The 72089-nt window shown below is 50.2% G+C and overlaps 1 pseudogene; it reads right to left on the reverse strand.

The window, feature by feature from the left end:
• Positions 1-443: 443 nt before the first annotated feature.
• On the reverse strand, positions 444-29752 carry LOC136617930 (zinc finger protein 585A-like; annotated as a pseudogene).
• Between the last annotated feature and the right edge of the window lie 42337 nt (positions 29753-72089).

The raw sequence follows: 72089 nt of genomic DNA on the forward strand, positions 1-72089 counted from the left end.
ACAAACCGTCTATATTGTGCTGCTGAGGATCCAAAGAAAGGACTATCACAGGTAAGAACATCCTCTGATAGGTGGCTACACTGTTCTACTGCTATCCATCCCATCTATAATATGCTGTATACTGCCCTGTATACTGCCCCCACAGGAGGTCCATCAATAACACGCTGTATACTGCCCTGTATATGGTCCCCACATGAGGTCCATTTTTTTGAATGAGGACAATTAAAGTGATAAATAGGAATGCCCAAGGTAAGGCTGTGAGTAGGGTTGCCCTTTTTGGCGAGCTTACTCCACAGTGGAGGAGGTTTCAGATGTCATTAGGGCTAGCAGCATTTTCCCCCCTACGTAGTAAATACTTGGATTGGTTGGAGGGTTTGTTTTTTTAAAATTAGTTTTGATATACTTAAAGGCAGAAAATAAGAGTTATATTTCACAAGGAGAGTTTTTATTGTGGTTTTACAGTAAGAAGTAAGTTTTATGGGGATAATTCAGCTTTGCTGCTCTGGAAGTAAGCCAGGATCTTCTCTTCTTCCTTCTATCCACAATACTTCTCCTACATGGATCGCGCTCACAGGTCACCCCAGGTACATAGAATTTTGATGTTTGGCAAATCCAATCTTACTCCATCCAGAAATAATCTCTCTTACTGGATGTTTAATGTTTGTGAATAACTGATGAGTTACATTTTTTCTGTGAATCACAATCTGGTTCTTTCTTTGTGTGAATTCTCTGATGAATTTCAAATTTGATTGAATTATAAAACATTATTTCCATATAAAAGATCAAAAAAGCTTCTCTCCTGTGTGACTTCTCTGATGCGTAGCAAGACCAAATTGATTAAAAAAGCAGCATCTCCCACACTCTGAACATGGAAATGGTGTCTCCCCTATATGACTTCTTCGATGCTTAGCCAGATCTGGTTTTCTTGAAAAACATTTCTCACATTGTGAACACGAATATCTGTGTTTTTTTCTGTTTCTCTCTGGTGTGTTTTTTCAGATGTCTATTAAGATTTGATTTGTTTATAAAAGTTCTCCCACATTCTGCACATGAATACGACCTCTCCCCTGTGTGAGTTTTCTGATGATCTGTAAGTTTGCCTTTAGTAATAAAACCTCTCCCACAGTCTGAACATGAATACGGCTTCTCTCCTGTGTGATTTTTTTGATGTTTAACAAGATCTGATTTATTTGTAAAACATTTCTCACATTCTGAACATGTAAACGGCTTCTCTCCTGTGTGAATTCTCTCATGTATAACAAGGCTTGCTTTTCTTCTGAAGCTTCTCCCACATTCTGAACATGTGAATCGTTTTTCTCCTGTGTGAATTCCTTTGTGTTCTGTAAGGTATGATTTACTTGCAAAGGATTTCCCACATTCTGGACATGAATACGGCTTCTCTCCTGTGTGAATTCTCTTATGTTTATCATGTTCTGATTTACGTGTAAAACTTTTCCCACATTCTGAACATGAATACAGTTTCTCTCCTGTGTGAATTTTTATGTGTGGATAAAGGTTTGACCTATGTCTGAATTGTTTTCCACATTCATTACATTGGAACCTTTTCCCCCCATTCCGCTTCGCACCTGTGGTAACCATCTGTGATTGGTCAGGAGAAGGTTCCTCATGATTAGGGGGATTATATGATGGATCTGTACTGTGAAGTCCTGGAGGTACATTGATGGTAATGAGGTTTTCTCCTGAAGAGCGCTGCACGATATCTTCATCTTCTACCTTATAATTTACTGACAACATGAAGTTTCCCTCAGAAGTCGTACTGGGAGATTCTGAAAGAATTAAAAATGGATTTCAGGATTGTTTTCATCCAATTTACAAATTTATCACATTACTATTAGGCTGGATGCACTAGAAGCTTTTGATGCAGTTTTGCTTGTTTTTTTGGCTGAAGCCGGAAGTGGATACAGGAGGAGGGAGAAGTTCTTCCTTTATATGTGCCATGCAGGACACATAGCTTAATCACTTCCCGACTACATCATGTAAGTACACATACCTCCCGAATGGTGTGTGCAGAGGGCTCAGTAGCCAAGTCAACTCCCCACCCAGTGGCTGTTTTTGACAACTCAGAGCTGCTGTAATCTCTTACCATCAGAGTTAGCTATAATCACAGCAGTTAATTATTTAGATGCCAAAGTAAAAACTAAACACATGTTTAAAAAGCCAGGTAGTGGAGAAGACTCCTCTCCAGTGCCCAATTGCCCCCCCCCCCCACCTTCCCTGAGATGCAATTGTGGGTTGCTGATAAGTTAGGTATTAACACGACAGCAGTGGAATTTTTTACTACACTCTCTGCTACCATCCTATCAACACTTTCCAATCCAGTGTCAGCTCCAACGCGGTCCTGCATACTGTAACATACAAATGAAGAACACCCTCTGACATTGGAACGCTGTCCTGCATACTGCTGGAAACATGCGTTGGCCCTCGTCCAGCTTTGAATTCTGAATGTCTGACACTGGATTGGAAAGGGTTAATTCTCAAAAAATTGTAAACAAAATCATCACACCATAATTTTTATGTATTTCTGTTGAGTAATTGCATGGAATCCACAGCACACTTCCCTACTAAAAATAAATAAGAGCTGGGGAGCGTGCGGGTGACAGGGACATTGGATTGGAAAGGGTTAAGTCCTACCTGTGCTTAATAGGCAGCATTCAAAATTACTATGTAGCATATACTACATAGCACAAGTGATCAAGTAATCACAAGTTCAAGTTCCCTATGGGGACTAAAAAATGTAGAAATAGGTTAAATAAACTGTCTGAAAGAGTAAAAAAAAAAAAAAAAAACCCCAAGAAATATTATGTTAAAAAAAACCTTTTCCAGTATACTGGCAAAATCAAACCTTTACATGCAGCTGTCAGTTCTGCACTTAAATCCGTCCCATAAGCCCCCACCCCCGCGATTGGATTGCAGGGAGCCATGTGGGTGTCATTGCAGCCGGGGCCTTCTGAAAAGCCCCAGGGCCTCAGCAGACTGCCCATCAAGCCATCCCCGTGCGGTGGCTTGATAGACTGCCTGCTTGATCAAAGTATGATGTAATGCTGTAGCAATACATCATAATGCAAGAGTGATCAGAGCATCGCCATTTGTGGTCCCCCAGGGGTCTAAAAAAAAGTAAAAACAAGCTCAATAAAGTTTTACTATTGGTAAAAAAAAGTAATAAAAATTTAAATCACCCCCTTTTCGCCATATTTATAATAAATAATTTAAATTATAAAACAAAAATATGTTTGGTATCGCGTTGGTATTGTGTCTGTCAAAGTCTGATCTATTAAAGTAGTGCATTTTTTGGTAACACTATTTTCAAGAAAAAAATGCAATAATAAGCGATTAAAAAGTAATGTGTATTGCAAACCATAGCAAAGTACAGGACGCCCCGCAAAAAATGAGCCCTCTTACAACTATGTCGATGGAAAAATAAAAAAGTTATTGCGCGCAGAACATGGCAGCAGAAAATAACTTTAAAAACTTAAATGTCTTTGAAAAAAAAAATAAAAGTAGTACAGCAAAAAAAAAATCTATATGTGTTTGGTATTGTAGTAATCGTACTGACGCAGAGAATAAAGTTACCATGTCATTTTTGTTGCAGCTTCTGTGCCGTAGAAACAAGACACACAGGAATGGGATTTTTTTTTTGGTTTTTTTTCATTTTACTCCTCCTAAAATTTTCTAAATGTTTTTCAGTACATTATATGGTACATTAAATAGTACCATTGAATTATATAACGTCCCGCGAAAAACAAGTCCTCATCCAGCAGCGCCGATGGATAAAGAAAGTGTTAGGAAAATTGTAGATCAATATATCAGTTAATTGTTTTTGCTACAAATTGTCCACTTGGAAGATATAGCATGCTGCTAGCATAAGTAGTGAAGGGGTTAAATAAAAGCCTTTTCCATATACCAGTGAGTGGTATGGGATAAAGACAAACAGAAGATAAGATAGTCCACCAGATCGCCTCCCTCGCATTCCTTCTCACTGAATCCATAACGGTTTCTTTGTATGTCATAGTTACACCTTAAAGGTGTGAACTTATTTTAAACATTTCAGTTATATCTAGAGATGAGCGAACGTACTCGTCCGAGCTTGATACTCGTTCGAGTATTAGGGTGTTCGAGATGCTCGTTACTCGAGGCGAGCACCACGCGATGTTCGAGTTACTTTCATTTTCATCTCTGAGACGTTAGCGTGCTTTTCTGGCCAATAGAAAGACAGGGAAGGCATTACAACTTCCCCTGCGACGTTCAAGCCCTATACCACCCCCCTGCTGTGAGTGGCTGGCGAGATCAGGTGTCACCCAAGTATATAAATCGGCCCCTCCCGCGGCTCGCCACAGATGCATTCTGACATAGATCAGGGAAAGTGCTGCTGGTGCCGGAGCTGCTATAGGGAGAGCGTTAGGAGTTATTTTAGGCTTCAAGAACCCCAACGGTCCTTCTTAGGGCCACATCTGACCGTGTGCAGTACTGTTGAGGCTGCTTTTAGCAGTGTTGCACAATTATTTTTTTTTTTGTATATCGGGCGTGCAGACCATTGCGTCCTCAGTCGGCAGTAATTTTACATAGTATAGGGCCAGTACTGGTGAGGCAGGGAAAGAGACATTCAGGCTATATAGGCAGTGGGCTTTTTCAAACAAATTTGGGAAAAATACTATCTTTGGGCTGCCTGTGACCGTCTTGAGTGTACTGCGTCTCTTCTGGGGGTAGTAGTCCTAATTAATACGCAGCTAAGTGTTACAGCAGGCTTGCGCAAAATTGTTTCCTGGCTCTGCGTTGCCCGTGACATCACCGCCGTCATCCCGTCCACAGGGAAACAGTATACATATATACGCTGCATACAGAGTCTGTTTGCTGTCTCAGCTCAGCCTTTCAAAAAATAGAAGCAAAATACTTAAGGCCTACTACTGGCCTTTGGCCACTTGACTGCTTCTGCGCTGTGAATTCCAATAGCTCAGTCATACGCACCTACGTCTCACTACAGGCTTGCGCAAAATTGTTTCCTGGCTCTACTGTGCGTTCCGTAAGCGAAGTCAGCCTCCAACCACAGGCCAATAAGCGTCACATTTAATTACAGCGTTCTGTTTCTGCACTACTGGTAATACACCATGCTGAGGGGTAGGGGTAGGCCTAGAGGACGTGGACGCGGGCGAGGACGCGGAGGCCCAAGTCAGGGTGTGGGCACAGGCCGAGCTCCTGATCCAGGTGTATCGCAGCCGACTGCTGCGGGATTAGGAGAGAGGCATGTTTCTGGCGTCCCCAGATTAATCTCACAATTAATGGGTCCACGTGGTAGACCTTTATTAGAAAGTGAGCAGTGTGAGCAGGTCCTGTCGTGGATGGCAGAAAGTGCTTCCAGCAATCTATCGACCACCCAGAGTTCTACGCCGTCCACTGCTGCAACTCTGAATCCTCTAGCTGCTGCTCCTCCTTCCTCCCACCCTCCTCACTCCATTACAATGACACATTCTGAGGAGAAGGCAGACTCCCAGGAACTGTTCTCGGGCCCCTGCCCAGAATAGGCAGCAATGGTTCCTATCCCACCGGAGGAGTTTGTCGTGACCGATGCCCAACCTTTGAAAGGTTCCCGGGGTCCGGGGGATGAGGCTGGGGACTTCCGGCAACTGTCTCAAGAGCTTTCAGTGGGTGAGGAGGATGACGACAATGAGACACAGTTGTCTATCACTCAGGTAGTAGTAATTGCAGTAAGTCCAAGGGAGGAGTGCACAGAGGAAGAGCAGCAGGACGATGAGGTGACTGACCCCACCTGGTTTGCTAAGCCTACTGAGGACAGGTCTTCAGAGGGGGAGGCAAGTGCAGCAGCAGGGCAAGTTGAAAAAGGCAGTGCGGTGGCCAGGGGTAGAGGCAGGGCCAGACCGAATAATCCACCAACTGTTTCCCAAAGCGCCCCCTCGCGCCATGCCACCTTGCAGAGGCCGAGGTGCTCAAAGGTCTGGCAGTTTTTCACTGAGAGTGCAGACGACCGACGAACAGTGGTGTGCAACCTTTGTCGCGCCAAGATCAGCCGGGGAGCCAACACCAACAGCCTCACCACCACCAGCATGCGCAGGCATATGATGGCCAAGCACCGCACAAGGTGGGACGAAGGCCGTTCACCGCCTCCGGTTAGCACCACTGCCTCTCCCCCTGTGCCCCAACCTGCCACTGAGATCCAACCCCCCTCTCAGGACACAGGCACGACCGTCCCCCAGCCTGCACCCACACCCTCACCTCCGCTGTCCTCGGCCCCATCCACCAATGTTTCTCAGCGCACCGTCCAGCCGTCGCTAGCGCAAGTGTTTGAGCGCAAGCGCAAGTACGCCGCCCCGCACCCGCACGCTCAAGCGTTAAACATGCACATAGCCAAATTGATCAGCCTGGAGATGCTGCCGTATAGGCTTGTGGAAAAGGAGGCTTTCAAAAACATGATGGCGGCGGCGGCCCCGCGCTACTCGGTTCCCAGTCGCCACTACTTTTCCCGATGTGCCGTCCCAGCCCTGCACGACGTCTCCCGCAACATTGTACGCGCCCTCACCAACGCGGTTACTGCCAAGGTCCACTTAACAACGGACACGTGGACAAGCACAGGCGGGCAGGGCCACTATATCTCCCTGACGGCACATTGGGTGAATTTAGTGGAGGCTGGGACAGAGTCAGAGCCTGCGACCGCTCACGTCCTACCCACCCCCAGAATTGCGGGCCCCAGCTCGGTGCCGGTATCTGCAGTGGTGTATGCTTCCTCCACTAAACCACCCTCCTCCTCCTACGCAACCTCTGTCTCACAATCAAGATGTGTCAGCAGCAGCACGTCGCCAGCAGTCGGTGTCGCGCGACGTGGCAGCACAGCGGTGGCCAAGCGTCAGCAGGCCGTGCTGAAACTACTCAGCTTAGGAGAGAAGAGGCACACGGCCCACGAACTGCTGCAGGGTCTGACAGAGCAGACCGACCGCTGGCTTGCGCCGCTGAGCCTCCAACCGGGCATGGTCGTGTGTGACAATGGCCGTAACCTGGTGGCGGCTCTGCAGCTCGGCAGCCTCACGCACGTGCCATGCCTGGCCCACATCTTTAATTTGGTGGTTCAGCGCTTTCTGAAAAGCTACCCACGCTTGTCAGACCTGCTCGGAAAGGTGCGCCGCCTCAGCGCACATTTCCGCAAGTCCAACACGGAAGCTGCCACCCTGCAACATCGGTTTAATCTGCCAGTGCACCGACTGCTGTGCGACGTGCCCACACGGTGGAACTCTATGCTCCAGATGTTGGCCAGGCTCTATGAGCAGCGTAGAGCTATAGTGGAATACCAACTCCAACATGGGCGGCGTAGTGGGAGTCAGCCTCCTCAATTCTTTACAGAAGAGTGGGCCTGGTTGGCAGACATCTGCCAGGTCCTTGGAAACTTTGAGGAGTCTACCCAGATGCTGAGCGAGGATGCTGCAATCATTAGCGTCACCATTCCTCTGCTATGCCTCTTGAGAAGTTCCCTGCAAAGCATAAAGGCAGACGCTTTGCGCTCGGAAACAGAGGCGGGGGAAGACAGTATGTCGCTGGATAGTCAGAGCACCCTCCTGTCTATATCTCAGCGCGTTGAGGAGGAGGAGGAGGAGGGGGAAGAGACTGCTTGGCCACTGCCGAGGGTACCCATGCTGCTTGCCTGTCATCCTTTCAGCGTGTATGGCCTGAGAAGGAGGAGGAGGAGGAGGAGGAGGAGGAGGAGGAGGAGGATCCTGAAAGTGATCTTCCTAGTGAGGACAGCCATCTGTTGCGTACAGGTACCCTGGCACACATGGCTGACTTCATGTTAGGATGCCTTTCTCGTGACCCTCACGTTACACGCATTCTGGCCACTACGCATTACTGGGTGTATACTGCTCGACCCACGGTATAAGGAGAACCTTTCCACTCTCATTCCCGAAGAGGAAAGGGGTTCGAGAGTGATGCTATACCACAGGACCCTGGCGGACAAACTGATGGTAAAATTCCCATCCGACAGCGCTAGTGGCAGAAGGCACAGTTCCGAGGGCCAGGTAGCAGGGGAGGTGCAGAGATCAGGCAGCATGTACAGCACAGGCAGGGGAACACTCTCCAAGGTCTTTGACAGCTTTATGGCTCCCCAGCAAGACTGTTGTCAGAACCTGCAACTCTCGGGGCCGCCGTGCCCACACCACCGGTCCTGCCACCCGGGTTACAGGAGTGCGGCATAGGGGAGCCCCGGTTCTTGTGATCTCCCCGGGCCGCTGTAAGACTGGTCGCCGCCGGGTTGCTAGGGAGGCAGCTGGTGCTTCTAGTCACTTGACTACCAGGCTGGCTACCCTAGTAACTGTCTGTGCAGCAAGACTGGGGGCGTGCCCCCAGCACCTCCCTGATTAGCCCTGCTGCTGTCAGGCTCCCCGCCCCAATCAGCTTCTGGGGCGGGAGCGCTGACAGCATTTAAATATGTGTGTTTTCCTTTCAGCCCTTGCCAGTGTTAGTTTGGTTCTCCAGCTGCACCCGCGTTTATCCTGACTACTCTTTGTGACCCCGGCTTTCCTGACACCTGCTTTTGGACTTGACTACGTTTTTGCCTGACCCCTCCGTACTGCGTACCCTCTTGTTGCCAACCCGGATTGTCTGACCATTCTACCGTTGTTTTGTCTCAGTGTCTGTTTGTCTTCCCGTGTCCCGCTTCCCTAGTGAGGGTAGGGACCGCCGCCCAGTTGTCGCCCTGGGGGTTAGCCCAGGGGGGCAAGTAGGCAGGGACAGGGGTTGCGGGATATCTCAGGGACCCCCATATCCCGGACACTGTCCTGACAGTAACACTGGCCGAACGAAGGTCAGACCCTTGCATCCGCCCGGCAACTTTGAGCCCCTCGATGGAGGCCGTGGCGGCTTTAGCGAACCAGGTCCAGGTCCTTACGACCCTTGCCCAGGACCTAACAGCCCGCTTGCAGCTACAGGAACAAGTGGCAGCTGCAGGTCCCATGCAGCCCCCTTCCGCTCCAGGAACAATGTCAGAACCTCGAGCCACGCTTCCGGATTGCTTCTCCGGAGAGAGAGGTCAGTTTTTTGCATTTAGAGAGAGCTGCAAGCTCTACTTTGATCTCCGCCCCCACTCCTCTGGTACTGAATACCAGAAAGTGGGAATCGTAATTACCCGCCTGAGGGGAGAGCCCCAAAATTGGGCTTTCTCGTTACCAGCTGGCTCTCCCACCCGACTATCCCTTGACGCCTTTTTTTCCGCCTTGGGTCAAATTTATGACGAACCCGACCGGGCCGGCTATGCAGTCTCCAAGCTTCTGGCCTTGCGCCAGGGTCGCAAGATGGCGGAGAACTACTGCGCTCTATTCCGCCAACATTGTACAGAATCTGGGTGGAATGATGCCGCCCTAAAAGACCTATTTTTGACCGGTCTGTCTGAGGGTCTTAAGGACCTACTCGTGGCCCACCCGGAGCCTAGAACCCTGGAGCAAGCCATGTCGCTGGCTATTCGGGCCGACCGACGTTTGAGGGCCAGACACGCCGCTCGGACCACGCCACTCCCCACGCCCACTTCTTCGACTGACCCGACCTTTTTACCTCCCACCACCGAGGCCATGGAGCTGGGAGCCATGAACCCCAAGCAACGACGGGAATACCGCCTGAAGAAGAACCTCTGCTTCTACTGTGGGGAGCTGGGTCACCGCATTGCAACCTGCGCTAAGAAGCCACGGCAGGAAAAACTTCCACTCCTAGGCAGTTGTCAGGAGGACTGTCTAGGAGCCAAGGTACTCCCTGTGTTGTCCAAAATGTTATTGCCCTGCACCCTAGAATTTCATGCTTTCCACCGTACTGGGCAAGCCTTCGTTGATTCTGGGGCTGCTGCTAATTTCGTTAACTTTAATTTCGTTGCTCAACTGTCCGGGGTTTTGTTACGTTTAGAGACTCCGATTTTTGTTTCAGGAGTGGACTCCACTCCATTGCAAGCAGGGGTTGTTAATCTGGTTACCCCTGAAGTAAGGTTTACTATAGGAGCCCTACACGTTGAAACCTGCACTTTTCTGGTGATGAGAGATTTGTCTGTGGACGTCGTCCTAGGCCTCCCCTGGCTCCGGGAGCACAACCCGGTAGTAAATTGGGACACGTTGGAACTGGTAGAGTGGGGTCCCCGCTGTGCCAACCACCTTTGTCCAGTGAAGGTGGGAATCTCCACCTGCGAGGGGAGTCCCCTACCAGATTACCTCTCCGAGTTTTCTGACGTGTTCTCCAAGCAATTATCTGAAGCTCTGCCCCCTCATAGGGAATGGGACTGTAAAATCGACTTGATTCCTGGGGCCAAACTTCCTAAGGGCCGCATTTATAATGTTACGGTTCCAGAGAGAGAATCCATGAGGGACTATATCCAGGACAGCTTGGCCAAGGGGCACATCCGGCCCTCAGAATCCCCGGTGGGTGCCGGGTTTTTCTTCGTTGAGAAAAAGGATGGGGGTCTCCGGCCCTGTATTGACTATAGAGAGCTAAATAAAATCACAGTCCGAAACCAGTATGCTCTTCCACTCATTCCTGACCTCCTCAACCAGGTCGCTGGTGCCCAATGGTTTTCTAAACTTGATCTCAGGGGAGCATACAACCTCATCCGCATTCGGGAGGGGGATGAGTGGAAAACCGCCTTCAATACGCCCCTCGGTCATTTTGAATACCTAGTTATGCCTTTTGGATTGTGTAACGCCCCCGCCATTTATCAGGGGTACTCTGGAGTTAGTATCCAGACTCTATTGGTGGCCGCACATGGCCAAGGATGTACGGTTATTTGTGTCCGCGTGCCCGGTTTGCGCAAGGGGGAAGAATCTCAGGAGACGTCCTGAGGGTCCTCTTCTTCCCTTGCCCATTCCGTCCAGGCCATGGTCCCATTTGTCCATGGATTTTATTACTGATCTGCCATCCTCGCTGGGGAATACGGTCATTTGGGTAATAGTTGACCGTTTCTCTAAAATGTCACATTTTGTTCCGCTTTGCAAGTTGCCTAACGCCAAACTTCTGTCTGAAATGTTCATCAAGGAGATTGTTCGGTTACATGGGATCCCCGAGGATATTGTGTCAGATAGAGGGGTTCAGTTCGTCGCTCGCTTCTGGCGAGCTTTCTGTAAAAATCTAAACGTCAATTTGTCTTTTTCGTCCGCTTTCCATCCCGAGAGTAACGGACAAACGGAACGGATGAATCAAGAACTTATCCAGTACCTGCGACTTTTTGTCTCTGATAACCAGTATCAGTGGGCCAACTACTTACCTCTCGCCGAATTTGCTATTAACAATCATGTTAACTCGTCGACCCAATTGTCACCTTTTTTTTGTAACTATGGGTTCCATCCCCGGTTCTCGCTTTCTACTCCTTTTGTCTCGAACAATCCGGCCGCTGACATATCCTCTGAGGAACTGTGCACAGTTTGGGCCCAGGTTCGTGAGAACCTTCAGGGTTCCCAAGAGAAACTGCGTAAATACTCAAATAAAAGATGTACTATCTCTGCACCTTTTGTGGTCGGGGAGCAAGTTTTATTGTCATCCAAGAATCTGAGACTTAAGGTTCCCTCCCTGAAACTTGCTCCTCGGTTCATTGGCCCATTTACTGTTTCGCAGGTTATCAACCCGGTGTCATATAAGTTGGCACTTCCTGACTCCTGGAAGGTCCACAAGGTTTTTCACAAAAGCTTGCTTAAGAAGTATGTGACTCCAGTTCTACCCACCCAGAACCCGCCCCCTCCTTCTCTGGTACAGGGGGAACTGGAGTATGAAGTAGAAAGGCTTGTTGATGCCCGACGGGTTAGAGGTGTGCTGCAGTACCTGGTCCACTGGAGAGGATTTGGCCCTGAGGATAGGACGTGGGTCCCTGCCAGGGACGTTCATGCGCCACGCCTAGTCCAGTCATTCCACAGGGCTTTCCCGCTTAAGCCCGCACCTGGCCATGGGGGTCCGGTGTCCCCCCGTAGAAGGGGGGGTACTGTCAGAACCTGCAACTCTCGGGGCCGCCGTGCCCACACCACCGGTCCTGCAACCCGGGTTACAGGAGTGCGGCATAGGGGAGCCCCGGTTCTTGTGATCTCCCCGGGCCGCTGTAAGACTGGTCGCCGCCGGGTTGCTAGGGAGGCAGCTGGTGCTTCTAGTCACTTGACTACCAGGCTGGCTTCCCTAGTAACTGTCTGTGCAGCAAGACTGGGGGCGTGCCCCCAGCACCTCCCTGATTAGCCCTGCTGCTGTCAGGCTCCCCGCCCCAATCAGCTTCTGGGGCGGGAGCGCTGACAGCATTTAAATATGTGTGTTTTCCTTTCAGCCCTTGCCAGTGTTAGTTTGGTTCTCCAGCTGCACCCGCGTTTATCCTGACTACTCTTTGTGACCCCGGCTTTCCTGACACCTGCTTTTGGACTTGACTACGTTTTTGCCTGACCCCTCCGTACTGCGTACCCTCTTGTTGCCAACCCGGATTGTCTGACCATTCTACCGTTGTTTTGTCTCAGTGTCTGTTTGTCTTCCCGTGTCCCGCTTCCCTAGTGAGGGTAGGGACCGCCGCCCAGTTGTCGCCCTGGGGGTTAGCCCAGGGGGGCAAGTAGGCAGGGACAGGGGTTGCGGGATATCTCAGGGACCCCCATATCCCGGACACTGTCCTGACAACTGTGTCACCGCTCCCCAGTCAAGGCTGAGTCGGCAGGAGCACTGTAAAAGGATGGTGAGGGAGTACGTAGCCGATCGCACGACCGTCCTCGGTGACGCCTCTGCCTCCTACAACTACTGGGTGTCGAAGCTGGACACGTGGCCTGAACTCGCGCTGTATGCCCTGGAGGTGCTTGCTTGTCCTGCAGCTAGCGTCTTGTCAGAGAGGGTGTTTAGTGCGGCTGGGGGAATCATCACGGATAAGCGTACCCGCCTGTCAACCGACAGTGCCGACAGGCTTACACTCATAAAGATGAACAAAGCCTGGATTTCCCCAGACTTCTCTTCTCCACCAGCAGACAGCAGCGATACCTAAACAATACGTAGGCTGCACCCGCGGATGGAAGCTACGTTCTCTAAAACCATAAAAAACGGGGACCTTTTAGCTTCATCAATCTGTGTATTATATTCATCCTCCTCCTGCTCCTCCTCCTGATACCTCACGTAATCACGCCGAACGGGCAATTTTTCTTAGGCCCACAAGGCTCAGTCATATGACTTTTGTAAACAATGTTTATACGTTTCAATTCTCAATTCAAGAAAGCGTTGAATCTTGCACCTGAACCAATTTTTATTTTAACTGGGCCGCCTACAGGCCTAGTTACAAATTAAGCCACATTAACCAAAGCGATTATTGGGTTTCACCTGCCCTCTTGGTTGGGCTTGGGCAATTTTTCTGAAGTACATTAGTACTGTTGGTACACCAATTTTTTTGGGCCCTCACCTACAGTGTAATCCTAGTAATTTTTAGCCCACCTGCATTAAAGCTGACGTTACCTCAGCTGTGATGGGTACTGCAATGGGATATATTTATGTACCGCCGGTGGGTTCCAGGGAGCCACCCATGCTGTGGGTCCACAGGGACTTCACATTAGGGATTTGTACCTGCCAGTGTCTATGTATTAAAAACCCCGGTCTGACTGGGGCATGCAGTGTGGGCCGAAGACCACCTGCATTTAATCGGACGTTACCTCAGCTGTGATGGGCAATGCAATGGGATATATTTATGTACCGCCGGTGGCTTCCTGGGACCCACCCATGCTGTCGGGCCACACAGAGCTGTAACTCCATGTGTCCACTTCTAAAGAACCCCAGTCTGACTGGGGCATGCAGTGTGGGCCGAAGACCACCTGCATTAAACCTGACGTTACCTCAGCTGTGCTGGGCACTGCAATGGGATACATTTATGTACAGCCGGTGGGTTCCAGGGAGCCACCCATGCTGTGGGTGCACATGGAATTCCCATTGCGGAGTTGTACCTGCCTGTGACTATTTATAAAAAACCCCGGTCTGACTGGGGCATGCAGACACCTTGACAGAATGAATAGTGTGTGGCACATGGGTTCCCCATTGCTATGCCCACGTTTGCAGCTCCTGATGGAGGTGGCACGGGATTGGATTTCTCATTGCTTCTGTACAGCATTATGGGCTATCGCCCCGCCCCTTTTAAAGAGGGTCGCTGCCTAGCCGTGCCAACCCTCTGCAGTGTGTGCCTGCGGTTCCTCCTCATGGCAGACGCACTTATAAAAAGACATGAGGGTGGTGTGGCTTTGAGGCAAGCGTGTGGCATGAGGGCAGCTGAAGGCTGCGCAGGGACCCTTTGGTGTGCGCTGTGGACACTGGGTCGTGCGGAGGGATTGGGCAGCATATAACCCAGGAGAAGTGGCAGCGGAGTGTCATGCAGGCAGTGATTGTGCTTTGTTGGAGGTAGTGTGGTGCTTAGCTAAGGTATGCCATGCTAATGAGGGCTTTTCAGAAGTAAAAATTGTTGGAAGGGGGGGGGCCCACTCTTGCCGCTATTGTGGCTTAATAGTGGGACCTGGGAACTTGAGATGCAGCCCAACATGTAGCCCCTCGCCTGCCCTATCCGTTGCTGTGTTGTTCCCACTTTCTTGAATTGCCCAGATTTTCACAAATGAAAACCTTAGCGAGCATCGGCGATATACAAAAATGCTCGAGTCGCCCATTGACTTCAATGGGGTTCGTTACTCAAAATGAACCCTCGAGCATCGCGAAAATTTCGTCTCGAGTAACGAGCACCCGAGCATTTTGGTGCTCGCTCATCTCTGGTTATATCCTATCAGGCATTTTTAGTAATTATGGAGGTAGTTACTTTTTCTGTTATGTCATTTATGATATATAAACCACATACAACTTTGAATACATTAGAAATCAATTGATACCGCAACAGGCTGGTGTGATTTGTATTTCTCCTGTGGACCCACATCAATTGGGTAAACACATAAATTCTCCTTACATTTTTGGTCCTTCAAGCTGGAATAACTCACTGCAGAGGTAAAGGACAGTCTGACTGTGAATAGGCGGGTCTGAAGTACTCTCCAGTCATTAAAAGACCTCCGTCTTGCTTAGACGTCATGAGATGCCAGTTAAGCAGCCTGTCTGAAACAGTATCATTTTTCCGAACTAGCCTGATAATTTAGAAGCCTTCCAGATGACGTGTAGTAAGTATACAGGTTGTATACCTTTTTCCTTCCTCCTTCTGCTTTTTTTTTCATATTCTTTATTGTTTAAAAGATTTTACAATGTCTATTGTAAATGAGAAGGGAATATTGATGAATTGCTTGCCAAGGGGCAATAGCAGTAGTCTGTGTGAGACCATAGCCATTGTAAGAAGGCTACAGGAAAGAATAACTCCATGCAGCACGTAAAAGAGGATGACATCATGGGGCACAGGGGTGTCCAGGTACTTTACTTATCTTCCCTCTACTTCTTTTTCTTTGATATTGTGTTATAGAGTAACTAAGAATATACAAAGAGGGCGGACTCCTACTAACATATTGTAATATTTGTATTGTTGTCTTATACTGCATGAAGCAAATGTGTGAGCGATTGAGATAAGTTGATCCGATACGTGGCACTGACCTCTTGGACACATTAAGGACCAACCTCGGTGTGCGGGTTGTTTTCGGACAAGACCCTTGATTGTGTTCAATGCTCAAAGGCCCTACTTGGAAAGGCAAGAAGGAGTCTTCGTGTATATAGTGAAGCACAGATTCTTGTCAGGATCCTTTGCGGTTCTGCTGTATATTTTAGCGGCCAAAGGCTTGTTTTATGTTGTTTGCCTTTTCAAGAACATAATTACTAACAATGGGAAATTGGCATTCTGGCAAACAGGCATTCTCCTGTGCATGTCTCTGTTTTACTTATCAATGACAGGAAATCCTAAAGGAGTTAAGAAGTACATGCACAAGTTAAATCCACAAGTTATCCGATGCTGAAACCTGGTTAAAAAAAGCCCCAAACTGTCACGCCCATATAAAAAAAATAGACCCCCGACAGTTTGATGAACAATTCAGAGGGTTAATGAGCAGTTACAAATTGAATGGGGAAGAAATAGAGAGAACAAGCAAACTCATTCAAAGATGTAGGGACAGGACAAATTGGGTGGAAATAAATAGATGTACTCAGAAAGATGATAAGGATGTAGATCAGTATTATCGCAGACTGAAGGGAGTATTTGATATCTATAGTGGACTAGAAGCACCGGGGAAAATCAGGGATAGAGAGAGAGTGGAACGTAACGCTGCTTATAATCAGCCAATTAACGAATGCATTTGTAAGTGGAGTAAAGAAGGAAATAGGAAGTTATATAATGAAATATATGGTTACCCGTAGGATGGGATTATTGCAGGATGTTTTGGAATATGCAAAGAAAAGAGAAGAAAGGAGGAGAATGTGATACGATGGTTCAGGAAAGTTAGAGAGGTCATTGGACAGAGAGAGGACGTGGAAATAGAGGCAGGGGAAGAAGCAGAGGTAAGATGCAGCTCGGAGATTTAAATGTGTGGTGGAATTATGGGAATCTGGTGATTTTGCCCAAGAATGTCCTGATAAACAGTGTTCTCCGGCACCTTGGGAAAGGATGAATAGAAGGGATGGATGTACAACACTTGGAGGATCTCTTGGCAATTTCTATTTTGTCCGAGATAGATCTCTAGGTGAATGGGCGGATAATTACTTTCCTGGTAAACTCAGGAGCCACCAGGACATTAATACATCCTAATGATGTACCGAATGTAAAATGTAGTAACAGTCATATCATGCTAAGAGGGGTTAATGGCCGCAGCCACAGGGAATCCCTCTCTGAACCGGTTATCATAACAGACTGTCAGCAAACTGTTAAATATTTGGGGTATAATCTGTCACATGAAGGTAGGCATTTAGATGACATTAGGCAATCCTGGAGGTCCCAAAACCACAAACAAATGATGTCCTTTTTGAGAATAATGAATTTCTGCAGAGCCTGGATCCCAAATTATGCTTTCCTGACAGCACCTCTTACCAGACTCCTCTATGATGAACCTATGGCTGTAGCTGACAGGATCCAGTGGGATGCGCCCTATGAGGAAGCCTATGTCAGGTTAAAGCAGACTCTGGTGGGCATATCAGTCTTGAGGGCTGCCGAACTACAACAAGCCCTTTGTGCAAACCCTTGACTCAAGGGAAGGATATATGACCTCTGTGTTAACTCAAGAACATGGTGGGAAACAAAGACCACTGGCATACTACTTTTCCAGACTAGATCCACTGGCCGAGTGCTCCCACTCTGTGTACAAGCAGTAGTAGCCGCAGCTGAAGCAGTTAAATCTTCTGCCACTATAGTACTGTTCCACCCACTCACACTGAAAGTACCACTCATATCTTAGTCCTTCTAGACATCCCTCCTGCATGACACTACTGCTCTCACAGCCACACCTGACAACTGAGGGATGTACTACACTCAATCCATCTACCTTGCTGCCTATTTCTTCAGATGGTACTCCACACAACTGTCTAGGAGAGATAGCACAAAATGTGTCACTCAGACCAGATCTACCGAATATACCTCTTGTAGATGATGAATGCACTCTCTTTGTAGATGGGTCATCCAAGGAAAACTCTGATGGCACCAACGCCACCACATATGCTGTGGTTACAGTAGAAGAGACCATAATAGCTGGGTCCTTGCCAAGGCACCACTCTGTGCAGGCAGCAGAACTAGTAGCTCTGACTAAGGCCCGTCAGTGGGCACAGGGTAAAAAGGGCACTATTTACATATGCAGCAGTATTGAGCCATGGCCTTTGCCATGTCTCAACAGGAGGGATAGTTGCACTAATATCTAAAGTATTCACAGCGGATGGCTTCACAAATTACTAAAAATAAAATTTTTTGTTATCCTGGATTGTTTGTGCTAACACAATACACAAGGGAATATAAGACAAAAGGGGGGTATTTCCCAACACCTCAGTATCTATTCAGCACATTTGTATGAATTATATTGAATTAAACAAAGGTGAAGGTCAAAAATATTGTCCAGTTATTATAGATGCTATAGCCAAGTGGATAGAAGTGTTTCCCACAGGTCAGCCGGATGCAGCCACAGTGGCTAAAGCATTAGGGCGCCCACCCACTGGCGTTTGCGATTTTCGTGCGTGAAAAACGCAGCGTTTTCGGCGCGTTTTTGCCGCGTTTTTCGCTGCGTTTTTTGCCGCGTTTTCGCGGCTTTTTTGCGCCTTTTCCATTAATTTCCATTGACATTCATGGGTGCATTAGGAGAAAAATAAGGACACATATGCAACTGACAGTTCCTATGTTAAAAATCGCAACGCACCGCAAAAAAAAAACGCCAGTGGACAGGAGTACATTCAATTCTAATTGCTCTTGAGAAAAACGCAAAACGCAAAGAAAAAAAAATCGCCAGTGGGTGGGCGCCCTTACTAAGGGAAATAATACCAGGTGATTGGGTCCTTATCAAAGTGATAAAGAAAAAGAACTGGAAGACCCCAAAGTAAGAAGGACTCTACCAAGTATTCCTCACCGCCCCCACAGCAAATAAGATTGCTGAAAGACAAACCTAGATTCACCTGTCCCATTGTAAAAATGTTTTACAGGCAGAGCAGGGACAGTCCGCTGGAAATTCCCCGAATAGTCTGGTGACCGGGGAAGATACTACATTAGGTGGTTGATGTCTCTAAGCTGGTGAAGAAATCTAACCCCATACCCACGGGGAAGCTTCAGCGCAGGAACAGAAGGGGCAGTATTACTTTTGGGAACATTGGTGAATCTGGAGAGTATTTTTTGTTGAGGGGAGGGGACCAGGGAACTGTTACTGGGGAATGTCTGAGCCTACATGGTGGGATAGAACTGTTAAAGCCCTGAATTTAACTTTTACAGAAGGAGTGGCGAGTACCATTTTGGTAGATATGTGTCAGATGATGGACTTGCTGGCATTGCACACAAAGGAATAAGGCGTGGCGAGATGCTTGCCTTGCTTGATAGTACTTAGTCAGGCCACCTCCCTGGTGGCAATTTTAGTGCCATTCATGGCCTGCGCCCATTTTAGTACGTGCTGTAACAATGCCTTTGGCCGCCGCCCAAGCATCATCTTGGCTTTTCACCTCCCATAGATGTACCTTTTACCTAGCATCACAATGCTTGCACTGATTGTAGCACACAACACCAGTGATAAGTGCCTTCTCTAAACTGCATAGGAATAGTCAGAACCCCTCCATCCTGTGTCCTCTGCGTCTTGATGATATGTCTGTCTTAAGTGTGTGCTATAAAATAGGGTCAATATAATACTGTGTGATATTTAGTCATGGTAGAAGAATATGTATGGTCTTCTTACGATAAGTGTCAGGTAGCGAGAGGACAGGTTGCTATGGGTGACGTTATTACTGACAAGGATCGGGGATAGTAGACAGCAGGACAGACTTTTTCAGAATAATAAAGGATGATTACGTAATGCAGATAGTCCTGGGATAAGACAGTGGAGGAATAAAATTTTACAGTAGTATTAAATAAAGTTGACAGACAATGGCTTGAGTGCGGGCTCTGTGTGGTATGGGAAGCTCACAAATGGTTAAATCATCTGTTACATTTGAATGCTCGGTCCTTGTGAAGCTGCTTTCTACCCCTCCAGCCTCACAGAATTTGTTGTATATCGGACACACAGAGAAGGGCGGGGGAGGGAGAGTGTGTGACTGACTTTCTAACATAGTAGTCTGAGAGCGATACTCTTCTTGCATGAAATGAATAGAGACTTGTAATGAAGATTAACATGAATGAAGTTTAGTATAAACTTGTGTGCATAGGAAACGTACATTCTTGCTGTTATTTGTGTACAGGTCAGTTCTGTGATTGGTCGGACGTGTATATACTTGCTAAATGGCGTTACTGTTGTGTTTCCTCAGTGGGAATATTCTGTAAGATTCAGGAATCAGTTAAAGCTTTGTTTATCTTACTTCATCACCTTTCCTTGATAAGAGAAATTCCGGAGGGGGGATTGTTTAGGTTGGAGGATCAAGCGACTCTGCAGATGATCGGAGTATTAGTTGTTGCGTGAATTTTTATGTTATGCAGTAAGCATTGCGTGTACAGAATTATATGGTTATTAATATTTATATGAGAAAGACTTGACCGCACGGATTGATGAAAGTTAATGACAAGTGTTCAAGCTGTGCTGAATGTAAAATGTATGATTAGGCTTTTTAACTCTACCTACACCCCACAGATAAGTAGGCAGGGATCAAATACCATCAGCTGTTGTCTCCTACCCTGTGGATTATACTTGCTTCCCACTACCTGGTAACAGGACTAAAACAGACTACGGGAGACTGCCTGAGGAATACTGTACAGAGAGGAGAACAGTAAAGGGTACGGAAGACTACGGGAGACTGCCTGGGGGATACTGTATGGAGAACAGTAAAGGGCACGTTGTTTTCTGGGATATGACCTGAGCAACAAAAAGCATGTGCAGATGTGTGGTGGTTGTGTGGTAACAAGCGTCTAGAACAGGTGCTAGGTACGTGCCCTGGTGGGGATTGTGTCTTGGTACAGCTGATAATGCCTGCGCACCTCATGACCTCAGAGGGCAATAGTAAGGGCCTATCCGGAGAACTAGGAACAACTCTCCCAAAGGTTCCTTTGATGCCAATGGTTACATTGATTGTTTACATTTATGCAATCAGGGCCCCAAGGGGGGTACCGGACGAGTATAAGGTGAGAAATCAGATAGCTGAGGGGTTTGAGTCTCTTCTTGCATGGTAGGTAAAGGTGAATAATCATGTAGACTGGATTAATTACATATACGATAACCAACAGAGATTTGTTAGTTATACTAGAGATGCAATCAGGGGCCTAGTGGAACAACTAGGACCTACCTCACTCACTGCACGGCAAAATAGGATCACTCTTGTTATGTTGATAGCAGAAAAAGGAGGAGTTTGTAAAATGATTGCAGGATATTGTTGTACTTTCATTCCTAATAACATGGCACCAGATGATACCTGAGCACTGGAAGGGTTAAATGCATTATTAAATGAACTAGCTGAAAACTCTGGCAGAGACGATCCATTCAGGGATTGGTTGACAGCTTGTTTGGACACTGGTCACACGTCATATACTCCACACTAGTGTCAGTATGTGCCTCCATTCTAGTACTCTGCGGTTGCTGCTGTATTCCATGTATCCGAGGACAGCTACAAAACCCTATTAACTCTTCCATCACCAAAACTATGATCCAAAATATACAAGATGACGGAGAACAAGATGACTTACTGGGTCAGGTGACCACCTCTGTCTGACAAGTGATGGGTAAAAGTTCTATGAAGGAAGCACCATTTTACTTGGATGATTTTGAAGTGTGACACTTTGATTCCAGTGCGTTCTGATTGTACCGGAGGATCGCTCTAAATAACTGATGGACACTTCGATAAGTAAGATCTTGTATCATGATGGACAATAATCTCTATTATAGGAAGAAAGAAGCATCAATCGGATAATAGTAAATCAAGGCCAAGATTCTCTTGTGGCGGGCCTAATTTTGGATAAAATTGGTGGAATGAAGATATAGCATACTACTAGTATAAGTAGTGAAGGGGTTGAACAAAACTTTTCTATATAACAGTGAATGGCACGGGATGAAGACAGACAGAAGATAAGATAGTCCACCAGACCCCCTCCCTTGCATTCCTTTTCACTGAATTCATAACGGTTTCATTGTATGTCATAGTTATACTTTAAAGGTGTAATCATTTTGTGGTAGCCCATCATGTATTCTTAGTAGTTTTGGAGGTATGTACTTTTGCTGTGGTGTCATTTATGATATATAAATCACATGCAACTTTGAATACATTAGAAATCGTTTGATACCGCAACAGGCTGGTGTGATTTGTATGTCAGATCACGAGATCTGAGATTGTCTTCTCCTTCATAAACACATAAATTTTCCTTACATAAAGGAGTTACAATTTTTTAAAAGTGGGGTGGAAAAAACAAAAATAGGAGAAAAAAAAGGCTGCGTCATTAATATATTGAACTATTTTTTTCCACAAGCCGAACAAATAAAAAAACTAAAGAATGGACACCAGAAATGCAGGTTTTTGTCCCCCTGGTAATGAAATTATGCTGGTAAACCGTCACCCATCTTTCCATGTTAATCTGCCCCTTTCTGGTCTGGGGAAAGTTGAGTGGATCTAGCTGAAGGTTCAGTGAATTTCCTGCCAAACAGAGCTAATCAATATTCCTTCCAGTGCTGTTCTGCACCGGAGGGGTCTTTGATGTCCTCTTCTTGGGACCAGCAGGGAAGCCCTTTGCTGTGGTGATAACTGCGATCAGACCTTGTGGCAAGGGGTCATACTGTAATTAATGGCGGGGACTATGGGTCATCTGAAGGTCCCAGCCCAACAGCGGTTATATTCTTGGACCTGCGAGGGTCCCACGGATGCAGTTCATTCCCTCTTGCTGTTGTGTGACCCCAATACCCACAGAATCACCTGTAGCATGACATGTCTGGTACCACTTGTAGGTAAGTACATTATATGACACATGGCGGCCATAGCTCCCCTACTGTAGGGCCTCCAGGGGAATATGGCCACATGTTACATTGGGTTTTCTTCCTGCACATACACTCAGCCCTCCCATCAGTGATGTCTAAAGGAAGGACGGCACAGGGGTGACTCAAAGATGCTCTAGGACTAAGGGGAATCCCCTCCCCAAATGGTCGTAGCCAGGAGGGGCATCTAATGCCGGCCAGTCCCCCCATCCACGCACCAGGACGATTGGAAACACCTTCATAGACTGGGATTTCCTATTATTTTCTCCCTTTGTGTTCTATTTTTGCATATTTGTAGCTCCTCCCCTTCTGTAAATATCTCCGTTGATATATATTTGTATCTAAGCACTGTGGCCTTTCTTAGAATAAAGGTTTACACTTCATTAGTCGTCCTTGGATGCTTTAAACGATGCATAACCCTGAAGTGTGTTAGTCGTGTCGGCTGGTGGAGAACGAGGTGGCTGACCTACCTGTCAGAAACAGTTAGTGGTGGCAGCGGGGGGTATCGGGGTGTGCAGGAGGTGGGGGGGGGGGGGGGTCTGAAGGTAAGTCGACCCTCTGGCCGGTCCCTGGGTGCTGTACATCACAGGTAGGTGACTGTCAGACCCACAAACCCCATGATCTGTGACAACCCTGACTCCATAAAAGATGTACCTACCCCGAATAGTGCTGGTAAATACTACAAGCTGCTCCGCAAACACAAGGAACCCTCCGAGCCCAACTGACAAAGACATATAAAAGATTTGGGTCTAAGAACTGAACCCTGGAAAGCAGGTTTTGTTTGAAAAAAGTTATTTTTACTAAGAGGTCAAACAAAACGTTATAAACCTGTTATCACCGTAATCGCAGCGACCGCAGAATAAAGAGCAGCGCACTTTACTGCCCCATAGGGATCACAGAAACAACGGCGCTCCGAGGAGGGACTGAATGTTATAAGGGCTTCACAACACTTCTAATTGCTTCACAACAGCTTTGTCCTTCCTGGTCGCCGCTGGCCAGGTCATGTGACTGCAGCAGCCAATCACTGGCTAGAAGAAGTCCCTACTGTGGCTGCTAATTGGCTGCAACAGTCACATGACCTGGTCAGCAGCAACCAGGAAGAACAAGGCGGGAAACCCCTTTTAATTACCCCCCAGCTCATCATCACCTACCTGCGGGAACGTCCTCCTCCACTTCACTCTTCCACGGGTGATCGCCCCTCATCCTCTCTTCTTCTACCTCCACTTTAATGTCATCTTCACCCTGATGTGTCATATGGGATAATTCAGTACAATATGGCGGAGAGGGGGAAATCTAACCGACTGCCGAAATCTATAACTGCAGGAGGAAAGAGCTCCACCCCCTATATAGAGCAGGACCAGAGAACTCCACCCCCTATATAGAGCAGGACCAGAGCTCCACCCACTATATAGAGCAGGACCAGAGAGCTCCACCCCCTATATAATAATAAGCTTTATTAGTATTGCGCCAACATATTCCGCAGCACTTACAAAGACAGGGGGATACAGAAAGACAAAAGTACAAGAATTACAGAGCCACAGTTACATAGTAATCATTTGATGGAAACAGTAGGGGGGAGGGTCCTGCTCCAACGAACTTAGATGCTACAAACAATGGGGGGGTAAAAAAAAAGATAAAGTGGCTGGAGATGGGCACAGTATGGCGGGGTGGAGATGGGCACGGTATGGCGGGGTGGAGATGGGCACGGTATGGCGAGGTGGAGAGTGAGGAATGCTATACACATAGACAATGGTCAGACATTAAGGCGTGTGACAGCAGAAACAGTGTGACTGCGGGGGCAGTTGATGGTGGCTAGCAGGAATTGCAGTCAGTAGGTCAGGGAGCATGTTATCAGGCAGCGTACAGAGGGGTTTGGTTTAGGGGATGTGGTATGCCTCCTTGAAGAGGTACATTTTAGAGCACGCATGAAGTTTTGTGTGACAGGGATTGCCCGGATAGCCTTTGGTAGTGCGTTCCAGAGGACTGGTGCTACTCTGGAGATGTCTTATAGGCGGGAATGAAAGGTTCGAATTAAAGGGGCGCGCAATCTAGTTGTGTTAGTGGAGGGCACAGGCTAGGTGATGGATTAAGATGAGGGATACAATGTAGAGCGGCGTGGTGCTGCGGATGAGGGATACAATGCAGGGGGCGTGATGCTATGGAGAGCTTTATATAGGAGGGATACAATATAAAGCGCGCGGTGCTATGGAGGGCTTTATAGATGAGGGATACTATGTAGGGCGGGGCGGTGCTGTGGAGGAGGGATTCAAAGTAGGGTGGGGCGGTGCTGTGGAGAGCATTATAGAGGAGGGATACAATATAGAGCGCGCGGTGCTGTGTAGGGCTTTATGGATGAGCGATACAATGTAGGGCGGGGCGGTGCTGCGGATGAGGGATACAATGTAGGGCGACGCTGTGCTATGGAGAGTTTTATATAGGAGAGATACAATATAGAGTGTGCGGTGCTGTGAAGGGTTTTATGGATGAGGGATACAATGTAGGGCGGTGCGGTGCTGCGGATGAGGGATACAATGTAAGGCGGTGCGGTGCTGTGGATGAGGGATACAATGTAGGGCGGTGCGGTGCTATGGATGAGGGATACAATGTAGGGCGGTGCAGTGCTGTGGATGAGGGATACAATATAGGGGGGCGCTGCGCTGTGGATGAGGGATACAATGTAGGGCGGCGTGGTGCTGTGGATGAGGGATACAATGTAGGGGGGCGCTGTGGATGAGGGATACAATGTAGGGCGGCGCGGTGCTGTGCATGAGGGATACAATGTAGGGTGGCGCGGTGCTGTGGATGAGGGATACAATGTAAGGCGGTGCGGTGCTGTGGATGAGGGATACAATGTAAGGCGGTGCGGTGCTATGGATGAGGGATACAATATGGGGTGGCACGGTGCTGTGGATGAGGGATACAATGTAGGGCGGCGCCGTGCTGTGGATGAGGGATACAATGTAGAGCGGCGCAATGCTGTGGATGAGAGATCCAATGTAGAGCGGCGCAATGCTGTGGATGAGGGATACAATGTAGGGCGGTGCGGTGCTATGGATGAGGGATACAATATGGGGTGGCACGGTGCTGTGGATGAGGGATACAATGTAGGGCGGCGCGGTGGATGAGGGATACAATGTGGGGCAGCGCAGTGCTGTGGATGAGGGATACAATGTGGGGCGGCACGGTGCTGTGGATGAGGGATGCAATGTAGGGCGGCACGGTGCTGTGGATGAGAGATACAATGTAGGGCGGCGCGGTGCTGTGGATGAGAGATACAATGTAGGGCGGTGCGGTGCTATGGATGAAGGATACAATGTGGGGCGGTACGGTGCTGTGGATGAGGGATACAATGTAGGGCGGTCCAGTGCGCTGTGGATGAGGGATACAATGTAGGGCGGGGCGGTGCTGTGGATGAGGGATACAATGTAGAGCGGCGCAATGCTGTGGATGAGAGATCCAATGTAGAGCGGCGCGATGCTGTGGATGAGGGATACAATGTAGGGCGGTGCGGTGCTATGGATGAGGGATACAATATGGGGTGGCACGGTGCTGTGGATGAGAGATACAATGTAGGGGGGCGCGATGCTGTGGATGAGGGATACAATGTAGGGCGGTGCGGTGCTATGGATGAGGGATACAATATGGGGTGGCACGGTGCTGTGGATGAGGGATACAATGTAGGGCGGCGCGGTGGATGAGGGATACAATGTGGGGCAGCGCGGTGCTGTGGATGAGGGATACAATGTGGGGCGGCACGGTGCTGTGGATGAGAGATACAATGTAGGGCGGTGCGGTGCTATGGATGAGGGATACAATGTGGGGCGGTACGGTGCTGTGGATGAGGGATACAATGTAGGGCGGTCCAGTGCGCTGTGGATGAGGGATACAATGTAGGGCGGTGCTGTGGATGAGGGATACAATGTAGGGCAGCGCTGTGCTGTGGATGAGAGATAGAATGTAGGGGGGCGCTGTGGATGAGGGATACAATGTAGCGTGACGCGGTGCTGTGAATGGGGGATACAATGTAGGGCAGCGCTGTGCTGTGGATGAGAGATAGAATGTAGGGCGGTGCTGTGGATGAGGGATACAATGTAGGGCAGCGCTGTGCTGTGGATGAGGGATACAATATACGGGGGGCGCTGTGGATGAGGGATACAATGTAGGGCGGCGCGGTGCTGTGGATGAGGGATACAATATAGGGTGGCGCTGCGCTGTGGAGGGCTTTATGGATGATGGTTGTGAGTGTGAATTGTATTCTGTATGTAACGGGCAGCCAGTGCAGTGACCAGCACAGGGCATAGGCGTCCGAGTAGCGGCTGGACAGGAAGATGAGCCTGGCTGCCGCATTCAGGATGGATTGGAGGGGGTAGAGTCTGGTGCAGGGGAGGCCGATCAGCAACGAGTTGTAATAATCGAGCCGGGAGTGGATGAGGGCGACAGGGAGCGGTTTTAGCGTGTCCACAGTGAGAAAAGAGCGGATTCTTGGGATGTTCTTGAGGTGCAGCTGACATGTTCGGGCCAGAGATTGGATGTAGAGGTTAAGGAGAGATCGAAGTCGCATATAACCCCAAGGCAGCGGGTGTGCTGGGAGTTATGGTGCCACACACTGCGATGGAAATGTCAGGATGAGGTCGGTTAGTAGAAGTCAGAAAAAAACTGTAGGTTAGTTTTGTGAGAGGTTCCGTTTTAGGTAGAGAGAGGACATAGTGTAAGAGACAGCAGACAGACAGTCAGTAGCATTCTGGGGGACCGGCGCTGTGATGTCATGGGACGAGGTGTATAACTGGGTGTTGTCAGGGTAGAGGTGGTACCGAAAGCCAAAACTACTGATGGTTTGTCTAATAGGGGCTGTGTAGATGGAGAAGAGGAGGGCGCCGAGGACAGAGCCCTGGGGGACCCCAATAGCAAGGGGAAGAGGGGGGGGCCGAGGACCGAGCCCTGGGGGACCCCAACAGCAAGGGGAAGAGGAGGGGGCCGAGGACAGAGCCCTGGGGGACCCCAATAGCAAGGGGAGGAGGGGGGGGGGGGTTGAGCCAGCAAAGGAGACGCTGAAGGAGCAGTTGGATAGGTAGGAGGAGAACCAGGAGAGAGCAGTGCTCTTTAGGCCGGTGGAACGAAGCATACTGAGGAGGAGTTTGTGGTCAACAGTGTTGAATGCTGCGGAGAGGTCGAGGAGGACCAGTAGGGAGTAATCGTCCCTCAATTTGGCTGTCAGGAGGTCGTTTGATACCCTTATAAGGCCAGTTTCTGTCGAGTGTAAGGGTGGGAGGCCAGACTGTAGGGGGTCGAGGAGAGAGGAACCTCTGAAAAGGTAGCTTACAAGGCAAGAATAAACCAGGCGTTACAATAGTTTGGAGATGAAGGGGAGGTTTGAGATGGGTCGGTAGTTGGCAGCGTCAGTCGTGTCAAGAGTCGGCTTCTTTAGCAGTGGGGATATGATGGCGTGTTTGAATGTAGAGGGAAAGATGCCAGAGGTCAGAGAGAGGTTGAATATAGTGGTGAGATGGGAGATGACTACTGGGGAGAAGGAACGGAGGAGGTGTGAGGGGAGGGGGTCGCTAGCGCAGGTGGTGGGCAAGCAATCTAAAGACTTCTTCCTCTGTTGGTCTGAGTACAGACAGTGAGCAGGAGCTAGATGCAGGGCTGACAAGACTAGGGTCAGGGCTAGTCTGGGATTGGGAAGTTATTTCCTGACGGATGTCATCAATTTTCTTTTTGAAGCAAGCAGCCAGCTCTTCAGCACTGAGATCCATTACCGGGGGCTGCGGTTTAGGGCTGAGAAGGGAGTGAAAAGTATCAAAGAGCCGTTTAGGGTTGTGCGATAATGAGGAGACTAGAGAGGTGAAGTAGACTTGTTTGGCGTGGTGGAGGGCGAGGTTGTAGGTTTTGAGCATGAATTTGAAGTGGAGAAAGTCCGTGGACATTTGTGACTTCCCCCGCAGCTGTTCAGCACATCTAGAGCACCGCCGGATGAAGCGCGTTTGAGGCGTGAGCCAGGGTCTGCATCGGATGGCTCGGGTCATGGGGGTGCCGCTTCATCCAGGGCATGTTTGAGAGCGGTGCTGTTCTGTGCAGCAGCCATATATATACAGGAGAGGAGAGAGATAGAACAGAGAGGACTCTAGGGAGTCAGCAAAGTTTAGGGTGTGAACGGCCTGAAGGTTCCTGTAAGTATGGTAGATAGGTAGGTAGGTCTGAAGAGATACTAGGGAGCTTGACAGGGAAAGAGAGGAGGTTATGATCCGAGAGCGGGAGAGGGGAGTTAGTGAGATGGGAAACAGAGCAGAGACGGAAGAAGACCAAATCCAGAGTACTGCCATCCCTGTGAGTGGGAGAGGCTGTGAGTTGTGAGAGACCAAGGGAGGAGGTGAGCGAAAGAAGCTGAGAGGCAGATGGGGAGATAGGGTCATTAGTGGGGATGTTAAAATCACCTAAGATCAGGGTTGGGATTTCACAGGAGAGGAAGTGGGGGAGCCAGGCAGGAAAGTGGTCCAAAAACAGGCGGGGAGCACCTGGGGGGGGGGGGGGGATGTGCTACAGTGCTAAGCGGAATCTACCTGCTGATCCTCCGGGACATCTGCCTCTGGACGGTACGGGGAATATGGAGGACGGGGACATCTTTCTGGGGGGTTTCTCCTTCCCCCTCCATCTGTGGAGACACACAGTGATGGGAGAATGTAGGTGAACTCTTATCTGCCACCCTCACCTGGTGGTCCCGCGGGTGGGAACCCCTCCAGCATGGCGGCTGCATAAACATCCCACCGACCCTCTACAAACTCCCACTCCTCTTACCTGCTGACCCAGTGGGAGCCCATCTAGCATGGTGGCCGCGTACACATCCCGCCGGCCCTCTACATGCTCCCACTCCTCTCACCTGGTGACCCCGCCTCCAGCATGGCGGCCGCGTACACATCCCTCTACATCCTCCCACTCCTCTTACCTGGTGACCCCGCCTCCAGCATGGCGGCCGCGTACACATCCCTCTACATCCTCCCACTCCTCTTACCTGGTGACCCCGCCTCTAGCATGGTGGCCGCGTACACATCCCTCTACAAACTCCCACTCCTCTTACCTGGTGACCCAGCCTCCAGCATGGCGGCCGCGTACACATCCTGCCGGCCCGCTACATACTCCCACTCCTCTTACCTGGTGACCCCTCCTCCAGCACGGCAGCCGGGTACACATCCCTCTACATACTCCCACTCCTCTTACCTGGTGACCCCGCCTCCAGCATGGGGGCCGCGTACACATCCCTCTACATCCTCCCACTCCTCTTACCTGGTGACCCTGCCTCCAGTATGGCGGCCGCGTACACATCCCTCTACATACTCCCACTCCTCTTACCTGGTGACCCTACCTCCAGCATGGCGGCCTCGTACACATCCCTCTACATACTCCCACTCCTCTTACCTGGTGGCCCCGCCTCCAGCATGGCGGCCCCGTACACATCCCTCTACATGCTCCCACTCCTCTTACCTGGTGACCCCGCCTCCAGCATGGCGGCCCCGTACACATCCCTCTACATCCTCCCACTCCTCTTACCTGGTGACCCCGCCTGCAGCATGGCGGCCCCGTACACATCCCTCTACATACTCCCACTCCTCTTACCTGGTGGCCCCGCCTCCAGCATGGCGGCCCCGTACACATCCCTTTACATCCTCCCACTCCTCTTACCTGGTGACCCCGCCTCCAGCATGGCGGCCCCGTACACATCCCTCTACATCCTCCCACTCCTCTTACCTGGTGACCCCGCCTCCAGCATGGCGGCCCCGTACACATCCCGCCGGCCCTCTACATCCTCCCACTCCTCTTACCTGGTGGCCCCGCCTCCAGCATGGCGGCCGCGTACACATCCCTCTACATCCTCCCACTCCTCTTACCTGGTCACCCCGCCTCCAGCATGGCGGCCGCGTACACATCCCGCCGGCCGTCTACATACTCCCACTCCTCTTACCTGGTGACCCCGCCTCCAGCATGGCGGCCCCGTATACATCCCTCTACATACTCCCACTCCTCTTACCTGGTGACCCCGCCTCCAGCATGGCAGCCCCGTACACATCCCTCTACATACTCCCACCCCTCTCACCTGGTAGCCCCGCCTCCAGCATGGCGGCCCCGTACACATCCCTCTACATACTCCCACTCCTCTTACCTGGTGACCCCGCCTCCATCATGGCGGCCGCGTACACATCCCTCTACATACTCCCACTCCTCTTACCTGGTGACCCCGCCTCCAGCATGGTGGCCGTGTACACATCCCTCTACATCCTCCCACTCCTCTTACCTGGTGACCCTACCTCCAGCATGGTGGCCGTGTACACATCCCTCTACATCCTCCCACTCCTCTTACCTGGTGACCCTACCTCCAGCATGGCGGCCTCGTACACATCCCTCTACATACTCCCACTCCTCTTACCTGGTGACCCCGCCTCCAGCATGGCGGCCGCGTACACATCCCGCCGGTCCTCTACATACTCCCACTCCTCTTACCTGGTGACCCCGCCTCCACCATGGCGGCCGTGTACACATCCCTCTACATCCTCCCACTCCTCTTACCTGGTGACCCCGCCTCCAGCATGGCGGCCGCGTACACATCCCGCCGGCCCTCTACATCCTCCCACTCCTCTTACCTGGTGACCCCGCCTCCAGCATGGCGGCCCCGTACACATCCCGCCGGCCCTCTACATCCTCCCACTCCTCTTACCTGGTGACCCCGCCTCCAGCATGGCGGCCGCATACACATCCCGCCGGCCTTCTACATTCTCCCACTCCTCTTACCTGGTGACCCCGCCTCCAGCATGGCGGCCCCGTACACATCCCTCTACATACTCCCACTCCTCTTACCTGCTGACCCAGTGGGAGCCCATCTAGCATGGTGGCCGCGTACACATCCCGCCGGCCCTCTACATGCTCCCACTCCTCTCACCTGGTGACCCCGCCTCCAGCATGGCGGCCGCGTACACATCCCTCTACATCCTCCCACTCCTCTTACCTGGTGACCCCGCCTCCAGCATGGCGGCCGCGTACACATCCCTCTACATCCTCCCACTCCTCTTACCTGGTGACCCCGCCTCTAGCATGGTGGCCGCGTACACATCCCTCTACAAACTCCCACTCCTCTTACCTGGTGACCCAGCCTCCAGCATGGCGGCCGCGTACACATCCTGCCGGCCCGCTACATACTCCCACTCCTCTTACCTGGTGACCCCTCCTCCAGCACGGCAGCCGGGTACACATCCCTCTACATACTCCCACTCCTCTTACCTGGTGACCCCGCCTCCAGCATGGGGGCCGCGTACACATCCCTCTACATACTCCCACTCCTCTTACCTGGTGACCCTGCCTCCAGTATGGCGGCCGCGTACACATCCCTCTACATACTCCCACTCCTCTTACCTGGTGACCCTACCTCCAGCATGGCGGCCTCGTACACATCCCTCTACATACTCCCACTCCTCTTACCTGGTGGCCCCGCCTCCAGCATGGCGGCCCCGTACACATCCCTCTACATGCTCCCACTCCTCTTACCTGGTGACCCCGCCTCCAGCATGGCGGCCCCGTACACATCCCTCTACATCCTCCCACTCCTCTTACCTGGTGACCCCGCCTGCAGCATGGCGGCCCCGTACACATCCCTCTACATACTCCCACTCCTCTTACCTGGTGGCCCCGCCTCCAGCATGGCGGCCCCGTACACATCCCTCTACATCCTCCCACTCCTCTTACCTGGTGACCCCGCCTCCAGCATGGCGGCCCCGTACACATCCCTCTACATCCTCCCACTCCTCTTACCTGGTGACCCCGCCTCCAGCATGGCGGCCCCGTACACATCCCGCCGGCCCTCTACATCCTCCCACTCCTCTTACCTGGTGGCCCCGCCTCCAGCATGGCGGCCGCGTACACATCCCTCTACATCCTCCCACTCCTCTTACCTGGTCACCCCGCCTCCAGCATGGCGGCCGCGTACACATCCCGCCGGCCGTCTACATACTCCCACTCCTCTTACCTGGTGACCCCGCCTCCAGCATGGCGGCCCCGTATACATCCCTCTACATACTCCCACTCCTCTTACCTGGTGACCCCGCCTCCAGCATGGCAGCCCCGTACACATCCCTCTACATACTCCCACCCCTCTCACCTGGTAGCCCCGCCTCCAGCATGGCGGCCCCGTACACATCCCTCTACATACTCCCACTCCTCTTACCTGGTGACCCCGCCTCCAGCATGGCAGCCCCGTACACATCCCTCTACATACTCCCACCCCTCTCACCTGGTAGCCCCGCCTCCAGCATGGCGGCCCCGTACACATCCCTCTACATACTCCCACTCCTCTTACCTGGTGACCCCGCCTCCAGCATGGCGGCCGCGTACACATCCCGCCGGTCCTCTACATACTCCCACTCCTCTTACCTGGTGACCCCGCCTCCAGCATGGCGGCCGTGTACACATCCCTCTACATCCTCCCACTCCTCTTACCTGGTGACCCCGCCTCCAGCATGGCGGCCGCGTACACATCCCGCCGGCCCTCTACATCCTCCCACTCCTCTTACCTGGTGACCCCGCCTCCAGCATGGCGGCCGCATACACATCCCGCCGGCCTTCTACATTCTCCCACTCCTCTTACCTGGTGACCCCGCCTCCAGCATGGCGGCCCCGTACACATCCCTCTACATACTCCCACTCCTCTTACCTGGTGACCCCGCCTCCAGCATGGCGGCCCCGTACACATCCCTCTACATCCTCCCACTCCTCTTACCTGGTGACCCCGCCTCCAGCATGGCGGCCCCGTACACATCCCTCTACATACTCCCACTCCTATTACGTGGTGACCCCGCCTCCAGCATGGCGGCCGCATACACATCCCGCCGGCCCTCTACATCCTCCCACTCCTCTTACCTGGTGGCCCCGCCTCCAGCATGGCGGCCCCGTACACATCCCGCCGGCCCACTACATACTCCCACTCCTCTTACCTGGTGACCCCGCCTCCAGCATGGCGGCCCCGTACACATCCCTCTACATACTCCCACTCCTCTTACCTGGTGACCCCGCCTCCAGCATGGCGGCCGCGTACACATCCCGCCGGCCCTCTACATCCTCCCACTCCTCTTACCTGCTGACCCCGCCTACAGCATGGCGGCCCCGTACACATCCCTCTACATACTCCCACTCCTCTTACCTGGTGGCCCCGCCTCCAGCATGGCGGCCGCGTACACATCCCGCCGACCCTCTACATACTCCCACTCCTCTTACCTGGTGACCCCGCCTCCAGCATGGCGGCCCCGTACACATCCCGCCGGCCCTCTACATACTCCCACTCCTCTTACCTGGTGGCCCCGCCTCCATCATGGCGGCCCCGTACACATCCCGCCGGCCCTCTACATACTCCCACTCCTCTTACCAGGTGACCCCGCCTCCAGCATGGCGGCCCCGTACACATCCCTCTACATACTCCCACTCCTCTTACCTGGTGACCCCGCCTCCAGCATGGCGGCCGCGTACACATCCCGCCGGCCCTCTACATCCTCCCACTCCTCTTACCTGCTGACCCCGCCTACAGCATGGCGGCCCCGTACACATCCCTCTACATACTCCCACTCCTCTTACCTGGTGGCCCCGCCTCCAGCATGGCGGCCGCGTACACATCCCGCCGACCCTCTACATACTCCCACTCCTCTTACCTGGTGACCCCGCCTCCAGCATGGCGGCCCCGTACACATCCCGCCGGCCCTCTACATACTCCCACCCCTCTTACCTGGTGACCCCGCCTCCAGCATGGCGGCCCCGTACACATCCCTCTACATCCTCCCACTCCTCTTACCTGGTGACCCCGCCTCCAGCATGGCGGCCCCGTACACATCCCCCTACATCCTCCCACTCCTCTTACCTGGTGACCCCGCCTCCAGCATGGCGGCCGCGTACACATCCCGCTGGCCCTCTACATCCTCCCACCCCTCTTACCTGGTGACCCCGCCTCCAGCATGGCGGCCCCGTACACATCCCTCTACATACTCCCACTCCTCTTACCTGGTGGCCCCGCCTCCAGCATGGCGGCCCCGTACACATCCCGCTGGCCCTCTACATACTCCCACTCCTCTTACCTGGTGGCCCCGCCTCCAGCATGGCGGCCCCGTACACATCCCGCTGGCCCTCTACATCCTCCCACCCCTCTTACCTGGTGACCCCGCCTCCAGCATGGCGGCCCTGTACACATCCCTCTACATACTCCCACTCCTCTTACCTGGTGGCCCCGCCTCCAGCATGGCGGCCGTGTACACATCCCTCTACATCCTCCCACTCCTCTTACCTGGTGACCCCGCCTCCAGCATGGCGGCCCCGTACACATCCCTCTACATCCTCCCACCCCTCTTACCTGGTGACCCCGCCTCCAGCATGGCGGCCCCGTACACATCCCGCCGGCCCTCTACATACTCCCACTCCTCTTACCTGGTGACCCCGCCTCCAGCATGGCGGCCCCGTACACATCCCTCTACATCCTCCCACTCCTCTTACCTGGTGGCCCCGCCTCCAGCATGGCGGCCCCGTACACATCCCTCTACATCCTCCCACTCCTCTTACCTGGTGACCCCGCCTCCAGCATGGCGGCCCCGTACACATCCCGCCGGCCCTCTACATCCTCCCACTTTTCTTACCTGGTGACCCCGCCTCCAGCATGGCGGCCCCGTACACATCCCTCTACATCCTCCCACTCCTCTTACCTGGTGACCCCGCCTCCAGCATGGCGGCCCCGTACACATCCCTCTACATACTCCCACTCCTCTTACCTGGTGACCCCGCCTCCAGCATGGCGGCCCCGTACACATCCCTCTACATGCTCCCACTCCTCTTACCTGGTGACCCCGCCTCCAGCATGGCGGCCCCGTACACATCCCGCCGGCCCTCTACATCCTCCCACCCCTCTTACCTGGTGGCCCCGCCTGCAGCATGGCGGCCCCGTACACATCCCGCCGGCCCTCTACATACTCCCACCCCTCTTACCTGGTGACCCCGCCTCCAGCATGGCGGCCCCGTACACATCCCTCTACATCCTCCCACTCCTCTTACCTGGTGACCCCGCCTCCAGCATGGCGGCCCCGTACACATCCCTCTACATACTCCCACTCCCCTTACCTGGTGACCCCGCCTCCAGCATGGCGGCCCCGTACACATCCCGCCGGCCCTCTACATACTCCCACTCCTCTTACCTGGTGGCCCCGCCTCCAGCATGGCGGCCCCGTACACATCCCGCCGGCCCTCTACATACTCCCACCCCTCTTACCTGGTGACCCCGCCTCCAGCATGGCGGCCCCGTACACATCCCGCCGGCCCTCTACATACTCCCACTCCTCTTACCTGGTGACCCCGCCTCCAGCATGGCGGCCCCGTACACATCCCTCTACATACTCCCACCCCTCTTACCTGGTGACCCCGCCTCCAGCATGGCGGCCCCGTACACATCCCTCTACATACTCCCACTCCTCTTACCTGGTGACCCCGCCTCCAGCATGGCGGCCCCGTACACATCCCTCTACATACTCCCACCCCTCTTACCTGGTGGCCCCGCCTCCAGCATGGCGGCCCCGTACACATCCCGCCGGCCCTCTACATACTCCCACTCCTCTTACCTGGTGACCCCGCCTCCAGCATGGCGGCCCCGTACACATCCCTCTACATCCCCCCACTCCTCTTACCTGGTGACCCCGCCTCCAGCATGGCGGCCCCGTACACATCCCGCCGGCCCTCTACATACTCCCACCCCTCTTACCTGGTGGCCCCGCCTCCAGCATGGCGGCCCCGTACACATCCCGCCGGCCCTCTACATACTCCCACTCCTCCATGGAGAAATAGACGGCCACATCCTGACACCTTATAGGAACCTGACAACACAATATCCAGTCATCAGCCAGAGCCCCCCGCTAGAATGTCCCCCCACATTCCCCGCAGTCACCTCTCCTGTCAGCAGCTCCGTCATCTTGTTGGTGAGTTCTAGAAGCTTCTGGATCAGGGAGTGAGGATGGATGATGGGAGTCGCTGTCTTCTTCACTGCTGTGTACTCCTGTGGATGGAGGGAGACGCTCAGGGATGGCACAAATACAAGACAGATGGGAGGAATGGAGGGAAGTTCACCTCTCCGGTCAGCAGGTAGATGATCTCCCAGGTGACGGCTAATATCCTTCCGCTCATCTCCGTGCCGTCCATCGGGGCCTGAGGAGAGAGAGGTCACAGGGTACCGGCTGATAACAGAGAGAACAACCCCGATGTCAGCTTACTCTACTGCTCTATATACATATTCTCTGATATCGGCTGATAACAGAGAGCGCAACCCCCATGTCAGCTTACTGTACTGCTGTATATATATATATCCTCTGATACCGGCTGATAACAGAGAGCGCAACCCCGATGTCAGCCTACTGTACTGCTGTATGTATATATATATATATATATATATATATATATATCCTCTGATACCGGCTGATTACAGGGAACAACCCCCAATGTCAGTTTACCATAGTGCTCTATATATATTTATATATATATCTATATCCTCTGATACCGGCTGATAACAGAGAGAACAGCACACAAGGACCCTCTCTGTATACAGTAGATGATGGTCTTGAGGACCTTTGATGACATCATAGGCATGTGACCAGAATATATATATTGGAGCTCCGCCCCCTGATCACATGGTGGTGATGTCACCCCAGGCCCTGCAGCTCTGGCAGTATATATAGAGCCGGTGTATTTCGGTGTGGTAGGAGGCTGTGTGGTGGTTGTTGGATGTTCTCGCCATTTGCTGCCTTCACTCCTTGCTGTGGAGGAGAGCAGGGCTCAGCCTGATAAATTACTTGCCCCCCCCTGTGTTGTCAGCACAGCGGAGCACAACTGCCCTAGTAATGGTTGGAGCATGGCTCGGTGTCCCCTGGTTTGTCTTCCTGGACTGGGCGTTGTCATGGCTCGGTGCCCACTGGCTGGTCCTCCTGGACTGTGGGACGTTGTGGCTCAGTGCCCCCTGGGTGGTCCTCCTGGACTGGGGGTCGTCTTGGCTTAGTGCCCCCTGGGTGGTCCTCCTGGACTGGGGGTCGTCATGGCTTAGTGCCCCCTGGGTGGTCCTCCTGGACTGGGGGTCGTCGTGGCTTAGTGCCCCCTGGGTGGTCCTCCTGGACTGGGGGTCGTCGTGGCTTAGTGCCCCCTGGGTGGTCCTCCTGGACTTGGGGTCGTCGTGGCTTAGTGCCCCCTGGGTGGTCCTCCTGGACTTGGGGTCGTCGTGGCTTAGTGCCCCCTGGGTGGTCCTCCTGGACTTGGGGTCGTCGTGGCTTAGTGCCCCCTGGGTGGTCCTCCTGGACTTGGGGTCGTCGTGGCTCAGTGCCCCCTGGGTGGTCCTCCTGGACTGCGGGACGTTGTGGCTCAGTGCCCCCTGGGTGGTCCTCCTGGACTGGGGGTCGTCGTGGCTTAGTGCCCCCTGGGTGGTCCTCCTGGACTGGGGGTCGTCGTGGCTTAGTGCCCCCTGGGTGGTCCTCCTGGACTGGGGGTCGTCGTGGCTTAGTGCCCCCTGGGTGGTCCTCCTGGACTGGGGGTCGTCGTGGCTTAGTGCCCCCTGGGTGGTCCTCCTGGACTGGGGGTCGTCGTGGCTTAGTGCCCCCTGGGTGGTCCTCCTGGACTGGGGGTCGTCATGGCTTAGTGCCCCCTGGGTGGTCCTCCTGGACTGGGGGTCGTCATGGCTTAGTGCCCCCTGGGTGGTCCTCCTGGACTGGGGGTCGTCATGGCTTAGTGCCCCCTGGGTGGTCCTCCTGGACTGGGGGTCGTCATGGCTTAGTGCCCCCTGGGTGGTCCTCCTGGACTGGGGGTCGTCATGGCTTAGTGTCCCCTGGGTGGTCCTCCTGGACTGGGGGTCGTCATGGCTTAGTGTCCCCTGGGTGGTCCTCCTGGACTGGGGGTCGTCATGGCTTAGTGTCCCCTGGGTGGTCCTCCTGGACTGGGGGTCGTCATGGCTTAGTGTCCCCTGGTTCGTCTTCCTGGACTGCGGATCATAAAGACTTATCCCTCCTGGACAAAGTCTACATGTGGAGGTCACAGATTAGGGGACAGCTCTGTATCCGAATCATACCCCCTATGGGGATTGCAGTGGGCTACCTAATAACCATCTACAACATAAGCCGGTAGGTGGTCAGGCCGGAGCGTAGGATGTCCTGCTCTTGGACCACACGTTGTCTGGAGTCTGAGATGACATGGTAGTAGCCATGCCACCTCTGTGTCACCACATGGCGGTCTGTCATAAACCGTAAGCCCTGAGCACTCTACAACAGAGGTGTGGATACTTGTCCGAGGCCCAATGGTGACCCTCATGTAATGTCTATGGGCACGGCTAACAGGATGGCTTATTCCTTAAACCACTAGAACGCCTGGTTTACTCCCACATTATAAGCTTTCTCTCAGAAACACTTGGCAGAAACTGCCCTGACTAACGTGACAAGCGAACTCCTGACGGACAAATCGAGGGGCGATTACTCCCTACTGATCCTCCTCGACCCCTCTGCAGCATTTGACACCGTCCACCATGACCTCCTCCTCAGTATGCTTCGCTCCATCGGCCTGAAGGACACTGCTCTCTCCTGGTTCTCCTCCTACCTCTCTGACCACTCATTCAGCGTCTCCTTTGCTGGCTCTACCTCCCCTCCTCTTCCCCTTGCTATTGGGGTCCCCCAGGGCTCGGTCCTCATCCCCCTTCCCTCCTCTTCCGCTTGCTGTTGGGGTCCCCTAGGGCTTGGTCCTCTGCCTCCTCCCCTCCTCTTCCCCTTGCCGTTAGGGTCCCCCAGAGCTCGGTCCTTGGTCCCCTAGGGCTTGGTCCTCTGCCTCCTCCCCTCCTCTTCCCCTTGCCGTTAGGGTCCCCCAGAGCTCGGTCCTTGGTCCCCCAGGGCTCAGTCCTTGGCCCCCTCCCCTACTTTTCCCCTTGCTGTTGCGGTCCCTCAGGGCTCGGTTTTCTCTGGACAGACCATCAGGAGATTTGGCCTCCAACACCACCTCTACGCTCACGACACCCAGTTATAAACCTCCTCCCATGACATCACATCGCCGGTCCTCCAGAACGCCACTGACTGTCTGTCTGCTGTCTCTAACACTCTCTCTACCTAAAACTAAACCTTTCAAAAACTGACCTCTTGGAGTTTCCACCCTCTACTAACCGACTATATGGCCTAATTAGACTATTGTCTATGTGTATAGTATCCCTCACTCACGCTCTCACATCTCCGGACCCTGTACCTTGTGTATCACTCCATTATCTGTACTATGTTAGCAGGACCCTCACCCCTCCTGTTTCCATCATTTGATTACTTTACGTAACCGTGGTCTTGTTTTTATTTCCCCTGACTTGTAACATAGTATGTAAGGCCGAATGAAGACAATGTCCATCTAGTTCAGCCTGTCTATCCTCCTGTGTTGTTGATCCAGAGGAAGGCAAAAAACCCCAAGAGGCAGGAGCCAATTAGGCCTTTTGGGGAAAAAATTCCTTCCCGACTCCCTAATGGCAATCAGACTGTTCCCTGGACCAACCCCTAATAGTTCCTACCTGCCTGTATACCCGGATTAACAATTAACCTAATATTTATATCCTGTAATATCCTTCCTCTCCAGAAAGACATCAAGCCCCTCTTAAACTCCTCTATGGATCCTGCCATCACCACGTCCTCAGGCAGAGAGTTCCACAGTCTCACTGCTCTTACAGTAAAGAACCCCCTTCTGTCTTGGTGATGAAACCTGCTTTCTTCTAGACGTAGCGGATGTCCTCTTGTTACCGTCGAACTCCTGGGTATAAACAGATCCTGGCAGAGATCCTTGTATTGTCCCCTCATGGATTTATACAGAGTTATTTGGTCGCCCCTTAGCCGTCTGTTTTCCGGGGTGAATAATCCCAGTTTTGGTGCCTCTCTGGGTATTCCAGTCCCTTCATTCCATGTATTAGTTTAGTTGCCCTTCTTTGTACCCCCTCCAGCACTGTAACATCTTTCCTGAGCACCGGTGACCAGAACTGTACGCAGTATTCCATGTGAGGCCTGACAAGTGCCTTATATAGTGGGGGGATAATGTTCTCACCCCTATACCTGTTTTACTGCACCCCAAGACTTTATTAGCTTTTGTAGCAGCTGACTGGCATTGGTTACTCCAGTTTAGTCTACAGCCCACTAGTACCCCCAGGTCTTTACCCTAGCTGTACCCCATTTAGTGTATATTGGTGACATCCGTTTCTCCTGCCCATGTGCATAGTCTTACATTTATCTATATTGACCTCCATTTCCCATCCCCCCCTCCCCCAAGCCCCCGGCTTATCCAGGTCCGTTTGTAGCTGCGCATTGTCCGCCGTTGTATTGGTTATATTGTATAATTCTGTATCATCTACAAATATTGATATTTTGCTGTGCAGCCCCTCTATCAGGTCATTGATAAATATATTGAACAGAATGGGGCCTAGTACTGAGCCCTGTGGCCCCCACTAGTGACGGGGGCCCAATCAGAGTATGAACCATTTATTACCACCCTCTGCTTTCTATCTCTGAGCCAGTTCTTTACCCAGATACACACGTTTTCCCCCAATCCGAGCTTCTCATTTTGTATATTAGCTAGAGATGAGCGAGCACCAAAATGCTCGGGTGCTCGTTACTCGAGTCGAACTTCCCGTGATGCTCGAGGGTTCGTTTCGAGTAACGAACCCCATTGAAGTCAATGGGCGACCCGAACATTTTTGTATATCGCCGATGCTCGCTAAGGTTTTCATGTGTGAAAATCGGGGCAATTCAAGAAAGTGATGGGAATGACACAGCAACGGATAGGGCAGGCGAGGGGCTACATGTTGGGCTGCATCTCAAGTTCACAGGTCCCACTATTAAGCCACAATAGCGGCAAGAGTGGCCCCCCCCCTCCCCAACAACTTTTACTTCTGAAAAGCCCTCATTAGCATGGCATACCTTTGCTAAGCACCACACTACCTCCAACAAAGCACAATCACTGCCTGCATGACACTCCGCTGCCACTTCTCCGGGGTTACATGCTGCCCAACCCCCCCCCCTCCCCCCCACAGCGCACACCAAAGTGTCCCTGCGCAGCCTTCAGCTGCCCTCATGCCACACCACCCTCATGTCTATTTAGAAGTGCGTCTGCCATGACGAGAAACCGCAGGCACACACTGCAGAGGGTTGGCACGGCTAGGCAGCGACCCTCTTTAAAAGGGGCGGGGCGATAGCCCACAATGCTGTACAGAAGCAATGAGAAATAGAATCCTGTGCCACCGCCATCAGGAGCTGCACACGTGGGCATAGCAATGGGGAACCTATGTGCCACACATTATTCATTCTGTCAAGGTGTCTGCATGCCCCAGTCAGACCGGGGTTTTTAATTCATAGACACAGGCAGGTACAACTCCCTATTGTGAAGTCCCTGTGGACCCACAGCATGGGTGGCTCCCTGGAACCCACCGGCGGTACATAGAAATATCCCATTGCAGTGCCCAACACAGCTGAGGTAGGTAGTAATGTCGTGCTTAATGCAGGTGGGCTTCGGCCCACACTGCATGCCCCAGTCTGACTGGGGTTCTTTACAAGTGGACACATGTAGGTTACACTCCCTGTGGACCCACAGCATGGGTGGTTCCCTGGAACCCACCGGCGGTACACAAAAATATCCCATTGCATTGCTCAACACAGCGGATGTAACGTCAGCTGTAATGCAGGTGGGCTAAAAATTAATTTGATTACACTGTAGGCGAGGGCCCACAAAAATTGCTGTATCAACAGTACTAATGTACATCCCAAAAATTGGCCATGCCCAACCAAGATGGCAGGTGAAACCCATTAATCGCCTTGGTTAATGTGGCTTAAGTGGTAACTAGGCCTGGAGGCAGCCCAGTGTAACGAAAAATTGGTTCAAGTTAAAGTTTCAACGCTTTTAAGAGCATTGAAACATATAAAAATTGTTTAGAAAAATTATGAGTGAGCCTTGTGGCCCTAAGAAAAATTGCCCGTTCAGCGTGATTACGTGAGGTTTCAGGAGGAGGAGCAGGAGGAGGAGGAGGAGGAATATTAGACACAGATTGATGAAGCAGAAAGGTCCCCGTTTTGGATGGTGATAGAGAACGATGCTTCCATCCGCGGGTGCAGCCTACGTATTGCTTACGTATCGCTGCTGTCCGCTGGTGGAGAAGAGAAGTCTGGGGAAATCCAGCCTTTGTTCATCTTGATGAGTGTAAGCCTGTCGGCACTGTCGGTTGACAGGTGGGTACGCTTATCTGTGATGATTCCCCCAGCCATACTAAACACCCTCTCTGACAAGACGCTAGCCTCAGGACAAGCAAGCACCTCCAGGGCATACAGCGCGAGTTCAGGCCACGTGTCGAGCTTCGACACCCAGTAGTTGTAGGGAGCAGAGGCGTCACGGAGGACGGTCGTGCGATCGGCTACGTACTCCCTCACCATCCTTTTACAGTGCTCCCGCCGACTCAGCCGTGACTGGGGAGTGGTGACACAGTCTTGCTGGGGAGCCAGAAAGCTGTCAAAGGCCTTAGAGAGTGTTCCCCTGCCTGTGCTGTACATGCTGCCTGATCTCCGCGCCTCCCCTGCTACCTGGCCCTCGGAACTGCGCCTTCTGCCACTAGCGCTGTCGGATGGGAAGTTTACCATCAGCTTGTCCGCCAGGGTCCTGTGGTATAGCAACACTCTCGAACCCCTTTCCTCTTCGGGTATGAGAGTGGAAAGGCTCTCCTTATACCGTGGGTCGAGCAGTGTGTACACCCAGTAATCCGTAGTGGCCAGAATGCGTGTAACGCGAGGGTCACGAGAAAGGCATCCTAACATGAAGTCAGCCATGTGTGCCAGGGTACCTGTACGCAACACATGGCTGTCTTCACTAGGAAGATCACTTTCAGGATCCTCCTCCTCCTCCTCCTCCTCCTCTTCCTCCTCCTCAGGCCATACACGCTGAAAGGATGACAGCCCAGCAGCATGTGTACCCTCACCAGTGGGCCAAGCTGTCTCTTCCCCCTCCTCCTCATGCTCCTCCTCCTCCTCCTCAACACGCTGAGATATAGACATGATGGTGCTCTGACTATCCAGCGACATACTGTCTTCCCCCGGCTCTGTTTCCGAGCGCAAAGCGTCTGCCTTTATGCTTTGCAGGGAACTTCTCAAGATGCATAGCAGAGGAATGGTGACGCTAATGATTGCAGCATCGCCGCTCACCACCTGGGTAGACTGCTCAAAGTTTCCAAGGACCTGGCAGATGGCTGCCAACCAGGGCCACTCTTCTGTAAAGAATTGAGGAGGCTGACTCCCACTGCGCCGCCCATGTTGGAGTTGGTATTCCACTATAGCTCTACGCTGCTCATAGAGCCTGGCCAACATGTGGAGCGTAGAGTTCCACTGTGTGGGCACGTCGCACAGCAGTCGGTGCACTGGCAGATTAAACCTATGTTGCAGTGTCCGCAGGGTGGCAGCGTGCGTGTGGGATTTGCAGAAATGTGCGCAGAGCTGGCGCACCTTTCCGAGCAGGTATGACAAGTGGGGGTAGCTTTTCAGAAAGCGCTGAACCACCAAATTAAACACATGGGCCAGGCATGGCACGTGCGTGAGGCTGCCGAGCTGCAGAGCCGCCACCAGGTTACGGCCGTTGTCACACACGACCATGCCCGGTTGGAGGCTCAGCGGCGCAAGCCAGTGGTCGGTCTGCTCTGTCAGACCCTGCAGCAGTTCATGGGCCGTGTGCCTCTTCTCTCCTAAGCTGAGTAGTTTCAGCACGGCCTGCTGACGCTTGCCCACCGCTGTGCTGCCGCGCCGCGTGACACCGACTGCTGGCGACATGCTGCTGCTAACACATCTTGATTGCGAGACAGAGGTTGCGTTGGAGGAGGAGGAGGAGGAAGGTGCTTTAGTGGAGGAAGCATACACCGCCGCAGATACCACCACCGAGCTGTGGCCCGCAATTCGGGGGGTGGGTAGGACGTGAGCGGTCCCAGGCTCTGACTCTGTCCCAGCCTCCACTAAATTCACCCAATGTGCCGTCAGGGAGATATAGTGGCCCTGCCCGCCTGTGCTTGTCCACGTGTCCGTTGTTAAGTGGACCTTGGCAGTAACCGCGTTGGTGAGGGCGCGTACAATGTTGCGGGAGACGTGGTCGTGCAGGCCTGGGACGGCACATCGGGAAAAGTAGTGGCGACTGGGAACCGAGTAGCGCGGGGCCGCCGCCGCCATCATGCTTTTGAAAGCCTCCATTTCCACAAGCCTATACGGCAGCATCTCTAGGCTGATCAATTTGGCAATGTGCACGTTTAACGCTTGAGCGTGCGGGTGCGTGGCGGCGTACTTGCGCTTGCGCTTAAACAGTGGCGCTAGCGACGTCTGGACGCTGCGCTGAGAGACATTGCTGGATGGGGCCGAGGACAGCGGAGGTGAGGGTGTGGGTGCAGGCCAGGAGACGGTAGTGCCTGTGTCCTCAGAGGGGGGTTGGATCTCAGTGGCAGGTTGGGGCACAGGGGGAGAGGCAGCGGTGCAAACCGGAGGCAGTGAACGGCCTTCGTCCCACCTTGTGGGGTGCTTGGCCATCATATGCCTGCGCATGCTGGTGGTGGTGCCTCCCCAGCTGATCTTGGCGCGACAAAGGTTGCACACCACTGTTCGTCGGTCGTCAGGCGTCTCTGTGAAAAACTGCCACACCGTAGAGCACCTTGACCTGTGCAGGGTGGCATGGCGCGAGGGGGCGCTTTAGGAAACAGTTGGTGGATTATTCGGTCTGGCCCTGCCTCTACCCCTGGCCACCGCACTGGCTCGGCCTGTGCCCACACCCTCACTTGGCCCTCCGCGTCCTCGGCCGCGTCCACATCCTCTAGGCCTACCCCTACCCCTCAGCATGCTGTATTACCAGTGATTTGATTTCCCAGGCAGGAAAGAAATTGGCGCAAGCCTGCAGTAAACCGTAGCTGGTTGCGTCTGATTTTTGTACGTTGTCCACGCAGCACACACGTACACGGAGACCTTAGGACTGACACAGGCTGGCCAAATATAATTTTTTGTCCTTTTTAGCAAAGGGAAGGCCCCACTGCGTATATTCAATGAACAATAACTGTGTTGTGGCCCTGCCTACACAATTCTGTCCCTGTAGTATCAATGGAGGGTGGAATGCTCTGCAGAGGCGATTTTTAGAAAAAAAAAAATATGCAACACTGCTAACAGCAGCCAGCACAGTACTGCACACGCTTCAATTTGGCCCTAGAAAGGACCGTTGAGGTTCTTGAAGGCTACACTCACTCCTAACACTCTCCCTGCCTATACACCACTTCTGTCCCTAATGCCGGGTGCAATGCTCTGCACTGCCGATTTTGAGGAAAAAAATAAACACTGCTAGCAGCAGCCTGGACAGTACTGCAGACAGGTAGATGTGGCCCTGAGAAGGACCGTTGGGGTTCTTGAAGCCTACACTGACTCCTAACGCTCTCCCTACAGCAGCACCAGCACAATAGTACTTTCCCTCAGCTAACTCACAAGGCATCTGTGGCGAGCCGCGGGAGGGGCCGATTTTTATACTCGGGTGACATCTGATCTTTCCAGCCACTCACAGCAGGGGGGTGGTATAGGGCTTGAACGTCACTGGAGGAAGTTGTAATGCCTTCCCTGTCTTTCAATTGGCCAGAAAAGCGCGCTAACGTCTCAGAGAGGAAACTGAAAGTAACCAGAACACCGCATGGTACTCGTTACGAGTAACGAGCATCCCGAACACCCTAATATTCGCACGAATATCAAGCTCGGACGAGTACGTTCGCTCATCTCTAATATTAGCCTATTATGTGGCACGGTGTCAGATGCTTTAGAGAAGTCCAGATATACGAGATCAATAGACTCTCCCAGGTCCAGCCTAGAGCTTACTTCATGGTAGAAGCTGATCAGATGGTCTGACATGAGCGATCCTTCATGAACCCGTGCTGGTGAGTATCTCTCATATCGTAAACTTGTTATTACATTAACACCGAGCCATTGGGGGTCCCGATATTTGTACGAAGAATTCTTGATCAAAAGAAAATACATTTTGACATAACAGGAATTCAATAGCTAAAACAATGAATTCTTTCCCATTATTTCCCAAATCCCTGTACTCTGCTAAATGATGGCTAATTGCTTTTATAGCGATGTGGTGAGGGATGCTTGCATATAGATGAACTACATCACATGGAACCCAAAAGCAGTTCTTATTCCATTTCCTATTCTGCAGTTGCTGGATTACTGAATGGCTATCCAATAACAAACCCGGTATCCTTCTTGCCTGGGGCTGCAGGGATAGTCATGGCTGCATATATAGAGATTGGGTTTGTTGCTATTAGATGGCTATTAGAGATGAGCGAACGTACTCGGTAAGGCCGATTTCGCAATCGAGCACCGCGATTTTCGAGTACTTCACTACTCGGGTGAAAAGTACTCGGGTGCGCTGTGGGTGAGCGGGGGGTAGCAGCGGGGAACAGGGGGGAGCCCTCTCCCTCTCCCCCCCCCACTCCCCACTGCAACCCCCCGCTCACCCACAGCGCACCCGAGTACTTTTCACCCGAGTAGTGAAGTACTCGAAAATCGCGGTGCTCGATTGTGAAATCGGCCTTACCGAGTACGTTCGCTCATCTCTAATGGCTATATAACTGTATAATTATTGTATATATAAAGCAGCCGTACGTCACTCTGGGGGTAGTTACAGTAGATATTACATTAATACGTACACATTTATAGATATGTAACACCATCACTACTAAAAATATAGTTTTCTCTATATAGAACGAATAATGATTGCAAATGAAAACTGAATGTGTTACTGTGACAAGAAGTTTAGGATGTGAAGGATACTAAAAGCTGAATGCATAGCATAACATATGTGTATCTAGAAGTATTCCCCTTCCTCATATCTTTGGGGTCCGGATGTTTCTTCCCTATTCGGATTTAGTCATTATTGATATTCCATTATTAATATCTGGCAGTAGGTTCATTATTTACCCTTTATGTATGGTGATTAGCGCCATTGATACTCGATGAAAGGTTGTGCCTTTATCTGGTCGCTTCTATAGGAGTGAGGAGCCCATAACTTAGGCTCACGTTCATATAAGATTAAGGGTTAACTAACAGGTGTAAATCTAATGAGCTCACTTCTTAATGAAGGCAGTAGTATGATGTAAATGAGGTGATTAAGATCGGGGTTAGATGGAAACGCCTCCGCGGGACACATGTAGTTGCTCTGTTATTATGAATAAAAGCAGAAGAAGTTTTACCTTAATCATCCAAGCTCCGCCCATTTATTCTGGTCTACATTGAAGAACTGCCAGGATCAAGCGGTATAGGATGAAAGGTTATATTTTCTGCCGGAGAGGATACGGACGGTCCAATAGACGGGAGCTGTTATACCTGTCCCATAGGTGAGAAATACTTTCTTTGGTTATCAATGCGATTCAAGCTTAACTGATTGTAGTTACTAACCAGCACACAATGGTTAGATTACCTTACAGCCGCCCAGGGCGGTATATGCCAGGATGTTGTGTACTTTGTCACACTTGGGTATTCTCAGGCATCAGATACCTGACTACAACGTAGAGCAGAAAGAGAATCCTGTCAGCTAGATGAAACCTGTGAGAGACCCCCACACTGCTGAATAATAGTGAAGTAATAGCTCTGGGAGCCTCACTAGTGGGGTCTGGGGAAAATAACTAATGGCAGGGTAAGAAATGGTATAGCATGTCATATGCAAGAGCCTATTAGCGCAATTTTCACTATTCGATATACTGAGGGTGCCATATTAGATTTGATTAATCTACAGGCCCGGAGACCCTCCCAATGAACACACATCTACATTGTGTACACCAAAAGGGATCTAACTTTTATTTAGGCAGGTAAAAGTTTATATTGGGTTTCAAATGAGGAAGTTAGGTAATTTAGGATACAGCTACATTATTTTGTGTGCTGATAGGTCATTCTCAGAGGAAGGTATTTGTGAGGTAGCTGTGAGATCATTCACCGGGGAGGAGCTTCCATTGAGCATGCTCTATTCGTTCTTGACTTGTGGTCCGAAGGAAATACTTCCTGTTTCTCTCCAGCCAGCCATTTCCTGTCCTTTTACACAAAGACATTGCTTTTGCCATGCAATTGTAACTCGATCCCTAGAGATGTCTTCTGCTAGTCAAAACTGGTTTTGGACACAATATACTGCTCCTTCAATTCTTGGGGATGTGGAGGGGGGGGGGGGGTGATGTTGCCTTCCCCCATCTTAACATCTTCACAGCTAACAACAGAAAATACACAAAATGGCGAACATCTCATAGTCATTCTCGCACAAGCCCATAACGCTACCTCACAGGCTCTTGTCTTACTACTGTTCGGTGTATGAGGTCCTCAGAAAGCTGCTCTACAGAACAGCCCTACAATTGATATGAAAATGCTAGTACAGACACTCGGGTAACATAAGAACCAGGGATGGTTTAACTGGCTCTTCAGCTCCTGGTTCAGTGCATCCTGGCTTTGTCAACTCTTGTATTTTGTTGTGTAGTAGTAAGATGTATATTTCTTTGCAATTGCATTCGCTGCGTACCTAATGAGCTTGTGTAATAGTGGGTTCACGGGTCCACAACCACACAAAGGATCACAACTCATGTTACAGGAAATCCATAACTAAAATTATTTCATCAGGCTTCCTCATGCCATATCTATACCCATATCCGGAGCACATGAGTCTCCTACCCTCAGACCCAGGGTTAGAATAGAGCCTCCATATGGTATGGGACAAGGCCACCCTACATGGGTGTAACCAGGTGGATAATGGATAATTCTGCAGATCGTCTATCTTCCTAGAGTTAGGTAAGACAACATGTTCCTTAGTGTTTAGCCCAAGTTTCCAGAATGAGAATGCTGATCATGCTAACTGTGGAATGATGTGACATGAGGAAACAGTCGCAAAAGGGGGGATTTGTGAGAGAAACTTTAATTACTTAGTTCCTCCATCCTGTGATCTACTTCATCTTGTATTTCTTACTTGAGAAGTAAAGGAAATTGAGAAGCTCACCTGTTCTTAGGAACCTGCACTGCACCGCTGTTGCAGATACACTCGCTGTGTCAGATCCACCCGCCCAGTCCTGGCGACTTCCAGCAAGATTATCAATAATATAAAAAGCTTGATTTGACTCTTGGGAAAAGTATGTTATGCTTTATTGAAGAAAGTGCAATAAAACCAGGAAACGGAGAACGCGTTTCGAACTACACTGAGATCTTGTTCACCTCACCTTGTAGCGCTGCATGGAGCTAATAAAACCCAACAGATTTTGTAAAATAATATGTTTTTAATGTATGGACACTTGTAGACAATTGTCTCACCAACATAGAGAAGGACTATATTTGTATCCAGAAACTCACAATACCGCATTTTTATTCTTTGCCCAAAATCCACAAATCCCTATTGGAGCCAAGAGGAAGACCCATCATTCCAGGAGTAGGTTTAATTACAAGTAACTTTCTGAATACATTGACCATCTTCTGCAGAAATATGTCAAGACTCTTCCATCCTAAATCCGCAACACAGGACATCTGTCCTTATGAATAATCCTGGAGCGGAAGTCTGCATATATTTGGGCATCTCTGGACAGAACACACCTTTATACGATTATCATACATGATAAATGCATACTAGCTATCAAAAAATACCCCAATGCAGACCCCGGATGCCAGCTACACAAGTCATTTGTCCTAGATGCTCTTGGTTTTATCCTCCACAAAGAACTGTTTTAGGTACAATGACACATTTTATATGCAAGTAAGAGGCACCACAATAGGGGTGCATACTGTGCCAAACTACGCTAATCTTTACATGGGGGCTTTTGAAGAAATTGTTTTAACTGACCCCCTTATTTGTTTTTATCAGAGCTTCATTGCTGATCTTTTAATTGTGTGGCAAGGCTTTGGATTTGGGGAATTTTATTATGAAGTTGAATTGGAATAACTGGATTCTAAATTTTACAGGTAATTTTTACTCCAAAGAAGGGGTACTTTTAGATTTACACATTTTGTAGAAAATATTGGGCCTTCCACAGAGACATTCTTTATGCCGGTTGATTCAAACAGTTATCTAAATTTCAACAGCTATCACCTAAGAAGTTGCAAAATGAATATCCCTATGGCCCATGTGAGAGGGTCCAGAGGAACTGCACAAATCCAGTTTCAGATCACAATCCAACATCTTGAACGGGTTTATTGAGAAAGGGTACCTGAAAACCTTTAATTGAATCAGACTACGAGAAAGCCGGGCCGTTGACTAGGGAGGCTGTCTTTCAAAAAGTGTGAAAGTTTTGAACAGGCAAGTGGATGATTTTAATGTTTTCTTTATCACCCGATACACTATATATAGGGACATCAAATCTGTATTCCATATTCACTGCAATATCTTAGAAGGTGACGATATGTGATGCCGCAGCCAAAAAGGCAAACCCAATTCTGGGATGTATTAAGAGAAGCATAGAGTCTAGATCACATGAGGTCATTATCCCCTCTACTCTTCCTTAGTCAGACCTCATCTGGAATACTGGGTCCAGTTCTGGGATGTATTAAGAGAAGCATAGAGTCTAGACCACAGGAGGTCATTATCCCCCTCTACTCTTCCTTAGTCAGACCTCATCTGGAATACTGGGTCCAGTTCTGGGCACCCCACTTTATACAAGACATAGACAAACTGGAGCAAGTTCAGAGAAGAGTTACCAAGATGGTGAGCGGTCTGCAAATCATGTCCTATGAGGAATGGGTAAAGGATGTGGGAATGTTTAGCAGAAGAGAAGACTGAGAGGAGACTTAATAGCTGTCTACAAATATCTGAAGGGCTGTCACAGTGCAGAGGGATCAGCCCTATTCTCATCTGCACAAGGAAAGACTAGAAGCAATGGGATGAAACTGAAAGGGAGGAGACACAGAATAGATATTAGGCCTCTTCCGCACAGGCGATTTCCTTGTGCGTTTTTTTTTGTTTTTTTTTTTCCCAGAATTGCTCCAACTACCGAACAATAGCCCTCATTCCTCATGCAAGCAAGATCCTTCCCAAGATCATACAGGAAAGACTGAGATCAGTCGTGGAAGTGGCGCTCCCTGATGCACAGGCAAGATACCAGTGAGGGCGCGGACCCCGCAACCATATTGTAAACCTGCAACGGACCATGAAAAAAAACTGGGGAATACCAAAAGAATATCTACATGTGCTTCATGGACTACATCAAGGCCTTTGACTGCATTGATGATGACAAGCTATGGCGCCCCCTACAACAGCCGGGCGTATCGGCATATCTAATCAAGCTGATAAAATCACTTTACACTGATCAAGAAGCCGCTGTGAGAACACAGTATGGGGACACAGATTGGTTTGGGATTGGCAAAGGCGTCCGACAGGGCTGCATCCTCTTTTTGTTTAACCCATATGCGGAAAATGGACCAGAGTGAAAATAGGTGGCTGAAACATCAACAATCTCCATTCCGTGGATGACACAAGTCGCCGATATGTAGGATTACAACTGAAAGGGAAAAAATGGGCCTCTACCTGAATGTAAGGAAGACAAAAATGATCACAACTGCCAAAAATGGCAAATTCAAATCACAATGGACAATGCGACCGTAGAATACGTGCAGGACTCCTTCTTCCTTGGTGTAAAAATTGACTAGGATTGACCATGCCAGAGATAACATGTAGGATAGCATTGGGGTGAAGCGTGATGCTAAACATGGACAAAATCTAGAAGAGAAGGGATATCGGTATAGCTACTAAACACAGAATAGTGCAAACCACCGGTTTCCCCCAAACCATGAATGGACTGCAAAGGAAGCTGATAGAAGGAGGATTGATGCATTTGAGTTGTGCTGCTGGCTAAAGCTGCTGCGTGTGAGTTGGACGGTGAGAGTAGCAAGCAGAGAAGTCCTGAATCGTATAAGACCTGATATATCCCAGGAGGCCCTTTGTACCCGCTCAAGCTCTGATAGGTCCTTCTTGAGTACCACTGTGCCAAACTGTCCACAATATCCCATGTGTGGTCTGACCAGTGACTTGTAGAGAGGAAGAACAATGTTCTCATCATGCACCCCTGGACTTCTTCTAATGCACCTTATAATGCTATTTGCCTTGGCAGCAGCTGCCTGACACTGGTTGCTCCAGTTAAGCAACAGTTAGTTAACTGAAATTCCCGAGTCCTTTTCTGTTAGTGTTTCCCAGTGGTTTCATATATTTGGTGCGTAATGGGGACATGTATTTCCTCTGCCCATGTGCAGTACCTTACATTTATAGGTGTTAAATCTCATTTGCTAAATAGATTTAAATAACAAAAAAGTCCCCCAGCGCTCCGGAACCAAGAAACCGATGATCAGCTAATACTTTACTTTATTGCAACGCGTTTCGGCGGTACATAGCCGCCTTTCTCAAGCAATACATCCATTTGCAAACATGCATCTTTATAAACACAATAAAATTATTACAAACACACAATCTCGGAGGACGCCGCAGCTCGGCGCCATCTTGGTATCATGAGGTCATCATGTGACGCTATACGTCATTCTCGTCACGTGATGACTCCCACGTAATCACACTCATTCATAAAAAGGGGATTTCATACTACAACCTCTAACAAGAACATAGTCACATGATCGGAACTATCATTCATTAACACATATAACATCCTATGGCTATTAACTATCCATTTTCTTTGTCTATTTATAGCAGTATTACTAGTTACTATATATATATATATATATATATATATGATATTAAAACGATCTCATTTCAAAAGATTAAATTATACACAACCTATTTTTTCTGTATTAGTATAAATATATGTAAAACATAAAAATAGCTACCATAAATTGATCATATATAATTTATGCATATATTAAATAATAATGTTATAAATTAACCATCAAAATTCCATCATAAAATATGAATATAAATATGAACAAAAAATCCCATAAAATGGCATAAACCCACAATGTTTTTATAATAATTTGATTTATGATACCTAAAAATCTGTGTTTTATTATATTTTACTATATTGTATGATATCTAAAGGAAATATGCATTTGAAAATAAATAATTATACCTATAACACCCAAATTACGAAAAATATATATTTTTTCCCCATAAAACTTATATAATTTAATGGATATAATTTGATAAAAAGGATTTAATAAATGTGTATATATATGAATTAAATTTTCTCTAGGACCCTGTTCAATCCCACAGGTACCAGAGTTCTCAGCTTATAAATCCAATACATCTCTTTCCGTTGGAGATATCCACTAGGACATGTACATAATAAATCTATTGGACATCTCCGACGATGTTCGTGTCATGTACAGTATGTGGGGAAAACTATCAGTGAATTTCGGAGACGTATTCTAGAACACGTTGGAAACGTCAGAAGAAAAACGAGTACTCCAGTGGCTGATCATGTGTGGGAAGTTCATGGTGGGGACCCAAGCTGCCTCAAATTTCAAGGCATAGAACATATGAGACGAGACATGAGAGGCGGTGATACAGTGTTACAGAAGGAGGCTAGCTGGATCTTCAGCCTTGAGACTATAAAACCGAAAGGTCTAAATGATCACCTCGTGTTCAATTGCTTCTTCTAAAGTCTCACAAAAGGAGTTTGGAAGATAATGTGTAATGACTTACTATTCATCATGATTTATTAATTAATCTCAACACAATCACCAACTGATATAAATGAAATAACGTAATGGGTTAGATAATTCCCAACAGGACATCTGAGAGATGATGGGAAATTGATATAATTATCCCGAATTACCCAACGCTATGTGATTAATATTTCATCTTTATTCAGGTACCTCCAGATGGTATCACTTACTATTAAACTTTGTAGTGGTGTTCTTGCCCTCACATCTCTCATTATAAGCCTATTGACTAATGGGCAAGCTATTCCCTCAACCAAGATGGCCGCACACTCTTCAGGATCATGTGACCCATGTAAGACCTGTCAGTCAGCACCCATATCTAACCGTAAGATAGATCATATGCATATTGAAGGCATAAGTCCCCGGTCTCAGGAGTGCACCTCTTTTAGATCATCGTGGACAATATTACTCTATTCCGCGATGTATATCCCATATTCCGGCAAACCCCACCCCTCTGACGCTATCGACGTACATACGTTATCACGCTGGAGCCGACGTCCTTCCAGCAGACTATCCAGGCTTCCCCCCCCCCTCCGTTATGTCAACAGCGTCACCGAAACGTCACGGCAGGAGGCGGGCACCCCTCCATCTCACTATCTGGAAGAGATCTGAGCCCCTCCCCATGACGTTACTGACGTTAGTATAACGTTAGAGAGAGGGGGCGTTACGCTCTGTCTTGCCGCTGGTAGTATTTACCTGCCATAAATAAAGATCGCAGCAACTCGGATAGCGATCGGATATCGCTACATATTAGAGGGCATACAGGACTGAAGGATGGGGCATATACTGAGCAGGTAAAGTGATTGGAGAAGCGGAAAATGAAGACGAGGGATTAGTATCCAACGGTGATTGGTTACTACTGGGCACACTCCCCCCAAGTGGGAGGAGCGTCTAATACTACTTAACACAGGTGAGTCAGCTCCTGTCATAATGCCCCATCCTACCATCCAGGCCGGAGGCTCCATATCTTAAACTGTGCTCCTGGTGCTCCAGTAGCTGCCGAACAAAATGCTCATAGACCTAACCCCCCCGAGCTCTGGGCTAATGCAGCACTAATAGAACAGCTGGATAATAGTCGGCCTCTCTGACTTAGCAGGGATTTAGAAAGTACCGCAACTAAGAAACCTTGCTATAAGAAGCTCCACAACATATAGTGGGAGTTATAGCTAGAGGATTAGTTCCATATATCGAGCTTACTCTACCTAACCACGAACGTTTGAGTGGCTGACCCTGGGAAGAGAATTAGGCTTATCACGCAATTATATCTGACTTATATGACAAACAACAGTTCAGACTGAAGCATAATTGTCTACAGAGTTAAATATTGGTTAGAGTATAATATATAGGGGTCTCAAGTTGCGACGTGTATAACCGCAGGTCTCGTCACTTTTGAGGACGAACTGACGAATATCTGTGAATAAATTCATGAGTCATTTCCTATTTATAGGACAATTCTACCGAATCATTGTAAAGCAAGCGCTTACAGCTCCTGATGAACCGTTATCTAACGGAGAAACGCGTTGGGTCTATTAGTAAACGGAGTTCAATGAGTAGAATATCTAATGAATAGGCTACTAAGCTCATTTTCGGGAGGAAGAAGTCTCACTTCTTATTCTCATTATTCCTACAATAAGTCCCACTAGACCAACACATGCATTTCCAGAAGCTATTCTGCTACTCATGAGGCTTTATGATTGATACATCTCTTTACGAGACTTTAGAAGTACAAATGCATTCATGTGATCTAATGTGTTTAGATTGGAGTGCAGTAAATAAATCTATCTCCACGAATAAACTCTTACAGCAACAGAACTTTCGATCAGTATCGAGATTGACAATTATTAAACAATAGTAGTCAATCCATCCGACTTCTGCCACACATACGGTGTCCTGCGTGGTTTTTGTTTGCATCTATTTCCCTATCCTATGAGATATTGGGAATTATTGTGTATATTTTTGTTGCCCAAGTTTTTAAATTATCCTAATAAAGTCTGAGCATTTTAACTTAATTCAACTGTGAAGGGCATTACGTATTACAAATTTGGAATTATTTCTGTCTCTGTGAAAAATATATATATAGTAGCAACACGGGGGTTAAAGAGTACACCAAATGGTCACTTTTACTTCTTGGTTAGTTTATTCATACAAGCTTTAGCAGAACCTAAACGACTGGGTCTCCAGAGAAATATTAAAGTTTGCAAAAAGTCCTTTCAATTTAACCCTTCATGGTCCACAGGAGGAGCAAGTAAGTCCACAGCTGAGGGAAACAGTAATAAGTCCATTGGTTTTCACAGACCTGTGGTTGTCCAGAGCACAGCTGGTCCTTAAGTCTTAGTGTCTCCAGATCCCATTCCTAGGGCAGGTATTCCCCAAAGGTCCTGCTGGAAAAACGTAGCCCCTTGTCCACAGTGTCTTTCTGCTCACAAGAGAAGTCAATTTTCAACTGAAGTCTGGTTCTCCCAGACACACACCTCCTCCTCACTTCCACCTGTCTCTTTACATAGCTTGCTGGTTTAGCAATAAGATCTGGCCTGGAGTAAAATTGGACTGATCTACATCACAGAAGCTAACAACCCCTGTGACATATACCTTCCATTCCAGACCACACCTCTCACCCGGTTACAATATATATATATATATATATATATATATATATATATATATATATATATATATATATACACACATATATACAAACCGTCGCCATATGCACCCTGTAATCTGAGTCTATACAAATTAGGGCAGTACAACCACCACATGGGTAAGATCCTGAAAAAGTGCCTAGTCCTTAAATACCCTGGACTTCAAAGATTTAAAGGGTTTGTCCTGTTGTAAACTATTAATGGCCATCAATAGCAGGTTCACAGAGTTCTGCCACAAAGAATCCCTTTGATGAGCTGTTTGCACTGAGCTGATTTCTTCAGGAAGCGGACATTGCCATTCACACTGCAGTGGCCAGACTTGCTATTACAGGCAAAATTTCCATTGAAATAAAGGGCAACTTTACCTGTAATACCAACTTTGGCCACTGCATTGAGAGCAGAGCTGCTGCCTGCAGATATAATTTCAGTGCACGAGCGCACTGACCCAGCAAACAGCTGATCAGCAGAGATCCTAGATAGTGGTCTCTTGCTGATCTACTATAATATAGACCATAAAAAAAATTAAATTAATTTTGTTATTTGTATAGTGCCAACTTATTCCACAGCACTTGTAAATAATGAATTTATTATCTCCCACTTCCCCACACATACACATTAAAGCTGGGTATTTTATCAACCTTGGAAGGCCGAGTCAACCTGGAGCCAGCTATCTGAACCATGCAGCAATTGAACTCATGACCTTCAGGTCCTGAGCAAGAGCTTAGAACTACATGTCTGCTGCCTGATCAATGCTGGTCCTGTAAGTCCACCTAACATACATTTTTGGCCTGTACTATGGATTAACCTCATAGGGCCACTACTTCGATGTGCTCTTCGGATTCTGTGTATTTCCTTTGGAATAAGACATCTATTACATTCTGAAGAACCTTGGTCATCTGACTTTTGAGTTTGGCTGTCCTGTAGATCAGGTAGGAGGAATGTAGAATCGGGGAAAAGTCCAAGACAATAGGAAACCAATCAAGGTGCTCACAGTAAACTTTGGAATAAAATACAGAAACAACATCAGAAATGAGGTACCCAGTGTTATATATGAAAGTGAAGGCGATATACTTCATCACCGAGTAATATGGCTCCAGATTGATGGATACATTGCTGCTCATCTTCATCTTCACTGTGTGATGATACAATGAGGTGAAGAGGAGGGCTGAGGAGATGCAGTAGAAAGTAAATGGGAAGGAGGTTCCTATAATATAATGGTTTACATCATTCGCAGAAGAGCAATGCATGGAGGAATTACCCATTGTTGTCTCTTCAGTGGTGGCTTCTGACGACTGGATGATACAGCTGAACGCAGAGAGAAGTACTGCAGCTACAATGAAACCAACAGTCCTGTGTAACATCACCCCCCTCAGATACAGGAACGGTCTGCTGTGGGAGCTGGAGATCTTCATGTAGAGGACAATGGAGAGCAGAGCTGTTAACCAAACATTGGCATAAGCCAAAAAATCAAAAATCCCATTTATGATAACCCGAGTTACAGGTGAGTCCAGGTGCTTCAGAAAGGGTGCAACCAGATATATATAGAATGTACTCACACTCTGAGCACCGATCCGGGATACTGCAAGAGAAGTTACAATCTGGTCCACAGGAGTCACTGGTCTTCCTTTCCACCAGTCGGTGACACTGACCCCTATAATAAATGAATGTATCAGCAGTCCAGCTATGAGAGCAATCAGTGCCGGGGCCAGGAAACCCAGATGTGCCATCCCTCCTGTGTGTGAGGATCCTGCTAACAGCCAGGCTTTGTGAAACCTTTACTGGTTTATTCAAATACAGATTTACATTGGAGATGCAGAGGATCTGCGCTGGACAGATCACATCACATAGGGAGATTGCAAATAAGGGAGATGGAATAAATCCTCCACAGTGCCACCTATTGAAAGGCAGCATTCCTTCAAGCCAAAGTCGGACCTTCTATACAAGCCTTGTTACAATGATCGGGAATTACAAGCAAAGCCAGACTGCATGTACATACAGCTGTTTCAGGGTTTTTGCCCTTCATCAGTGTACAGTAGGAGTCTGGCTTTGCTAGTGAAAGGCCTGGGATGGGGGGGCAAAAACGCTATCTTTTCTCCTTAGGGAGAGCAACTATATACTAAGTAAGGAGACTCAAATGGCCATGCACGCTCCTCTGGGTAATATGCAAATAAGGGAGATGGAATAAATCCTCCACAGTGCCACCTATTGAAAGGCAGCATTCCTTCAAGCCAAAGTCGGACCTTCTATACAAGCCTTGTTACAATGATCGGGAATTACAAGCAAAGCCAGAATCCATGTACAGACAGCTGTTTCAGGGTTTTTGAGTCTGAAACAGCCTAAAACAGCAGTAAGTACATGGAGTGAGGGTGTGTGCATTAGGGATACAAGTGTGAATGAGAATAATCTGGGTTCAGCCCAGGTTTCTGATGCAGTTAAGAGCTCAGAGACCCGGGCAGCTCTTGGCACTCCTAATATGGGGGCACCTGCTGCAAAATCAGGTACTGTATCTTTATGTGGTCAGTAGGGATCACAGGTTCCAGTTGCCCCACTGAAGAAAAAAATATCTCCCCGAGGGGCTTGTTAACCAGTGCCCCAGGGAAAGATTGCATGATCTGTAAAGCAATTAGTGGCCAAAGATGGACACCGCGCGGGGATACGTTTCCGTACGCCGTGTGACTCTTTTAAAATTGTGCTTCATAGCTGACAAATCGCAGACAAATTAATGTATGACTGTAAGTGCCACCCCATGCCACCTCCGTGGCAGCATTTCATTAGCCACAAACTCCAGCATAGGGGGGACTCAGAGGCCAGGACTTCTACATTTTAATGAAGAAAACAACCCATTTTAAAAAGAGCAAATTTTTTTTACCAAGATTGCAGGTGAGAACCTGAAAGATTTTTTGAGCGAGAGTGCAGGGTATTTGTTTACCAAGAGTATAGGCGAACCCCTGAAAGATTTGTGTACCCAGAGTATAGGCGAACCCCTGAAAGATTTGTGTACCCAGAGTACAGGTGAACCCCTGAAAGATTTGTGTACCCAGAGTATAGGCGAACTCCTGAATCATTTGTGTACCCAGAGTACAGGTGAACCCCTGAAATCCTTTTTTTAACATACAGCTCATACTTAAAGGGGTTGTCCCGCGGCACCAAGTGGGGTTAAGCACTTCTGTATGGCCATATTAATGCACTTTGTAATATACATCGTGCATTAATTATGAGCCATACAGAAGTTATTCACTTCCCCCCTCCGGTGCTGGCGTCCCCGTCTCCATGGCTCCGTCTAATTTCAGCGTCTAATCTCCTGAGCCGCATTCTGGCTCCCCCCCTTGTATGCGTCATTGCATAGCTCCGCCCCCGTCCCAATTAGGAGGCTGGAATCGACACATGTGACGGGGGGGAGCTACTCGATGACGCTTAGAAGGGGCGGAGCCAGAATGCCGCTCGTACCGGACCGAAGAGATGGGAGAAGACCCTTCTGCGCAAGCGCGTCTAATCGGGAGATTAGACGCTGAAATTAGACGAAGCCATGGAGACGGGGACGCCAGCGCAGGGAAGGTAAGTGAATAACTTCTGTATGGCTCATATTTAATGCACGAAGTATATTACAAAGTGCATTAATATGGCCATACAGAAGTGCTTAACCCTACTTGCTTTCGCGACACAACCCCTTTAATGGGACCCAGGTGGCGGTCCACCGACAGGTAAGCTACCACCTGTCCCAGCACCTGCCTCTCCCCGAGGGGCTTGTTAAGCAGTGCCCCAGGGAAAGACAGCATGTACTATGAAGAAATTAGAGTGTTCAAACCAGGACAATTCATTCTGTCTCGGTGTCAGATAGCTGGACACTGCGCTGGGATACATTTGTGGACTCTGTGGGCGTATGAAGCTGGAACCAGCACATTTGCTGAACTCTAGTGGTGAACCTCTTCAAAATTGGGGCGAGAACCTGGAGGCAGCCCTCAGAAAAAATTGTTTTGACAGAGCCTGGAGGCAGCCCTCCGAAAAAAATAGTTTTTAAAGAGTCTTTTGGCCCTTTGAAAAATTGGCTGCTTAGCGTGCTGACATGCTGGTTTAGGAGGAGGAGGAGGAAGATCAGAGAAGGATAGACCAAGCTACTTCTACCCTCTTTTGGGGTGATAGAGGGTGCATGGTTCTCCAGTTTCAGCTTAAAGATACTTTATGTTAAGCTGTTTCCACCGGTGGAAAAGAGAAGTCTGGGAAAATCCAGGCTTTGTTCATCTAAGCCCGTCAGCGCTGTCAGTTGACAGGCGGGTACACTGATCTGTGATAATCCCCCAAGCAGCACTAAACACCCTCTCTAATAAGACGCTAGGGGCAGGCCAGGCCAGCACCTCCAGGGCGTACAGCGCAAGTTCGTGCCACGTGTCCAGCTTTGACACCCAATAGTTGTATGGAGTAGAGGCATCACGGAGGACAGTGGTACGATCGGCTACGTACTCCCTCACCATCTCTTTTCAGTGCTCCCTCCGACTCAGCCTTGACTAGGGAGTGGTGACACAGTCTTGCTGGGGTGCCATAAAACTGACAAAGGCCTTGGAGAGTGTTTCCCTGCCTGTGCTGGACATGCTGTCTGTTCCCCTCGTCTCCCCAGCTAATTGGCCCTCGGAACTGCGCCTTCTGCCACTAACGCTGTCAGATGGGAACTTTAGCATCACTTTTTCCACCAGGGCCCTGTGGTATTGCATTACTCTCGTACCCCTTTCCTCTTCGGGAATGAGAGTGGAAAGGTTCTCCTTATACCATGGGTCGAGAAGGGTGAACACCCAGTAATCAGTGTTGGCCAGAATGCGTCTAATGCAAGGGTCACAGGAAAGGCAGCTTAACATGAAGTCAGCCATGTGTGCCAGAGTCGCAGTACGCAACACATCGCTGTCCTCACTAGAAGGATGACTCTCAGTCTCCTCCTCCTCCTCTTCCTCTTCAGCCCATACACGCTGAACAGATGTGAAGGAAGTAGCATGGGTACTCTCTGCAGTGTGGGCAGCAGTCTCTTCCCCCTCCTCCTCCTCCAATATGTGCTGAGAAACAGATGTGAGGGTCGTCTGGCTATCAAGCAACGTATCGTCATCCCCCATCTCCTGTTCTATCTGCAAAGCGTTGGCCTTAATGCTTAGCAGCGAGCTTCTCAGCAGGCAAAGCAGCCGAGTCTGACTACACTGAGGTAGGAGCCGCAATCCTTGGTGTGGGTAACACGTGAGCGGACCCAGGGTCAGACTCGGTCCCAGCCTCCACCAGGTTCAATGTGCCGTCGGGAAGATGTAGTGTCCCTGCCCGCCAACACTTGTCAACGTGTCGGTGTTTAAGTGGACCTTCCCAATAACCACATTGGTGAGGGCACGGTTTATATTCCGTGACACGTGCTGGTGTAGGGTGGGGACGGCGCAGTGGGAAAACGTGTCGACAGGGGACCAAGTAGCGAGGGATGGCTGCCACCATGAGGTTGCGGAAAGCCTCAGTTTCTACCAGCCTATATTGCAGCATCTCCAGGCTCAGCAGTTTGGAGATATGCACGTTTAGCATTTGCGCATGCGGGTGGGTGGCTGCATATTTGCGCTTGCACTCTAATGTTTGTGTTATAGACAGCTGAAAGCTGTGCTGGGACACATTGGTAGAGGTGAAGGGATAGGTGCAGAGCGGGACACACTCATGCCTGCATCCTGGCAGGGGGATTGCATCTCAGTGCTAGCATGTGACATAGGGGAAGAGGCAGTGGTGTGACCCTCAGGTGGTGAAGGGCCTTCGTTCCACCTCGTTGGGTGCTTAGCTATCATATGCCTGCGCATGCTGGTGGTGGTCAGGCTGGTAGTGGTGGCTCCACTGCTGATCTTGGTGCGGCACAGGTTGCACACAACTGTTCCTCGGTCGTCCGCGCTCTCATTAAAAAACCTCCAGACCTTCAAACACCTAGCCCTCTGAACGGGAGCTTGCCCCAAGGAGGTGCTGTGGGGAACAGTTGGGGGATTACTTGCTCTGGCCCTGCTTCTCCCTCTGGCCACTGCACTGCCTCTTCCAACCTGTTCTGGTGCTGCACTCGCCTCCCCCTCTGAAGCCCTGTCCTCAGTCGGCTTACCAACCCAGGTGGGGTCAGTCACCTCATCATCCACCAGCTCTTCCTCTGACTCCTCAGTCTGCTCCTCCCTCAGACTTACTGCCTTAACAACAACCTCACTGACAGACAACTGTGTCTCATCATCATCAACAAATACCTCTTGAGACACAACTTGGAAGTCCCCACCCTCATCACCCTGAGACTGTGAAAGGTCCAAATTTTAGGGATTGGTCATAACAAACTCCTCAGTGGGATCATGAACCATTTTTCCCGACTCAGGGCAGGGACCCGAGAAGAGTTCTTGGGAGTATGCCTGTTCTGAATCTCTCCTTTTCCTGGAGTGACCAGGCTGGGAGGAAGGAGGAGCAGCCTGAGGATTCAGAGGTCCAGTCCCTTGGCTAGTGTGAGTGGACTGCGTGGAAGACTGGGTGGTGGATAAATTACTGGACGCATTATCCGCTATCCACGTCATCACCTGATCGCACTGTTGTGGTTTTAATAATGGTCTACCACACGGACCTGCAAAATGTGAGATGAAGCTAGGGAGTGTAGATACACAGCATTCTACTTCTCACTCAGCAGCAGGCACAGTTTCACCCCGCCCAGGACCTCGGCCTCTGCCCACACACTCATTTACACGCCCACGTCCACGTCCTCAACTTCGACCCTTACCAATAGTCTTCATCATCTTGTATAATGCACTGCATCAAAATGCTACACAAACTGTGAGGTGTTTTGCGTACGCTTTAAGCCCAAAATAGACAGTATAAACTGCGTATAGTGTTGTTAGATAGTGTGGATCGACAGGACACACACAGGGGTGTATAGTGTACGCTTTAAACAAAAAAATTAAAAATATATATATATGAAAAATGAGAGGGGTTTAGTTACTTCCTATCTACTCTCTGTACACCAGTAGCTGTATATAGCCGGGATGCTTGTGAATGCTTTGTGCACACTACTGCTCCTAGCCAGCCAAACTGCTGGAGCACAAAAGAGGACTGTAGTCCTAAATAGAACTGTTGGGCTCTTTGAAGATGGATCCCTGCCTAAACGCTCCTTCTAACCTACACTAACGCTCTCCCTCATTCACAGCAGCTCTGTCCCTCAGGTAATCCAGCCTCCGTGTGAGGCGAGCCTCAGGTGACCTGAGTTTTTATGCTCCTAGGTCACCTGATCTGGCCAGCCAGTCACTGCTATAGACGTGCAGAGGGTTGGCACATCACAGCAGGAGGTGCCAAAGCCTTCCCTGCATGCTTATTGGCTAAAAATGGTGCTAAACATGTGGGGAGGAGAAGGTGAAATTTTCTTGAGCACCGCGTGGTGCTCACTCGAGTAACGAGTACCTTCGAGTATGCTAATACTCGAACGAGCACCAAGCTCGGACGAGCATGCTCGCTCATCTCTAAGAGTCAGTCATTGTACAAGGGACAATGGCAGCTCAGATACATGTCCAGGACAATTTGCAGCCACATGTGTTCCTCTCATGCAAGGACTTCCTAAGAAGCATTTTCCACCAGAATCATTCTTGGCTGCACACACAAGTATGTCACAGGAGCCTCCACAACATTGTCACACTTCTGTGGCCTACCCTTTCACCAGATGTATCATCAATAGAGTATGTATGGGACCAACTGGGATGACAACAGGCTATCAATTTGCATGATCTGAAGGCTCAGCTTCAGCAAATGTGGAGCGAGGTGCTGCAGGATACCATACAGAACTGGTATGCCTCCATGTCATATCCAAGCTAAAGTCAGCACAATAGTGTACTAGAGACCTCCTTCAAGTGTTCCGGTTTTCATAAAAAATGATCATTTTGCTCTTTTTTTGTAATCACTTACTTATATCAGTGAAAACCATCACAGCGCTGTGCCAGGCAGTATGGGCATCCACACAATGGCCACAGAACTGGGAAGGAGCTGTCTTCATTCCAATACCAAAGACCGGTGACTCCCAGAATATCTCCAACTACCGAACAATTGCCCTCATTCCGCAAGCAAGATCCTTCTCAAAATTATACAGGAAAGACTCAGATCAGAAGTTGAAGCGGTGCTCCCTGATGCGCAGGTCGGACCGGTGAGGGTCCGGCACCCGCCACCATATTGCAGACCTGCGATGGACCATTAAGAATACCAATAGAATATCTACATGTGCTTCATGGACTACATCAAGGGCTTTGAGTGCATTAACCAAGCTATGGCGCCCCCTACAAGAGCCGGGCGTATCGGCACATCTAGTCAGGCTGATAAAATCACTTTATACCGATCAAGAAGCCGCTGTGAGAACACAGTATGGGGGCACAGATTGATTTAGGATTGGCAAAGGCGTCCAACAGGGCTGCATCCTCTCACCCTTCTTGTTTAACCTATGTGCGGAAGTGATCATATGGAAAATGGACCTCTCTGGCCTTCTGCATAAGTGCCTGACATTTTACGTCTGGTGCTCCTGTGCAGAAGCCAGGGTCAGGTCCTTGCAGGACCACAAAGCTGCAGGACATCACGGGATACGGAGGTGAGTACTTTCATGTCTCCTCACGGATCTAACCCATGAGGGGAGATGAAACTTCAACTTTATTTAACTTGTTTTTACTATTACACAAGTGCCGTTATCCATTGGATAATGATGATCATGTGACCGGGGTTTGCACAGCTGTGACTCCCCATAGCAGCCGATAGCAGGGAGTTGTCACATGCACAGACCCCACGACTTTAGCCTACAAGGCCGGTGTGTTATAACGGTCCTGAAAACTAAAGCCCAGACACACCGGATGTGAAAACACGTATGGGAGGTCACTAAATGGTCAAGGAAAATGGCTGTACAACTCTGCTTCAGAATGGATTTATGAGAGACTGCTCCTGCCAAACCAGCCTAATCAGCTTCTAGGCGGAGGTATGTTCTAGACTGGACCAGGGAAAGTCATTAGATCTTGTTTATTTGGAGTTTTCTAAAACATTTGAAAAAGGACTAGAGATGAGCGAGCGTACTCGGAAAAGCACTACTCGCTCGAGTAATTTGCTTTATCCGAGTATCGCTGTGCTCGTCCCTGAAGATTCGGGTGCCGGCACGGAGCGGGGAGCTGCAGGGGAGAGCGGGGAGGAACGGAGGGGAGATCTTTCTCTCCCTCTCTCCCGCCCGCTCTCCCCTGCTCCCCGCTGCGACTCACCTGTCAGCCGCAGCGGCACCCGAATCTTCAGACCCGAGCACAGCGATACTCGGATAAAGCAAATTACTCGAGCGAGTAGTGCTTTTCCGAGTCCGCTCGCTCATCTCTAAAAAGGACCTAAAATGGAGCGAAAATAGATGAATTGGAAATCGGTGTGGAAATAGGTAGAAGAAACATCTACAATCTCCGCTCTGTGGATGACACAACTCTGCCTGCAGAAACAGAAGCCGGTCTGAAGCCGCTCATATGGAAGATTAAAGCTGAAGTGAAAACATGGGCCTCTGCCCAAATGTCAAGAAGACGAAAATTATGGCAACTGCAGAAAATGGCCAAATTCAAATCAAAACGAGGCCGTAGAACGCGTGCCAGATGTCAGCTTCCTGGGCTCAAAAATTGACCAGGCTGAAGAATCTATGCCGGAGATAAAACATAGGATAGCAATGGGGCGAAGCGCGAGGCTAAGCATGGACAAAATCTAGAAGAGAAGGGATATCGGTATAGCAACTAAATGCAGGATAGTGCAGACCACCGTTTACCCCACAGCCATGTATGGAGGTGAGAGCTGCACTGCGAGGAGGATTGGTGCGTTTGAGCTGTGGAGGACAAGATGATCAGACTCATATAGGTTGGTATATAACATGAGAATGCTTGGTCTGGGTGAGAATGTGTGTAGGCGGGTAAGTAACTGGTCAGTGATAGGAAGCAGAGAGTGGTTATAAGTGGTCCATACAGTACTCAGATGGGGTGACTATTACTAGTGGGGTACAACAAAGGTCAGCTTTGGGCCCTATTCTCTTTAATATAATGATGACCGGTAGAAGGATTGTGTGTAAAATATCAATATTTGCAGAAGACACAAAACTATTTAAAGAAATTAACACAAGCAAGGATGCAATAAGATCACAAGAGGACCTGGGTAAGTTGGGGGCAGAAAAGAGGGGAATGAGATGTAACACTGCTAAATGTTAAGTTCTGCACATGGGCAGGAAATACATGTCACCATTACACACCAGATGGGAAACCACTGGGGAACACTGACATGGGGAAAATCTTGGGGGTTGTAGTTAACTGTAAGCCTAACTGGAGCAACCAGTGTCAGGCAGCTGCTGCCAAGGCAAATAGGACCATGGGAGGAAGGAAAAGAGGACTAGGGGCGCATGACAAGAACATTGTTATTCCTGTTTGGAAATCACTGGTCAGACCACACATGGAATTTTGGGTACAGTTTTGGGCAGCGGTGCTCAAGAAGGACATACTAGAGCTCGAGCGGGTATAAAGGTGGGCAACTAAAGTAATAAACAGAATTGATGGACTACAATTAGAGATGAGTGAACGTACTCGTCCGAGCTTGATACTCGTTCGAGTATTAGCGTGTTCGAGATGCTCGTTACTAGCGGCGAGTACCACGCGATGTTCGAGTTACTTTCACTTTCATCTCTGAGACGTTAGCGTGCTTTTCTGGCCAATAGAAAGACAGGGAAGGCATTACAACTTCCCCCTGCGACGTTCAAGCCCTATACCACCCCCCTGCTGTGAGTGGCTGGCGAGATCAGGTGTCACCCGAGTATATAAATCGGCCCCTCCCGCGGCTCGCCTCAGATGCGTTCTGACAGAGATCAGGGACAGTGCTGCTGATGCCGGAGCTGCTATAGGGGGAGCGTTAGGAGTATTTTAGGCTTCAAGAACCCCAACGGTCCTTCTTAGGGCCACATCTGACCGTGTGCAGTACTGTTGAGGCTGTTTTTACCAGTGTTGCACATTTTTTTTTTTGTATATCGGCCGTGCAGAGCATTGCGTCCTCAGTCTGCAGTCATTGTACAGAGTATAGGGCCAGTACTGGTGAGGCAGGGAAAGAGATATACAGGCTATATAGGCAGTGGGCTTTTTCAAACAAATTTTGGGAAAAAACTATATTTGGGCTGCCTGTGACCGTCCTCAGTGTACTGCGTGTCTGCTGGGGGTAGTAGTTCTAATTAATGCACAGCTAAGTGTTACAGCACACTTGCGCAAAAGTGTTTCCTGGCTCTGCGGTGCCCGTTACATCACCGCTGTGTTCCTGTCCACATTGAAACAGTATACATATATACGCTGCCTACAGTATCTGTCTACTGTCTGAGCTCTGCCGTTCAAAAAATAGAAGCAAAATACTTAAGGCCTACTACTGGCCTTTGGCCACTTGACTGCTTCTGCGCTGTGAATTCCACTAGCTCAGTCATACCCACCTACGTCTCACTGCAGGCGTGCGCAAAATTGTTTCCTGGCTCTGCTGTGCGTTCCGTAAGCGAAGTCAGCCTCCAACCACAGGCCAATAAGCAGCACATTTAATTACAGCGTTCTGTTTCTGCACTACTGGTAATACACCATGCTGAGAGGTAGGGGTAGGCCTAGAGGACATGGACGCGGGCGAGGACGCGGAGGCCCAAGTCAGGGTGTGGGCACAGGCCGAGCTCCTGATCCAGGTGTATCGCAGCCGACTGCTGCGGGATTAGGAGAGAGGCACGTTTCTGGCGTCCCCAGATTAATCTCACAATTAATGGGTCCACGCGGTAGACCTTTATTAGAAAATGAGCAGTGTGAGCAGGTCCTATCGTGGATGGCAGAAAGTGCATCCAGCAATCTATCGACCACCCAGAGTTCTACGCCATCCACTGCTGCAACTCTGAATCCTCTGGCTGCTGCTCCTCCTTCCTCCCAGCCTCCTCACTCCATTACAATGACACATTCTGAGGAGCAGGCAGACTCCCAGGAACTGTTCTCGGGCCCCTGCCCAGAATGGGCAGCAATGGTTCCTCTCCCACTGGAGGACTTTGTCGTGACCGATGCCCAACCTTTGGAAAGTTCCCGGGGGATGAGGCTGGGGACTTCCGGCAACTGTCTCAAGAGCTTTCAGTGGGTGAGGAGGACAATGACGATGAGACACAGTTGTCTATCACTCAGGTAGTAGTAATTGGAGTAAGTCCGAGGGAGGAGCGCACAGAGGATTCGGAGGAAGAGCAGCTGGACGATGAGGTGACTGACCCCACCTGGTTTGCTAAGCCTACTGAGGACAGGTCTTCAGAGGGGAAGGCAACTGCAGCAGCAGGGCAGGTTGGAAGAGGCAGTGCGGTGGCCAGGGGTAGAGGCAGGGCCAGACCGAATAATCCACCAACTGTTTCCCAAAGTGCCCCCTCGCGCCATGCCACCCTGCAGAGGCCGAGGTGCTCAAAGGTCTGGCAGTTTTTCACTGAGAGTGCAGACGACCAACGAACAGTGGTGTGCAACCTTTGTCGTGCCAAGATCAGCCGGGGAGCCACCACCACCAACCTCACCACCACCAGCATGTGCAGACATATGATGGCCAAGCACCCCACAAGGTGGGACGAAGGCCGTTCAGCGCCTCCGGTTTGCACCACTGCCTCTCCCCCTGTGCCCCAACCTGCCACTGAGATATAACCCGCCTCTCAGGACACAGGCACTACAGTCTCCTGGCCTGCACCCACACCCTCACCTCCGCTGTCCTCGGCCCCATCCCCCAATGTCTGTCAGCGCACCGCCCAGCCGTCGCTAGCGCAAGTGTTTTAGCGCAAGCGCAAGTACGCCGCCACGCACCAGCACATAGCCAAATTTATCAGCCTGAAGATGCTGCCGTATAGGGTTGTGGAAACGGAGGCTTTCAAAGGTATGATGGTGGCGGTGGCCCCGCGCTACTCAGTTCCCAGTCGCCACTGCTTTTCCCGATGTGCCGTCCCAGCCCTGCACGACCACGTCTCCCGCAACATTGTACGCGCCCTCACCAACGCGGTTACTGCCAAGGTCCACTTAACAACGGACACGTGGACAAGCACAGGCGGGCAGGGCCACTATATCTCCCTGACGGCACATTGGGTGAATTTAGTGGAGGCTGGGACAGAGTCAGAGCCTGGGACCGCTCACGTCCTACACACCCCCAGAATTGTGGGCCCCAGCTCGGTGCTGGTATCTGCGGCGGTGTATGCTTCCTCCACTAAACCACCCTCCTCCTCCTCCAACACAATCTCTGTCTCGCAATCAAGATGTGTCAGCAGCAGCACGTCGCCAGCAGTCGGTGTCGCGCGGCGTGGCAGCACAGCGGTGGGCAAGCGTCAGCAGGCCATGCTGAAACTACTCAGCTTAGGAGATAAGAGGCACACGGCCCACGAACTGCTGCAGGGTCTGACAGAGCAGACCGACCGCTGGCTTGCGCCGCTGAGCCTCCAACCGGGCATGGTCGTGTGTGACAACGGCCATAACCTGGTGGCGGCTCTGCAGCTCGGCAGCCTCACGCACGTGCCATGCCTGGCCCATGTCTTTAATTTGGTGGTTCAGCACTTTCTGAAAAGCTACCCACACTTGTCAGACCTGCTCGGAAAGGTGCGCCAGCTCAGCGCACATTTCCGCAAGTCCCACACGGACGCTGCCACCCTGCGCACCCTGCAACATCGGTTTAATCTGCCAGTGCACCGACTGCTGTGCCACATGCCCACACGGTGGAACTCTACGCTCCACATGTTGGCCAGGCTCTATGAGCAGCGTAGAGCAATAGTGGAATACCAACTCCAACATGGGCGGCGTAGTGGGAGTCAGCCTCCTCAATTCTTTACAGAAGAGTGGGCCTGGTTGGCAGACATCTGTCAGGTCGTTGGAAACTTTGAGGAGACTACCCAGATGGTGAGCGGCGATGCTGCAATCATTAGCGTCACCATTCCTCTGCTATGCCTCTTGAGAAGTTCCCTGCAAAGCATAAAGGCAGATGCTTTGCGCTCAGAAACGGAGGCGGGGGAAGACAGTATGTCGCTGGATAGTCAGAGCACCCTCATGTCTATATCTCAGTGCGTTGAGGAGGAGGAGGAGGAGCATGAGGAGGATGAGGAGGAGGGGGAAGAGACAGCTTGGCCCACTGCTGAGGGTACCCATGCTGCTTGCCTGTCATCCTTTCAGCGTGTATGGCCTGAGGAGGAGGAAGAGGAGGAGGATCCTGAAAGTGATCTTCCTAGTGAGGGCAGCCATGTGTTGCGTACAGGTACCCTGGCACACATGGCTGACTTCATGTTAGGATGCCTTTCTCGTGACCCTCGCGTTACACGCATTCTGGCCACTACGGATTACTGGATGTACACACTGCTCGACCCACGGTATAAGGAGAAACTTTCCACTCTCATTCCCGAAGAGGAAAGGGGTTCGAGAGTGATGCTATACCACAGGGCGCTGGTGGACAAACTGATGGTAAAATTCCCATCCGACTTCGCTAGTGGCCGAAGGCGCATTTCCGCGGCCCAGGTAGCAGGGGAGGCGCAGAGATCAGGCAGCATGTACAGCACAGCAGGGGAACACTCTCCAAGGCCTTTGACAGCTTTCTGGCTCCCCAGCAAGACTGTGTCACCGCTCCCCAGTCAAGGCTGAGTTGGCGGGAGCACTGTAAAAGGATGGTGAGGGAGTATGTAGCCGATCGCACGACCGTCCTCGGTGACGCCTCTGCCCCCTACAACTACTGGGTGTTGAAGCTGGACACGTGGCCTGAACTCGCGCTGTATGCCCTTGAGGTGTTGGCGTGCCCTGCGGCTAGCGTCTTGTCAGAGAGGGTGTTTAGTGCAGCTGGGGGAATCATCACGGATAAGCGTACCCGCCTGTCAACCGACAGTGCCGACAGGCTTACACTCATCAAGATGAACAAAGGCTGGATTTCCCCAGACTTCTCTTCTCCACCAGCGGACAGCAGCGATACCTAAGCAATACGTAGGCTGCACCCGCGGATGGAAGCATCGTTCTCTATCACCATCCAAAACGGGGACATTTCTGCTTCATCAATCTGTGTCTAATATTCCTCCTCCTCCTCCTCCTCCTGCTCCTCCTCCTGAAACCTCACGTAATCACGCTGAACGGGCAATTTTTCTTAGGCCCACAAGGCTCAGTCATATTACTTTTGTAAACAATGTTTATACGTTTCAATGCTCATTAAAGCGTTGAAACTTGCACCTGAACCAATTTTTATTTTAACTGGGCTGCCTCCAG

This window comes from Eleutherodactylus coqui, chromosome 1, assembly GCF_035609145.1.
Source record: "Eleutherodactylus coqui strain aEleCoq1 chromosome 1, aEleCoq1.hap1, whole genome shotgun sequence".
NCBI lineage: Eukaryota > Metazoa > Chordata > Amphibia > Anura > Eleutherodactylidae > Eleutherodactylus > Eleutherodactylus coqui.